Genomic DNA, 72,089 nt, shown 5'->3' on the forward strand with positions numbered 1-72,089 from the left:
ATGTTGCCTTGAGAATATCCCCTTATCTTTCCCTCGCCTCCTTTTATTATGGACACCAACACTCTATTTGCTGTTTTCATATTCGTACAATTCTAAAGCACGTAAGCTCCATGAATAACGAAGGTTTACTTTAGAAATTTCACCGTGACGTGTGTCTACGTATATTCTTTATTCTATATTATATAATTATTCTATAATTAATCAATTGTTTTGTTTTGTTTAGGATTGCAGAACGAGATTTCTTGAAGGAAAATCCAAATCTCGTTAACAGGAGAAAATTTTGTGGAAAGAAAATTCAAGAGCTTAGCACGTCCACGTACGACAGTGGATTCCTTTTGGTAAGTCAAAATAGCCAGCTAGTGAATGGAATTAAATGTGAATAAATGCTCAAAATAACTGAAATGAGTTGTGTAGTTTTCGGTACAAATGAGTGATAAAAAAAGATAGTATTTGATTTTCAGAATTGATTTAATAAAAATAATAAATAAATATCGAATAAGGCTTCACTGTATTGATATCTTGGTGTCGTTAATTTTCCACTGCTCGCCTAATAAAAGTATCCAATGTCTTTGTAGATATTTTAAATTCATGGCCTTGTCTAATTATTGGTGAACGTAACTCGTTTATTTTCCATACATAATAAGAAATTTCGAGTTAATCCATTGGTATTAGAGATATTCAGGACTTTAAAATATGTGAACGTTCAAGTCTTATTGTAGTGCAATGCAAAATTATTCTGAATGCATACTTCTTAGCGAATATCATCTAACACTTTCCAATCCAGTAGCACAGCAAGAATAACGGTAAAAAGTAATTTTGTTCCAGTAAGTCGTTTTATGATTCAGATTTACAAACTTATGAAAGGATCGTGCAAGATTTCAATTGATGAAATTTTTCAATTTATGGACAATGAGTAAAGGACGAAAGGGCATACTTGGAAGTTGAGAATGAAGGCCGATAGTAATGAAATGAAGTCAGATCTTTATCTCATAGGTTGGTGCGTGATTTAAATGGATCGCTATGCGATATTGCGTGGGCAAGTAGTCTGAATGAAATTGAAGAATAAGTATTATAGCTGGTGCTTGTAGTGTGGCCGCCATCGCTGAGTCTCTTAATAATAATTATTATCTTTATTATAACAATGTTTGCATGGAGTCAGAAAATTCATCGCTGAAACCGTCCATTGACACACTATCCATTATTCACACAATACCTCTCATAACTCTCCTTAAACTCATTAACAGAAAAAGCACTCGCGACCGTCATAACACTCTTGTTAACAACCCAATTTTCAACGATGACCTCTCGTTTTCTTCGTTCTTTGTACAGTAAAAAAAAAGTTATCGGTATGTATGCTACAAAACCCCCAAAATAATGTATACTGATATGCTGATATCATATCTCCTCTTTTTTGCCTATTGGATAGGTTTCGGAACACACAAACCTTTTATCTATCCGTATATGAAACATTACACAGAGCTTCATCAATCTTCGTCGCTTGCCTATGGATCCTGTCCGCTGCATTTACATCACCAAGAAATCCAGGTGACCTGTTCTGGGCGCATTAGTTCCGATGTGGCCTTAGTATTGCCTTATAAAGCGAAACAATAACTTCCCTATCCCTGTTTATCAGTGTATTCTTCGACAATCATGTAATATGAAGTGCTGTTTTGGCCACCTTTGTAATATTTCTTCTAATTTCAGTTCTCTGTTCACAACCACCCACAAGTTCCTTGCCTCGTCAACTTCTTGCAGTTCAGTCCCACCGATATATTACTGAGCATATGATCACATCCTCCCGAAGAGCATTACGTTACACTTGCTTTTATGTAAAAACTGGCTTTTGCCACAAAACCTAATTTTGCTCATACCGCCAGCCTATTTCAGTCATCCTGCAAGTTCTCTGCATCATTTTCATTGACTATACTCTTCCTAATTATGAACTATCAACAAACAAGTTCATATTTCCTCAATTTATTTCCAATATCATTAATGTACAAATTAAGAAACGAGTATCAAGCATTGAGACCTGAGGTACACCCTTTGTCACCTGCTTTCCCCTGCACTGAACTCCTCCACAGCCACTCTTTGATATCTGCCTATTATCTTCTTACAGGCTCAATATTATTCTCAATAATTAAGAGACACTGGCTACAGTAGCTCGTCCGTCTCAGGTTATCTTCGAAATTTCAGTCCAAGTACTTTGGACCAAGTACTTTTTTTGAAAAGTACTTTGGACCAAGTACTTTTTTTGAAAAGTACTTGGTCCAAACCTCCTTTTCGGGAATGAAAATAAATGTCTAATGCTTGTTCTAAATGTACGACTTTCAAGTAAAAGTGAGGCAAGAAATATCTATTTAAATACTAATTAATCTTTAATGAAATAAATAGATTCATATAACTCAAAACCTTCTTCGGAATTCCTGGAACAGTATAAATATTAAAATGCCTTCTCCATGTATGGGAGGCAGTGAAATAGGAAAGTAAAAAAATCACATAAACAATGAAGAATGGCGAAATGTACGAATGCAATAATGAGTTCAATTTTTCATGTCAGCTTGCGGAACAGAAATTCATATTTTAAGAAACAAAATTAGATTATTGATTTAATTATCTGATAGCATATATATATATATATTTATATATTACTGATTGTTTGAAAGTTTATTATTTAAGCTATACATCAGCCATTTTCTTGAAGGAAAAACAAGATCGTCGCGAAAACCCGCTGATTCCTCCAGAAGCAGGAATTTAAAATACATGGCGAAAGAAATAGGCAAAAGATACATTTCTCTAATGAAAGATTTAACCTGAATACTTCCTCTTGAGCAACGATCTCAATATTCCTGCATCTAAGACATTACAGTTTCAAATAAAAATTACTGCTTGATTCATTTACTTTTAACCTTGAAGTGGAATGAAAGAGGCGCGTTATAAAGGTTCACAGAAATGTTTTCTACACCATAGGCTTAATGGATCTTGAATCTCTAATTGCAATAACACTTCTTTTGATAATTTGTGGTACTTCAGTGGTAACAGTAATTATAAAGGAAACGTTTTATTAAAAATTATAACGAACTTAAAGAAAATAATCTTACATTTTAATGCTGCTGTTGATAACTGTATTCGTCAGATTAGCATATTTCAATAACATTCAAGAATAAATTGAATGCCTGTGTTTCTGTGAACGTTCGTGCCTTTTATCAGTGGTGTAAAGAGTTATTGCATACAACGTATACAATTACATCTCCGTCGAACGACGAACTTACCGTCTGGATAAAATCGATTGTACTTAACTGTCTAACAAGAATTAACACCCCAGATTATCTTCCATCTGTTTTTGGCAGTATATCAATCAATTTGAAATGAATATCAATTTTCATAAACGTCAAGTCAATTTTTAATACATATTTAGGATGTTAATCTTTTATGTGCGTAAAAGAAATTTCTCTTCTGCTGAACAATATTGAAAAATGTTTTAGATTTCAAACTCATCATTTAGTAAAGTGCAAGTACTTATCTAATAGAATACAATGAAACAATATTATGCATAACTGATGTGAATATTTTATTGTTTCAATAAAATGTTTTCTTTTCTGAATTTAAAAAAAGTAATAATTTTTATTTCGTTTGTAAAACAAAATAACCTTTAATATCGCCATACTTGTTCTTAATATTGGACAAACACGTAGTAAAACAAATTGGCATAGACTGTGAGAGTATTACACATTATTTAAGCTAATTGATTTTAACAATGGACGTACAGAGAGAGACAATTAATGCGAAACACGGAATTAAGAAATATAATACTTCCCTCTTTTATCAAAACAATCACTCCATATGAACATATCACACACTCAATGATACGAACGTATTGGCCTTAAAGATTGAAACTAGATGACTTGAAAGAAACTTCGAAATAAACTTTATATATACAGCCAAGTTCCCACGGCAAGTGATCAGAGCTTAGTCTTCCTTTACCACTATTTGGACCTGAAAATTCTTCAGACGCAAACTTGGCTTACTTGCCTGTTTGCTTACTTGGAAAAAAAAAAGGATTAAAAAAAAGTTTATAAAACTGCTTGGTATCTTTAACATATATTTTACCCAAGGTAAAAAACTTTTCTACATCTTTCTCTCATCCTGAGATTTTTATTTAATAAGGTCAAAGCATCTTACGCTAACTCGTATAGGCAAAAATTATAAATTAATTTCTGCATTACTTCAACCTTGTTATCACCACCTCATGGTCTGGTTCCCACTGATGTGCTTTTGTCCGGAAGTGGCTGCAGCAGTGCTGAAGCCAATCAAATTTTAACTGAGGCTTGGCGTTTCTGCTGGACCTGGGAAGGGGGGGGTCACGGATGGCAAGGCTGTAGCTCATGAAGTTAACTGAGGCTCGGCCTCGGCTATTGCTGTTACCCCTCTGATGACATGTGAGTGGTTCTGCTAGGTGGTGGGGTGAGCCTTTCCACGGGGTACAGCAAACGCTGAGAGTTCTTCTCGGTGACGGGGTGAGTCTGTTACTGAGGGGAATAACACTGAGTTTTGATCCTGTCGGTCGCTCATTATTGGGTGATCCAGGGTATATAACGAGGTTTTGTAGACTCCCCCCCTGCAGTTAAACAGTTAGAGTAAAGTGGTTCCTTTCCTCCAGGCTCTGTTTGGAGTAGGTTTTTGCCTGTCTCTGAGTGGGGGCCACTGCGAAATAATGGCCCTCTCTCTCTGATTGTGGGGTGAGCCTCCCACTCGGTAGAGCCAACGCTGAGAAGTTCTTGGTGACAGAGTAAGCTTGTCACTGAGTGGAACAACGCTGAGTTGGACAATCCTTCGGTCTCTCATTGGGAGTGGTCTGGGGTTCGCCTAATTTTTAGAGAGGTCTTTACTTAAACAGCACCTGAATAAAGGTCGAAAGCGGTCTGGGTAATTGCCCTTTCTTTAATGTATAGTATGTTATGGACATTAAAGCATGTCCATAAGAAGATGTGCTTTGCATTATGGGAGATACTAAGGCAAGTGAGCAGAGCTTAGTCCACCTTTACCACGAAATGCCTCAGACCTGAAAACACTTCAGTTCAAACTTGGCTTACTTGCTTGTTTGCTTACTTGGGAAAAAAGGATTAAACCAAGTTTATAAAACTGCTTGGTATCTTCAACGTATAGTATACCCAAGGTAAAAAACTTTTCTAACATATATTGCATATTGTTTTCAAAACCAAAATTTTATGGCTATGGTTTTTTTTTTCCTTCAAAATTCTTGCCATGGTAACCCTTTGTTCCCATGTCTTCTTTATTTGTCTCTATTACCAAATTTGGTCACATTCTCGTTGGTAGATCGAGCTAAGGTCTGAATAGGGGGGTAGTTTAATTACGGTCTGTTTGCTTTTTATTATTTATTTATTTTTGCGTTGACTATTTATCAACTTTTCTACTATGGATATACCTGAAAGTAACACTACAAGAGGAGAAGCAGGGAATGAATCACCTTGACTTTTTTTAAAGGTTTCGATAAAAAAACAGTGGATACATTTGTGTCATTAAAGGAAACCTGTTTGACTCAGTTTTAAGACAATGTCCGTTAAATGGTCAGCTGATTTCATTTCTTCTTTTAATGTAGTTTCAAGACAATCAACAATGTGGACAATTTTCTTCAGATGACCATTAATAAGTTCGTATTGTAATTGTGTTTTGAAAAAGATCCTTAATAATGAATGTTTTTTAGCAGTTTTAATCTCTTGATAATATATTTGATCATTTGAAGTTACTTGTTTTGTTATTAAAGTTGCTACTTCCTTTGTATTCCTTAAGTTTTCTTGTAATGAATGTACTCTAATTATAGAACAGCCTGTCAACAAATGTAAATCAGCATACTTGTGTTTTCAACTATTTCTCGATTATTACATTCATAACGGGGTTAATTTCGTTTGTTTTGATAGATTCCCTATCTCTAAGTTCTCTCTCAACTCACTCTTAGCTGTCTTAGTTCCTTTGTTGAAGTAACGCGCTTTTATTGAATTTCCTATCAAAGAGGTACTTAAATTCGCAATGTTTGTTCTCATTCTACTTAAATGTCATTTATATTATCCATGGGCTAGAACAGACAAAGTGCAAAATTCTCACTTTATTCCTGCAAATTAAATCATTTTCCTCTGAAATGTAACCTGGCACTTACTGCTTATAATTCTGAAAATATTTCATTTGTGTGCTTATGTAACTGAAACAATGGTGATTGACTTGTCATCGTGTATTTATAAAAACATTTTGAGTTCTTTGGAAATTCTTCGCTGAATCAAAAGTACAATATCTCTTCATGCCACCTACATTGATAATGTATATTCAATATAATCCCCTTTATATTCAAAAAATAATCTTGAAATTTCATTCTCTGAAAGGAATTTCAAGCAATGGCTAAAGAGGAGCTTGCTGATTTACTTGCTGGAATATCAAAAACTTTCATGCTACCTCTACACAAACACACACACTCACACACACACACCATTAGTGTCTCGTGAGAGCGAATGACTTTGAAATAATCCTTGAACAATTCTACCTAAATATTCTCTTCTAAATAGGGTATGGAGAAGCATACGAAACCGTCGTAATGTTGTGCGTGTATGCATTTTCTCTTTTTTTTTTTTAATATCCTGTTTTCAACATTGCCAACAAGTTCTTTTTTCATAGACTACGAATCCTATCTCAATTAGAAACACGTACACTTTTTAGCAAAATTCAAAAGCAAAACTTTGTCTTCAGGGGAACGTAAGAACCTTGGTAAGGTTCTAATGGTTAAATTTAGTTCTGATGTTCCCTGAATTTGTTAATTGAGCTATGTTGTTATATTTTTTTCAATTGCATGTAGACTGTGCTTTTATAATTAATTTCACGATTAACAAAAGAGGTTTCAACGAAAAATAAACGTTTCGTTAGTAAGGTCCCCGAGATGCAATTTTCGTGAAACTGACGCAATAGGATTTGAAATTCTTTTCATAAATTAATGGTATCTAAATCTATATTGCTTGGAAAGAAGTCAACGGCCACCATAGCATAAGGAATAAAGAGTGATGTCGCCCAGCTAAATAAGATGTAAGAACTCCTTCGACTGCGATGACTGCAGCAACACTACGGGGTATAATTTCCACAAGCGTATGATAGCGATCAATTTGGATCGTTTTTCCTAAACTCATGTAATTAGGTGCTGGAGTGTGGTGGGGACTGACGTCCCCTGACATTACAGCTGTGTGGTGGCTAATATCAATATGATAACGTTCATGCCCATAAACTACGCAATTTCAGCAGCAGTCTTATGACACCGTGCATTGTGTTAATTATATACTGTTACTATAACATAGTTATATACTGTTAGTTCTTGATTAAAAAAAAAAACACGCAGCTTTAAAATGAGATCTGATTTGCGAAGTCGAATAGTAGTTGAAGTTCCGTTATGTTGGCTGAGTTGAAGTTACGAATGAAGCAATAATACTATGAAGATTATTGTTTCGGTGTGCACTTTCTCGTGAAAAAAAGACTTTATGGAACTTGAACGTTCGTCTTAAATTAGTTTCAATGAGTTACTTATGCAGTGAAAAATATGTAATAACAATCCTAAGTTTATCTCGGATTGATATTTTAAAATTAAAGTTATTATAAATTCTCACGGAGCAATGATCCTGACATCCCATCGACAGGCTTTTCCGATTGTATTCGTTGAAATTTCTTGCAAAGAAAGATTTCATAATTAACATAACGTAGCACATGAAAACACGATCAAGTATGTATCAGGAAACGTGCTTTGTGTTTCTTCCTGGTTGCTCGGCCCAGTGTAAGCGTGCTTGCTTATTTCGTTAAAATTCCGGAAGGTCACTCTGATAAACTTAAAAAACTTACTGCTAATTATTTTTCATTTTCCGCTGTTAAAAAAATCGGAAGTTATTCAAGGTTGCAGGATGAACTTTGTATTTAGCAACAGAAATTTGGCATAAATGTTATAAAAGAAACAGCGAGCTGCCATAGTTGCATTAAGATCAAAAACTATTGAAGATATTCAAAGTAAACGATGACTATCCGGAAGACAGTGTTTTTATGTATCCTCCTGGCTTTGCTTGGAAATCTGAACGGACGAGATAAATTTTTCTGTAGTAAGTTTTCCAACTATTTTACTTATTTTTATTGTAAGACTTTTATATTTCTTCCTTGTAGTATGAGGCTGCTCAAACAACTCTAAATTTTCTTAATGCTCCATGCCGTTTATATAATATAATATAATAGATTCATTTTAACGCGAATACCACCTACGAAAGTTATAAACGTATTCTATTAGTATTTTGGGTGGATTAGGATTTACATACACGAGAATTCTGTTGTGCAAAAAAAGTATTAGTAATGTTTCAAACCACGTTCTGTTTTGACAATATTAGGGTGCAATGTCACACCAAGAAATGAAAATTATGTGGTTAGTAGCTATAATAATAATAATAATAATAATAAAATTTTTAGCGAATAATTTGACTTATTAATTAATTGTTTAAAACAAATGTCATTGTTCATATTTATAAGGGCTGTTTGCTTCTAAATTATGCATGAAAATTTACAGCAGTTTAAAGTGAAAAACGGGTTAACTGTATTCACATAATCAAGAAACTGGAAAAGAAAAGGAAAATAGTTACATTTTTTAACTTTATATGGAATCATTGCTGTAAAATTTGAAAGATTGTTTAAATTTTTCAAATTGAGTTGTAGCGTTATAATAATGCGAACTTCATATTCAAACGTACTTGCTGAATAATATACAACATTTCCAAATTTCTTACCAATTGTAATTAGCAAAATTGTAAAAATAATTGTTAATTTGCTATTTTGATAGTCACTCTCATTTCCATACATGTTCTCTCTCGATCTCTGGCTCTCTGAAATTTAAATTAATTTATTATTTATATCATTAAGGAAATGAAGAAACACGAAACAGAATTGCTAATTGTGCAAAGCTTATAGCTGGGGAGGTAAGTTTAATATGATTTATAATATAATAATTAAAAGTAATTAATGTACATAATTACTTTTCATTTCAGCAAAGATATTCTTGAAAATATTAGTAAATATTTTGATCTGTGTTCACATTGAAGTATTGAAAGTTTACTTATTTTATTGAAATACTAATACGACATCAAACTCAGTTACGATCTTCTTCCCGTACTTTCTTTTAACTATTTTTCAATCAATTCAGTACATTTAATTATTATTCTCCTGTTATCGAATCGTGTTCATTCGCATATGGTTTTAAACTGAACTTCCTTATGCTATCTCTCTCTTCCGATTAATTTCATTTTATCAAAATTTATATTATGGTGAAATTTAAAAATATCAAACAAGAAAGAAATTGATGCGCTATTATCATTTTTTCAGGTTCGACGCGCTTTTACAGAATGCTTTTCATTACACTTCCCTAATAGTGAAACTCCAGAACTATCATTCGTAATTGATTCATGCAATCGTGGTAATAGTTCCAGACAGGTAAGTGTATTTAAATCTGTTCGATATTTTAGTATTGTTTATTCATTACATTTATAACGAATTTGTTTCATTTTATTTGAATTTCGTTTTAGTATGATATTGTTCCTTGTATTATGTCATTAATTTGTTTCATAAAGCAAAGTGTTTATGCTGTAATTGCTGATTGTAAAATAAGAGGAATTATTTTCGATTATTTATTACGCGTCTCATCTTTTTGACCTACTTAACTCATTCCAGGTATACCTTTTGATCTGAATATAGAATCAAAGTTTAGTAAAGTGATTCTAATAATTAAAGCCATCAGTTATATTTTTAGTTATTTTTATTTTTTTATCATAATAAAACCAGTAGAACTATAACGGTACCAGATTCATTTTGTGTACTGTAATATCAAAAGAATCACATGACACTGGTGATGTAATACTTTCGTGTATCACATTTCTTTAAAGTATATTTATTAGATCTGAATTTATTAATAGAACTCACACACCATGAATTATATCGCTTAATGATATTAGATCTCAAAGTCTGGTTAGAAAATATTTAAAAAGAGGAAAAGACTTAATCCTTAGTTGGGTGAAGTATTCATGTGGTATCTATAGATCTCTGTTAACTTTTATATTTCACTGGAGATGCAGACAATGTATCTGCATAGTTTAACTCTATTTTAACGCATAGTCTTTAACGATAATGAAGAAATTCTGACTTACGATTTTTTTTTACTATTTAGCTCGATGTCTGCATGGGTGAAAGAATACCGAACATGGTATGTATTTAGAAATTGCTTTTTAAAAAGAAAAATAATACTAATTTACTTTTAATTCTTAGGTTATGTGTGAGGTATTTGATGATTTCTTTGCAGATGATAATGAACAAGACTGACATTCAAATCGCAAACATTTTGTAATTTGGGACTTTTTTTAGAGTTGGGATTTATTATTACACATTTCACTAAATCCTGACCTGTGTCAGTTATTTAGGGCTCTATTTCGCTTTCTAAAAAAATATTTTTCCAAACACAAGCTTACCGAAATCCAGCACAAGAATTCATCTTGTTTAGTAATTTTTTTATTTCTTAATTGTAGGCATAACCCACTTTAACCAGTGCTTATTCTTTTAGAGTATTTTCTTTTCATTGCAGACACATCGAGTTCATCATTTATATCTAATCTAAATTTCAAATGCATTGGCAATATACACTGAATGCATGTATGTAGGTGCTCATGCGGTAATATATACCAAAATTGATGTAATTAAAATGAAGAATCCCCATTTCTTCATTTTACCAAGTTTTCCTTCTTGTTGGTTTTCTTTATTCAAATGTTATTTAAATTACATTATTTTATTTACATTTGAGTACTTTCCAAAGACTTCTGCATACCTTCACCTTTCGAACTCCAAGATATTGTTGAGGTTGCTAGGCGTACCTTTGGTTCAGCGCCGAACTTTTCCAAGTCCTTTTACATTCGAAATTGAATGATCTCTTTCCTTTTAACTGTTTGAACGAATGACAGTTATTTCTACAATAATATTTGCCAATAATTGTCCGAAGACTAGCAATTTACAAATGACACCAACTGGCGAGCCTTATTATCGGGTATGTCCACATTTGGTTTTGATCGCCTTTGGCACTATTTGAAGGAGACGTTCCACCACGTAGAAATGTTTCCACCAGACGTCAGGTGTAATTTGTCTCCATTCCTCCACCAAAGCAACGCTGAGTTCAACGAGAAATCGAGAGCCTGCTGCTCTGGACCTCGATCGCGCTCTAATTCGTCTCATAGGTGTTTGATGGGGTTGAAGTCAGATTCTTCGAAGGCCAGGACAGTTTTTTAACTTCATCCACCTCTTCATACCATTCCATAACAGCGCTGCAACTTTGTGACAGGGGCCATTGTCGTCTTGATGGTAACACGGGTCCATTTCATAACACCCCCACAGCGTATGCAGCACCTGATTAGACAGAATATCAGGATACTGAGCTGCACTCAGTAGAGTACTCAGTACAACATTGATCAACGACCAATGGTGCCACTCCAAACAAGTCAAATACATCCAACATCATTAATCAGCGTCCTTCTCCAAACTTTACTCTGTGTATGGAGGCAGCCTGCTGAACGTTTGTTACCACAGTGCCAAACCTTCACTCATTGCTTCACAGTAGGTCAGTTGTCTAGTTCACACGTTCTTTGCCCCAGGACAGACGAGCGGCTTTGTTCGTCGTCACGGATGTCTGTGCCGACTGTAGCCGATTTTTGCGTGCCTCTCGTTTTAGCACCCTCCTGTCACTGTCAGTCATTTCAAGCGGCCTCCGTGGATATTTTTTTGCACTAGTAATGCCAGAACGTCTTCATTTGTTGATGACATCGCCAAGTATTGATTTTCGATACTCTAGTTGAGTAGCAATATCATCACGGATGGGCATGCCATCTATGTGACGATGACTCCTCGCTTTCTCTCGAAATCACTGAGTTTACGTCATGTTGCTGTTACTACCATTTGAACATTAATGTTACATTTGGAAATGCCATGAAATGTTGTCAATGACCACATGGACCATAAAGGTCCATGTGGTCATTGACAACAACTTCAGTTACCACCAGATATATCCGAACATCGTTGATCTTTACTTTGCACAATGTTTGGGAAAAACATGCAGAGAATTTGGCTTACTCCATTAGTGGAAAGACGTTTACATTTGCATAATTTGTCTATGGACAAATTTTTTTTCTTATTAAAATTAGAATAAATGGAATATGTGAATATCACTGTGTTGATAAGATTTTAACAGGTTACTCTAAACGATATTCTCATATAAACATAATGCTGCATTGTAGTTTTTATGAGTGTTTTACACACACACACACACTTTCATGCGTCTTTGAAAAAAAAAAAGCTGTACACGTTTGGCTTCTTATTAAATTATAAGAAGTAAGTCAAGTAAAACGAAAGTTTCCGCTTGACTATACGACTGACAATCTAATGTGTTCCTTCAGGATATATATATATATATATATATATATATATATATATATATTCTTTCAAAGATATATATTACTACACTAATTAGCTGAAGCATTGTTTATGAGAGAAACTTATATTTGTGAATTACTTGCAGCCAAGTGAAGATCTAGAGTCTGATACCAGCAATACCGAGGTAAGTGATTCATTCATTTCAACATTTATTCTCTCTGTATTTTTTCAGAAATTACAGCAGTATAGCATTTATAGAAAGAAAAATTTAAATTAGGCAATCTTCATCATTTAAGTCATTCTTGTTGTAGAAACCCACAGTTTGGAAATTGATTGTGTTTGAATTAGAAATATCTTTGCCCGTATTCTTCCACATGAATCAAACAAATGGATAGAATAGTTTATTGAAAATGCAACTAATTATCTTGAATATTCTTGTGTTTCACATCATGAGGAAAAATCGAGTTGTGTTGATTAGCTTTTTTTTCTGGTGACTTGAGAAAAATCTGTAATCTCTCTGGAACATTTGGTCTTGTTGCGGTCATACGTGATGTTTAGTTTTCTTTGAATATACTGTCCGTCCTATTTTCGGATTCCTTTCGTTCTCTTTATGTTCAGATTCTCCAAATTCTCCCGCCCCTGCATGCCTGTTCTAATTAGTCATTCGGAGAAGTGAATGAGGATGTTTTGAAGGTTTCAGGAGGTTAGATATTTTGTAGAGGGAATTAAAGAAAATATTATTTTCTGCTATCTTTATTTTTTGCTAACGTAATATCCATGATATTTTATCTGTGAAATAATGTATATAAGGGAAAAGCACTTTTCCCAGAAGTCTTGCACTTCATATTCATGTTTTGGAGATAAACGTAGAATTGTGTTGACTAATGTTGTAGTGTAATCATTTTAGTAGGATTAAGCTCAAGTAATGATCCAATTGGTTTCTTTTATTTATACTGGTTTAGAATCAGTAAGCTCTATCACGTAGTGAACGAATAATGACGAATATCGTCACTGCGAATTAAACGCGAATATTTTTTCTGTCAAAGGTGATAGGATGTGGGGTATTTGTTGACTTCCGCTGCACTGAGAAATGCAATTTGTTCTATTCGAATACTTCTATTTCTGTGTCCATAAAGAGTAAAACGTATTTACCACGAATTCAGCAGTGAGTGTAATCGTAGAATGAATATTATTTACGTGCGTGAGAAATTCTTCTAATTAAGTAATAGATCCTGGCCAAATGATGTCTCTGTTGCCGACATATTCACTGTCATACATGGTATTAAATAGCTTTCACTTCATAATACTCTCTGAACAAAATTGCTAACAAGGGAGAAAGCGAAGAGCCTTACTGGTTGTACAACCTGTACAACTTGTAAGTACTGCCTTCTGTGACTTCTGAATTCATGGATACAACCTTACTGGTTGTATCCATGAAGTCAGAAGACTTATCCTCGGTGACCCTACATTAACACATTAATCATTATTTACGCAATGCATATTTTATTTCTTTTGAAACTCATTCACAAAATATAACTCATAGCAACCTCTGGCGATGGATTCCTACACACATTCACCACCCTTCAAGAAAAATATCTTGTCGTAACAATCTTATTAACCACACTCTTACACAATTTCCAGGGATAATCCCTGGTTCTCTCTTTGGAGTACGCAGACCTTCAATCTATTCTTATATGAAACGTTCCACAGTCCTGTAAGAATATTGGTACCACTCCTTTGGAACCTCTCCACCATTTCTTTTTGACAAAGAATTCCAGATAACCAGATCTATGCGCCGTAGACCCCATGTGTCCTTACGAATGCGTTACTGTGTTCTTCAACAACCATATAATTTGAAGTGCTGCTCTGGTCACCTTTGCAACATGCGTTCTAAATTTCACTTCTCTGTTCACAATCACCACCAAGTCCCTTGCCTCGTCAATGTCTTCCATTTAAATTTCATTAATACACTGCACAGCATGTGAGCACATCTTCCCGAAGTGATCACTTCGCCACGTTAATCTGGCAGCCATTAGCTATGCCCATAACTGAAGCATGTCATCCTTATATAATCCTACAAGATATCTACATCACCTTCATTGACTATCGCTCTTCCTAGTTTTGCACCATCAGCAAATCAAGTAGATATTTCTTGTGAAATTATTTCCAATATCAATAAATTACAAAGTAAGTAAATAGGTACACCTCTTGCCACCTGCCTTCTCCATTACTGAACTACTCCACAACCCACTCTTCGATATCTGTCCATTATTCTTCTTGAAATTCGAATATTATTCACAATATTGTATGATAAAATGGCTAAAGCAGTTTCGAGTTATCTTCGAAATTTCAGTTACTTTCGGGAACGCATTTGGTCCAAACCTTCTCCTGAAGTATAAAAAATGGTCAGAAGATTTAAATTTATAAAGAACACAATACACGATAACGACATTATGAAAAAAAAACAGAAAGTGTATCGTACTACTACTAGCGAAATCTACCAGCAGAAGCTATTAGATTTCTCTTAAATTAAAACATATCTAAAATTCCCCTCCTGCTCAAAAAAAAATATATATTAATAATAATAATAATAATAAATTTTATAAGGTAGTATTTATATGATGAAATTTCTAAATGAATATTAAATTAAGTCAATATCTCGCCTTCCCTTTTTTTTTTTTTTTTGATCAATTCTGGTGCTTCCAAATGAACGACTTCCAATGAGGCCAGAAATATCTAATTAAATTGAAAATGATTGTTAACATAAATAAATGTAATTAATTCTTGTTATATATATATATATATATATATATAGAAAGTACTTTACTTTGGGCATATATTAAATGTTAAAGACACCAAGCTATTTTAAACCAGGTTTTACTCCATTTCCCAAGTAAGCAAACAGACGAGTAGGTCACTTGACTTACTTGTCCGTTTGCTTATTTGGGAAATGGAGTAAAACCAGGTTGAAAATGGCTTGGAGTTTTTAACATATATATCAATTAAAATTTATTTATATATAAAAAATATTATTTATTTATTTAAAATTTTATTTTAAATGTGTTCTCTCGTAATTTTTTTTTTCTCATATTAAAGGTATGCATTCAAACTTTAGTTGAAGAAGAACGGCGACGCGAAAAGCCGCTAATTCCCCCTGAAGTAGGATTTGAAAAGGCATGGCGAAAGAAGTAGTCACATATTAGATTTCTGTAACGAAAGATTTAACCTGAATACTTGATTTAGAGCAACGATTCTGAATATTCCTGCATTTAAGTCCTTATATTTTAAAATAAAAATACCCTTTTCAGCAATTACTTTTAACTTTTGTACGATAAAATTACTTTTGTTCAACAATAAGCTTCATGAATCTTGAACTCTGATTTAAATAACACTTCTTTTAAAAATTTGCGGTACTTCAGTAGTAATATTAATTGCAAAGATAAATTTTGTTAAAAAACACTCCACAAACGTATACGAAAATTATTACAATATAATCCAATTGAAAGTTATGTACGTCAGATGAGCTTATTTCGATAACATTGAAGAATATATTGAATATGTTGTTAGATATATGAAGAGCCAAAGGCTTCAATTGAATATGTTGGCTTGTGTGAGCGGGTGCGGGTTGAACGTTCGTATAAAGAGAGTAATGCAAAGCATAATATGTATAGAATGATATTTTCGCGAGTATAACAAACTTATCATTTGTTATCATCGATTGTATTTACTTTCTAAAACAGAATAACACTTCAGGTTATCTTTCGTCATATTCTCGTATTTTATGAATTCAGTTTGAAATGTATCCTGCTGTACAATGTTGAGAAACGGTGTTCTAGATTTCAAACTCATCATTTAATAATAGCAAATACTTATCTAATATAAGATAATAAGATAATGGAATAATATTATGCATAGCAGATGTAGCTGTTTTACTGCTTAAATAAAATGTTATCATTTCTGAATTTTAAAAATATAACTTCTGTTTCATTTGTAAAGCGAAATGACCTGTAAAACACGGAATCATTCTTATTCTTAATATTGAACAAAGACGCGGGGAAGAAATTGAGCAACCTGGATGGTTAAATACGCATATTCTGAATTTAATAGATGGAGAGTATTGCACATTATTTACGCTAATGGAAGACGGATGATGTCTGAAAGAAACTTAACTAACGGTCCAGGAAACTACACGGAAAAGGGAAGGAAAATTCAAAAACAAAAAAAGAAAGAAAGAAAAAGAAATACTTGCTCGTTTTGTGTATTTATTACTAATTAATATGAATAATTAATTATATAATACAATTATATATTGTTTTCAAGACTGCGATTACATGATATCTATAGCGATAAAGATATTTCGTCAAAGCACTATATACCCATATCCCAAAACTTAAGTTTCACTAAGGATCAATATCTGTCAAAATTTCATTTTATTCTGCTGAGTGCATTACAATAATTGTTCCAGATAAACTTCAAGTTAAACTTGTGTAGCAGTGCTGATCATGACTTGAAAGCAGAGGATTGGAAAGCTGTAATTTGATGAGAAAAATTATCACACATACTCTTCTGCTCATGTCAACCAGTTGAGCTGTTGCAGACACTAAGAAAACGTTATTTACAACAATGCATTGTCCGGTACTGATGTTATAAAGGTGAGCTGTTTTTTTTTTTTTCTTTTTTCTTATTGGAACTAAAAGTGCGTCTTCAATATTGTCTGAAAAAATTCATAATGAAGATATAGTGACATTATTGATAAAACTCTGTATGAAAACACGAAGTTGTTTCTATGGGCATAAATGAATTCAGGAACTATGCCGTAAATCAATCTATTCTGGAAAGGTCAAGTGCTATGGCTAGTGGGGTTTAAAAAATTATTTCCTGATTGATGCCTCAACAGAAAAAAACAGACAAATCAAAACTCTGAACGATGCGAAATGTTAGAGCGCTGTTATCGGACCAAGAAAAACTTGATTTTCAAATACATATTCAAATGTGAATCAGAACATTAATTCTTCTAATCGTTTCCAAGGTATGGTCGAGCAGCCATACACAATCATGTACCAGAACAGGCATTTGCTCCTATATAACTTGTCATTTCTTCACACCCATGTGTGTATTCACACACACACACACACACACACACACACACACGCACACACACACACACACACACACACACAAGAGACTAAAGACGGGACTACCTTAATCTCAACATGTGCTAATAAAACTTTCACGCCTTTTTCACATTGTTAAAATTCTGAAATACTTGGCAATAACTTAACACTAGAAACGATACTCGTTGTCTTATTAATGATGAGGAAGAGGTAGCTAAAGAAAACCTCAAATTTCTTGCAAATAATTTCTTACGAACGGTTATAAAAAAAACGGGCAACATCTTGCTACCTTGTCAGTGAATGAACGTATTGAAACCACACCTCAGAAACTTGCCAATAATCAAGTCAGTGGATATATTTCGCTTCGTTTTATTGGCTCTAGTTCAGTAACCAAGTGAAAATCCTTAAGGTGTATAAAACCAGACCATTTTTTATTTCATTCGTCAAAATACAATCACTACTTCAATCAAGTAACCAATACTAGTGCGTAAAATATCCTCTAGTTAATCGCCTGTGATGATAGTATAAGATCATCCCATACTATGGAGAGACAGACAAAGCGAACCCTATAGAAAAACTCATCGAAAAGCATTCTAGACATACACCATCAGAGAAGTGAGGTAAGAATAAATATATGTATGTATTATGACAATCCCACCAACTCACAAATTAGAAAACTCCAGAGGCTCCTTATGAAGGTCACTTCTTCGCCTGTATAAGTCACTAACAAATTAAAACTATTTAACTCCAACCCCCTCCCCCGTATTTATTGACTCACAAAAATACATAAGGAAAATGTGCAATTACGTCCCATAGTGAATGGCATTGATTCCCCCATATACAAACTAACTAAACATGGGCCAAAACAAGGCCAAAGCTCTCACACACTATACTAGCAACACACCTTCACACATCAAAAACTCAGCCCACATCTAAGCCAGCATTGAAAACCTTACACTCAAACACACTGATGTAATGGTCATTTTTGATGTCTCCTACTTATTTACAAATGTCCTACTCAAAGAATCCTTAGAGATAATCCATGCTAAATTTCCTCCCGATATCACACGCCTATGTCAGTTCACAATGAAGTCAGGCTATTTTGTTTGGCAAGGAATTTTCTACAAACAAATAGAGGGGACAGCAATGGGTTCTCCACTCTCCCCACCCTTGGCCAACTTTTATATGGAGTCTTTTGAAGAGAAAGCCTTAAACTCTGCCCAACAAAAACCAACCATATGGCTTCGCTATGTTGATGATGTGTTCACTATTCTGCCACATGGCTCCTATGCACTCCACTCCTTCCTAACACACTTAAACAACCAACACCCCAGAATCAAATTCAGCCTGGGAGAAGGAAAAAACAACTGCCTTCCTGTCTTAGACACACTAGTCACCCGCCAGCCTGATGGAACCTTGGTTTTCTCAGTCTATAGAAAAGCCACTCATACAGGCAGATACATTCACCAACAATTCCCCCCACGACAACAATATAGAGTCATTAAGAAACTACACAACAGGGCTAAACTTATCTGCTCAAATGGCAAAGCCCTAACCACAGAACTAAATCGCATTCTCAACACGTTATCAGCCAACGGCTATTGCCCAAAACAAAATCCAAAAAATATTGAAACCAATAAACCACAACACCGCCCCCCCTCAAAACAAGGATTACTTTAAATCCATCACCATACTCTATATCCGAGGCACGTTGAAAAAAATTACAAAAATCCTAAAAGAACATGACTTAACTACTTGTCACAGATCATATAAAAAACTGGCATCCCTTATCAGCTCGAATAAAGAACCCTCCCCCCCCTAAACCTACCTGGTGTATACCAGGTCCCTTGCAGCTGTAAGCTGTCCTACTTTCGCCAAACAGGCAGGAGAGCGAATATCAGAATTTCAAAACACAAGGACTACACCCGGTTTCACCAATACGGCCACTCTGGTCTTGCAGACCATGCGCTGGATACCCGCCATAGAATACCGATGAAGAAAGCCACGATAATACACCGTAGTAAATACAAATATGAAAGGCTTTTCATGGGATCAGCCTCAGCCCTAAGAAACAATCCAAACCTCAACAAATTTGGTTGCATGAGACTGCCCCAAATTTGGGAAACCTACATCAGAAGAACTTCAGCCTAATCGTCCAAGAATACCAAAATTGCCCTCTAGGGCAATTTTGGTATTCTTGGACGGGTATACTTGTTTAGGAAACTTGTTTAGTTTAGGACGGGTATACTTTTAGGAGAAAGAATAGCTTCCTGCTTCGTCCTCATTTACTGTTTGTTGTGCTTGCGTGCACGTGTCTTGTTTTTAAGTTCCTGTGAAAATGGCAACGTAACATTTTCGAAATATTGGAAGTGTATTAAAATTCATTTTGATGTATATTCTGATATACGTTGTGATTTACTTAAGCTATTTAGCAAAAATGCATAACCAATGTCTAAGCCTTTCCACGAGAATTTTGGTATTCTCGTTAGGTACTCCTGTAGAACATCCAGAAGAACGAAAAAAAAAGAATAGGAAAATATTCTATGTAGTACGTATTTTTCGCATCTCGTTTTCCAATGAACGTAATTATTATTAGCCGTAGACTCATTGTTGTTATTACCGACGTCCCTCAGACAGTAAAGACAAAACCCCCTAGCTTGGAAAGAGCTGTATTTGAATTGCATTTAGGACGCGAATGTTCTTTACAAGGGATATTCAATTGAAAGTGAGTTTATCCAGTCTCGTAAAGAATAAATATATAACTGACACATGATCATAATACCGATAAGAAACAAGTATACCCGTCACATATCACTAGATGCTTCAATCATCATTCAAAGCAAATCGAAATATGCTACACAGTAAAAATATACCTTTCAATTTCCTTTCTTTTTTTTTAATAAACGTGAACGTCCTGGGAGTTCAATAATGAAATAAAAATGTTTTGTTTGCTAATTGCCATAAAATTATTTCAAATGTTTATGTTAGAACTAGTTTGAACCCTGCTTTGTAAACAACACGTGCCATATAAAATATTCACAAAATTTTCTTTTATTAGATATCAATTAATTTAGCAGACTCATTAGCAACAATCTTTGCAATTGATAATTGAATGTTACATTTGGATTAAATTTACAATTTCATTTACTCCATCTGTGTTTCCAATAATGACACGAAGGGTGAATTTGGAAAATTATATATATATTAATGGAATAATATAACTATCAAAATTAACATTTTATTCTCTCTATCTATCTATCTATGAGTTCGCGACGTGGAAGGGTGCAGACGTGTCCAAGGTCGCTCTTGCCTAAAGTTGTATTTTGTGCGGTCGAATAAGTCAATCTACTTCAAGATTTATACCTACATAATATATATATATATTAAAAATCTTCATTGTTCATGTGCTTATTGTTACAACTGCATGTCTTCGAGTGCCGGGAAATTGTGATAGCTTGCGTTTCCCCATATTCGCCCGAAGCAATGGCCAGTAAAAACCCCAGCATATCACCACCAACAGCCGGTCTACGCCTGAGCTCAGCAGGAATCGGTCAAAGGTCGCAGGATTCCGATCAAAAAGAAAAGACGCCAGCCACAGCTCCCAAGAAGGAAAAGACATCAGTCTCAGCCCCCCGGACAACAACGGACAAAGGTCAGTACTCTCTGTCTCTTATGCTAACATTGTAGCTAATACCTCCGCGCGAATTAATCCTACTGCAACAACCACCACCGCGCGTACAAACGTTCAGCTAGCCAATCGCGTTTCCCGGGACAACGGAATTGTAATTTTCGCAATTGAAATTACCCCACTGGAAAAATATCTAGACTCAGTAGTCCAATATGTTCCCCCAAAAAATATAACTCACATTTCAAGAGTTGCCAGAACCGCACAAATGTACTTTAACAACGCATCTTGGTCTGAGACATTAATTGAAAAGGGAATAGACATCGGAGTATGCCACGTGAATGTCTCACCAATTGCAGTTGCTCCCACAAAAGTAACAGTGTCAAATGTCCCACCGGAAATAAGCCATCAAATGCTTCGCGGTTTACTATCAAAATACGGCACAGTGACAGGTAAAATCCGAACGCTACGCGCCTCTACAACTAGGCCTGAATTCGCTCACATCAAGAGCTTTAGAAGACAGGCTCTAATGCACTTTGGAGACAATACAATCGGCTCCATTCCCAAAATAATCAACACAGAAATAGACGGAGTACCCTACACCTTTTATATTACTGTTGCTGCACAGTGCTTTTACTGCCACGAAGAAGGCCATGTAAGGAAGTTATGCCCGTATATATCCAGAAATGAGAAACCGGATAACAATACTACCAACCCTAGCGGATCAGAGAATCAGAAGCAGCAAGCAGCCAATCCCAAAAAACAGAGCATCCCTAACAAACAACAAAGATCTCAAGGAAACAGCTCTCAGTCGAGTACCGGGGAGACAAAATCAAGTGGTAGCACTAACGAAACCCACCTTTCGGAAGAACCTCCACCAACATCGAGTAAAAGCAATCCTAGAGAAGAGGAAACAGAACACAGACAACTAACTAACGAAGCGGAGCAAGAAACAAAAACGGAAAAACAGCCAAAGACAAACCAGCGCAGCTGCAGCAGGGAACCTTTGCCTCCATGCATTCTGGAACCCTCCCAACAGCCTGTAGAGGTGGATGAAGAGATCGAGCTTCTTGAGTCCTCAGATGATGAAGGGAAACTGGAAATGCAGGACTTCCTCACACTGAAGGCCCACTTACAAATGAGCAGCTTCAGAGCTTTCTCAAAAAGGTTCGAGGCTCTTCACAAAAACTGCTGACAGCCTATGACTACACCACTGACATCAGTGGCCTTATCACACAGCTGGAAGAATTAAGAACTATTTTGTCAGGAAAAAGAATGAGAAAAACTACCAATCTCAGGAAAAGGATATACTACCTGATAAACGGGCTCGAATCCCAGCGGCAGCGTTACTATCCGTAAAGGAAGTGAAGATTACCTCACCAAATAAAACGAAACCATAAAATAATGAGCACCTCAGTAAACCTTCTCTCACTAAACGCTAGTGGATGTGCCACACCACTGCGAAACAGGCTGGTCCTGCAGCATATCCTTGCCCACCAGCAGAAATAGTTATGCTGCAGGAAACTAACTTCCATTGCAACAGCAAAGCTTCATATCAACACTGGGAGAACTGGCCTTATACCATGCACCACTGTCCTGCCATACAACATCATGGATCTGGAGTCAGCATTGGAATTCACCAAAACAGCGCTCTAAAAGTAGAAATAATCAATATCTTTCCTGGGTGTGCAATATATGCACTCATTACAACTCAGACAGGAAAGAAAATATATATCATTAACATATACATATATCCCACAAAATGAACAGCTTGCAGTGCAGGTACTAGAGTTTGTGCGAAACTACCTCAGCAAGGTGAATGACCACATCATACTTGCAGGGGATTTCAACTGCACTCTGGATCCTGCAATGGACAGACAGCAATGCCAAGAACATCGACACGCACCAGCTCAGCTTCTCCAGGATGTAATAAATGACCTCGAGCTGACTGACACCTTCAGACACTTGCACCCACATGAGAAAGTGTTCTCCTGGAGAGCCAAAGGTGGTCCTACCAGTGTCCTATACCAGGCACGGCTCGACAGATACTACACTTCGATGCACACAATACCCTACATCAGGAGAGTCAATTACCATCCATCTCATGCATCAGACCATGATTCCATCCTTCTTAGAATTTGCATTCCTGGACACACCAGACACAAAGGAGGAGCATACTGGATTTTTAACAACAGCCTACTAAAGGATACAGAATATCTCAGAACCTCCAAAATCTATATCGAAACTCTCATCAGAGATATACTTACTTCACAATCAATTTCCGAGTGGTGGTCACTTTTTAAATCCAAAGTTAGGGTATTCACCCAAAAATATAGTCACAGAAGAAATCTGAATAAGCATTCAGTCCTTAAAAATTTGCTACAACAACAGCAATTGCATCATCCGGAATCTGAGGAATACCAATCCCTAGAAGTCACCATACGCTCACACCTAGAGCACTCTGCAAGAGGAGCACTAATAAGACACGACGCAAACATATTAACTTCGCAGATCCACAAATTATTTCTTCTCACTAGAAAAACGCCAACAAGAGTGCACCACTATATCTGCTATTAAAACAGATAATGGAAACATCATAGAAAAACATGACGAAATTCTCTTACATACCTTGCAGTACTACAAAAATTTGTACCAAGCCAACTCAACATCTATGGAGCCATGAATATAATTCTCTCCAATGTGAAAAGACTCTCACCAATAACAAGGAGTAACACAGAACTCCCCATCACGTTACACGATCTGAAAACAGCCTGCACCTCCTTACCTAAAGATAAATCTCCTGGCATAGACGGGCTCACCACTGAATTTTACCAGTCTTTCTGGGAACAGCTTGGACCTATCCTCTACAGAGTTTTTGTCGACGCGAATACCAATGGCTTCCCACTCAATATGACAACATCAGTTATTAAACTCATTCCAAAGAAAGGAGACGCGACGAAACTAGGAAACTGGAGACCCATCTCTATCACAAACACCGACTGCAAAAGTATATCAAAAGCCATTGCCAACAAACTTAAACCCGCTCTGAGCGAAATTATAAATAGGCATCAGAGCTATTCCATCGCTGGAAGATCAATCCACGAAAACTTACACCTCATAAGGGATCTCATAAGCATAGCGAACAACAACAATGAAACAATGGGTCTTGTAACACTAGACCATGAAAAAGCGTTCGACCGCGTTGAACACCTGTATCTCTTCAACTGCTTGAAAGCATTTGGCTTTGCTTCAGGCATCATTCACTCTATTAAGATGTTGTATGCCAAGGCACAGTTTTGCATGAAAATAAACAACAGGCTTACCATAACTGCACCATACAGCAGAGATATTAAACAAGGCTGTCCACTCTCCGGTCCTCTTTACACAATTGCCATTGAACCCTTTTTGTGTAGACTCAGCATGCTGCTCAGGGCATGCCACCCTAAACTTCCCTACCAAACCATAACCCTGACAGCATATGCTGATGATGTTACAATCATAACCCGCAAAGAAGAGGACTTCCATAACATACAGATGGCATACCAACAATATCGGGCAGCCTCAGGAGCGAAACTAAACACACATAAAACCACAGGACTGTGGTGTGGCAAATGGAAAAACGGAACGGATTCCCCATTGTCTGGTACCTGGTCCACAGAGGGAAACAAATACCTGGGGATTTACCTCGGAAACACACCCTCTTATATGGATAAGAACTGGGAGGCACTGAACAAGCGTTTCAAGCAAGTACTAGGAAAGTGGGCAGCAATACGAGCATCTGCCTCCACAAGAGGGAGAGCAATAATCATTAACCAAATAGCCACCAGTGTCCTTTGGCATACACTAAAGATTCTTACGCCACCAGAGCAATTCATCAAACAAATAAAGTCAACCATATATCGATTCATATGGAACAAAGCAAACTGGCTTTCATACTCCAAGCTATGTACTTCTCTCAAAGATGGAGGACAAAATTTGACCTCCATTGACAATAGGATAACAACGTTCAGCGCTCGATTTCTCCTGAATACCATACAACAGGAAATATCACACAAATGCACCACTGAATATATTTTCACTTCTGCCACTAGAGGTCTCTCTCTCTCTCTCTCCACAACCTTAAGAATGACAACAGCTCAAGTGCCAGTAAATTTAACAAACTTCTACAAAGATGCCCTTCGACGATGGAAGAAGCTAAACCTCCAGCACACAGTGAAGACAGCATCCCTACTGAAGTCCTCATGGAACCCATCTTTCACAACACGATGGTAAGAAGCCCGATCATTCAGAAAGAAGTTTTCTTTCCTCCATGGAGCTGGCGAAGCGTGAGGAATATGGGGGACATTCTTTCTTTAAGACTCACCTGGCACGTTCCCAATTCTCTCGAAAACCTGGAATATGGGAATCAGTCTGAGCAGACAGACACCGTAAAGGCCGCTTTCAAGCCGCTATGCCCGATAGCATAACAGAAGAGGGGCTTAGCCCTCCCAACTCAGAAGATCTGGCGCCTATCTTTCTGATAAAAACCAATAACTCATGGGAGAAACTTACACCCAGCAACACCAGCAAGATCTACAGCACTCTAACACAACAGTCGAAACAAAGCACTTTATTGGAAAATCCTGCATCATCTGATCAAACACTATTTCAATGGGATCTACCATATCGCACAAGAGCCATCAAACCTGACGCAGATATTCAGTGGAGAATGTGGCACAATATATTACCCACTCCTACTATATTACGAAAATTTAACTCAAACGTCTCAGATAACTGCCTGTTCTGCTACCAATTAGGAACAGTCCGGCATATCTACTTGGAATGCCCAATCAACACCCAATTAATCAGTTTGTCTCGGGAAACGGCAGCTCTCACCTGTGGTAGTCTTCATACAGAAGAGGAATATTTCAATCTCGTCCATGCGGAGTCAAATAACCATTCATTGTGCAACTACTTTTTCATCACCGCGAAAGCGGTAATATACAACTTCTACCTCAGACATACAAGACCAGACAGCACAGCAACTTCACAGAGAGAGGCAACTGAACAACTCACTGCAGCCTTCCAACAAAAGGTGAGAAGTCGGATCCTACACGAGTATCACCACCACAGGCAAAACAACACCTTAGATGTTTTCCACCAAGACTGGAATCCACGGAATCAACTCCTGGTTGAGCAGGGCGACTGCATTATAATTCACCTTCCATCATAGAAGTGACACCATCCCCCCCAAAGAAAGGGGAAAAAGGATTGTTGTGCTTAACAGTCCGAAAATTAATCAACTGGCACTCTCATGTAAATAGACAATATTGTGCAATAGAAACTCCTATGTTCTTCTACTTTTATGATCTTATACAGTATCATATTAGAATAACTTTTAATGGCTTTAATCTAAAAAAAAAATGTAATTTGTCTTTTAAGTGACTTCGATGTAACATACCTCAACAAGAATATGAGCATGTAACCTCTCTGCCTGACTGCAAAGAACCAAAAACGGGTTAATCCTGTAAATAAGATTGTTATGTTCACAATAAAAAAAATATAAAAAAAATATCTATCTATCACTATCACAGAAACATCACAAGTCTCACAACGGGCCAGCCTTTTCTTTTCCCTACATGGAACTAGGCATGAATAAGAGTCATAGGAGACCACCTAACCCACACCCTAAAGTGGAAAGCATTCGTAAGCCTACCAATGAAGAACCCAAAAACTGAAAAGCAATATCAACAGCTGCAAGCCTCCATTATAAAAGCCTATCCGGATATCGCTACACCTCAGGAAATCCGTATTCCTCCTATAAACTGCTCGGGGCCAATATTTCATCTTGTACAATTTGAAGCCTCACTTCCAATTCTTCCCTCCAACTACAAGAAAATATACCACTTCCTCATGTTAGTGTCCCCATCCTCGCCCTTCTTATACTCAGCCTTAACACTCTCATCTACAAGGCTGCATATACCACACAGTTTTCAGTGGGATCGTCCATACAAATCAAAATGTGCCAAACCAGATTCCGATATACAGTGGAGACTAGGGCACAACATCTTGCCAACTCCTTCTAAGCTCTACAAATTTCAGCTAAGAGAAATGGATCTGTGTCTATTCTGTGATGTTTCGGGTACCTTGGAAGATACATATCTAACCTGTCCTGCAAACAAAATGATAATCACTGCCTCGAGCACCTGTAGCTACGCACATAGCCAAGAAGACTACTGGAATTTAGTCCACACAGAAGAAAACAGACACAGAACATGCAATTTCCTCTTCATCTGCGCTAAGGCCGTCATCTACAGCTTCTACCTAAAACAGACAAGAAGTAACACCCATCCATCACTGAAACTGCACAAACCCTCATGTATATTCTCTGTTGGAAACTAAAAAGCAGGCTGATATTGGAACTTGAGCACTTCAAAGAAACAAGAACTGTCGCGAAATTCATAGAGGCGTGGAATCCGACTGGTACCCTCTTCTGGATTGACAACGACAATGTGCTTCATCTGAAAGATAACTCAGACTGAAACTGAACTGTAAATTTTTAATTCATTTGTTGCATTCTGTATTGTACACCCGAAAAAAAAAAGTTTCTTTCTCTGAAATATATATACTTAAAAACTTGTAATATATAATATGTAAATAGTACTTGTTACCTATCGTGTAATGTTTATTTTAACAAGTTAAATAAAAAAATAATAAAATAAATATCTATCTATCTAGGTGGCCAAGGTGTTGCAGTTGCGTTCATATCGCTCCTTCCTTCCTCCACCTTTTATACGTTTATCCTCAAGGAAGGACTTAATTTTTTATATAGGTATATTCTCCAATCTGAGAGCTATCTGCGCATACTAGTCGTGTACGTAAGTTTAGTGATAAGTGATTTATGACAGTGTTCTTCTGCTGGTGTACGATTTCGTATATATCTTCAATTTCGACGCCATAATTCCTTCTCCGACACCTGCACCCCTCACCTGAATCTATAGCCGGCAAAGGATTACCCGCCATGGCAACTGCACATTCATGTACTACCAAGGATTTAGCAATTCAATGACCCCCACCCTCTACGACTTCGGACCCGGAAGGAAGAGCAAAGTACACTGGAGCTATGTACATGGAAAACAGTTCAGTCTATTCAAAATCTTACGATAATGTTGTATCTAATGGAAATATCCTATCGTCTCCCAAAACACTGATCTCACACACAAATGCCACATCAGCCAGCAGTAAACCGATTTACGCAAAAATAACTACAACTGTTACCAACGTCATTTCCCGAGAAAATAGAATTATTATTTTCGCCACCAAAGAAAACATCCCATTAGAAGATTATCTGACGGCGATCGCCAAAATTGTACCCGCAAAAAATATTACTGACGCTTCCCACGTCGCTTGAACTGTGCAGGTATATTTGAGCCATATCTCATGGGCACAAACGGTACTGCAAAAAGGCGTCGATATCGGCAATTATCACTTCGAAGCAGCCCCAATAGCACTGGCCCCAACAAGCGTAACAGTATCAAATGTTCTCCCTGAAATTCCTCATCAACTCGTCAGATCCATGTTATCAAGATACGGTTCTGTCACAGGAAAAATACGCACATTGTCAGCAGCCACGAAGAAGCCCGAATTTGCCCATGTCAAAAGCTTTCGAAGACAGGCATTAATGCACTTTCCAAACAACGACGTACTACATGACCTCCCAAAATTAATCAACACGGACATAAATGAAATAACCTACACTTTCTACTTACTTCCTCATCACAGTGCTTCTTCTGTCATGAAGATGGTCACATTAGGAAACAATGTCCCTATATTACCAACAGTTCATCAACAAACATCCCATCCCAGAATAGCAAACCAGTTGAACAGAATAACATCGCATATGAAGAAAATCAAAGCATAGGAAAAATAAACCAAAAATTCTCTTCCCATCACGAACTTCAGAGTAAAGAAAATCCCGAACTGGAAAAGACAGCGCTCATGTCGCTCTTGAACGCCTGCCAAGTAATGAGATCCAAGACTCTCATAACGAGGTCTCACAGCACGAAAACACGGATCCACCAAAAAGAGATGACAAGGACGAACTAATTAAAAGCAATCCCCAGACCCAGCAACCAGAATCACAAACCCAGTCTCCCAATAATTCAAAACCTCACCTTATAGAATAAACTACTCAAAACGTCCTTTCATCACCTGCAGCCAGCCAAGGAGAAACAGCGTTCCCATACGATGAGGAAACTGTATTTCCACATGACGACCTAGAAGAAGAGTAAGCTGAGGGCGAACTTCCCCTCACTGAGGGTCCCCTAATCATGAAGCAGCTGTCATCCCTCATACATAAAGTGCGAGGCTCTCCTCACAAACTAACTATAGCCCTTAAATACACCACAAGAATCCCGGAACTAATATCTCAACTTCAGGACCTACACTCGAAACTGAAATGTAAAAAGAGCAGAGCAGAGGTTAACAGGAGTAAGCGAATCCACTACCTAATTAATGGGCTACAAACACAGTACCAGGACCAATATTAGATTAAATTTACAATCAAACTTTCATAAATCATAATGTCTATAAGCCTTTTCTCTCTCAATGAAAGAGGATGTGCCTCTGCTCTACGCAACAGAATAGTCCTTGACCAGGTACAAAAATATCTAATAGACCTAATACTTCTGCAAGAAACAAACATCAACTCCTCATCCAATTTATCCCGAAGATGGGCAGGATGGCCTTATAAGTTACAGCACTCTGCAACCCAACAACATCATGGAGCAGGAGTTAGCTTAGGTGTACATCATAGATCTCCCTACAAACTAAAAGTGATTGCTGATATACCAGGATATGTCTTGTATGATCACATGATAGCACCCAACCATAATACCCTGCATGTGTTCACATCTATATACCACAGCAGGATGCTCTGGCATCACAAATCCTGGATTTCGTTCAAAACCATCTTTCTAGTATAGACCAAGAACATATCATAATAGCTGGAGACTATAATTGCACTCATGACCAAGAAAAAGACAGAAACAGTGTGCTGAATATCGTAGCCAATTAATAAACTAACTTCAATCACTGGTAAATGAAAATGAACTCACCGACGTTTTCGGCATCAACATCCTGATGAGAAATCCTACACATGGAGGTCAGTAATTACAGAGACAAATAGGCCACTCTACCAAGCACGACTGGACAGATACTACATTTCCAAACACACCTTGCCTCTAGTTAGAAACATCTCACACATCCCATCCTACATTTCGGATCATTGCTTCGTCAAGCTGCAACTCTCATTATCTTTCGAAGCATCCAAATCAGGAAGTGCCTATTGGATCTTCAACCATACTCTCCTGAAAGATCCAGCTTATATAATAAACACTCAGGCTTTAATAACCACCCTCGCTCACTCGAACGTGGATACAGAACCAATAAAAACATGGTGGCCTCACAAAATCACGAATAAAAGCCTTTACGCAGATCTACAGTCACCAGAAAAATCAACAGAGAACATTAGAATCCAACAACTTGAAGAACAGCTCAAGTATCTCCCAGAAGAAAGCCCTGAACATCATTCTGCCTGCCAAGCCATGCAAAGTCATGCAGAATTAACAGCCAGATGTGCGCTACTTAGATCGCAGCATGCAAAAATAATTCTTTCAGAGGCCCCCACAAATATTTTTTCTCTTTGGAAAAAAAAATGCCAGGCAGCAAATTCCATCTCAGCTGTCAGACTTCAAGATAACAGCATCGCAGAAGATCCAAGTAAAATCACCTCTGATATCCTACAATACTACAAGAATGCATACAGCACTGCAGGAATATCCTATCACGCGATTCACGAAATACTGAAAGAAACAAAAAAAAAAACTCTGCAACAGATCGGAACCACTTAGAAAACAAAATTACGCTAGATGAAATGAAAACTGCATGCACATCTTTGCCAAAGAACAAATCTCCTGGCCTTGATGGTCTCACGTCAGAGTTTTTCCATGTGTCTTATGGCATACCCTCTAGTTTCTCCAAGTCTTTAAGTGACGGATTGTGGTGAACAATGACCTCCCACAATCCGTCACGACCTCAGTAGCACGATTGATACCAAAGAAGGGAGACCACACGGATATCCGAAACTCGCTTCCTATCTCCTTAATTAATACCGATTGCAAAATCATTTCCAAAGTTATAGCAACCCGATTAAAGCCAACACTGCCTGGCGTTATTGGCCAACATCAAACGTACTCTGTCCCAGGAAGATCAATACATGATAACCTCTATTTAATAAGAGATCTCATCCACATCGCAAACAGCCAAAATGAAAACCTAGCATTCGTCAGCCTTGATCAGGAGAAGGCGTTCGACAGGGTAGCGCACGAGTACCTTTATGAAGTTCTAAAGGCATTTGGCTATGGTCCTCTCATCATTGAAACTGTGCAATTGCTTTACAGAAATGCACACTTCTGTTTAAAAATCAACAACAGGCTCACTCGCACTTTGTGATACTCTCGAGGGATCAAGCAAGGATGTCTCCTCTCCGGTCAATTATACACACTGGCCATAGAACCCTTCTTAAAAAGAGTACACAACATCATCATCTCCAAATGAACCAGCATAATAGAGCCACATCAAAAAATTACCTTATCAGCATATGCCGATGACGTCACTGTAATAATCCGAAATGAAGAAGAAATGACAGTAACCGAGGAAGCACACAGACTATATGCACAAGCCTCTGGGGCCAAATTAAATTCTACAAAAATCACAGGCTTGAGGTCAGGCAGATGGAAGTCTAGAAATGATTCTAGACTTCCATCTGCCAAATGATTCGATCTCCGATCGAATGTACCTGGTCAAGCGAAGGACAAAGAAACTTAGGTGTACACCTTGGCAACACCAAAATATATAACACACTAAACTGGACACAGCTGTACAATTGTTTTAAACAGGTGCTAGGTAAATGGAACAGCGTTCGTTCCATGTCTTCACTTAGAGGAAGAGTACTAACAGTTAAACAGATGGATGCGAGTGTCTTATGGCATACCCTCAAAATACTCACACCTCCTGAATAATTTTTCTACCACATTCAAAAGGAAATCAAAAGTTTGCTCTGGAACAAAACTCACTGGACAACATACCCTCAACTCTGCAAGCCACTCAGCAAGGAAGGGCAAGGCCTGACTTCCTTTGAAAACAAGATTAGATCCTTCGGGATAATCCTCCTCCTAAAGACACTTCAATGCAATCACACTTATGTAACCACCTTCGATTACATCACGAAATCATCCACCAGAGGACTTACAATTTCCACAATTCTCCGAATGGCCAGTCCACCATCTCCTCCTAAACTACCTCATTTTTACAAAGATGCTCTACACCGGTGGAAAAACACAGGAATTCATTACACTCTTACACGATCAACAGAGTCAGCTGTACTTACAGAACCACTATTTTCGAGCAGAAACATAACACGTCTCACAACTGGCCAGCCTTTTCTTTTCCCTACATGGAACTGGGCAGGAATAAGAGTCATAGGGGACCTCCTAACCCAGACCCTAAGTGGAAGGCATTCACAAGCCTACCAATGAAGAAACCAAAAACTGAAAAGCAATATCAACACCTGCAAGCCTCCATTATAAAAGCCTATCCAAATATTGCTACACCTTAAAAATCCGTATTCTTTTAGAAACTGCTTGGGGCCGATATTTCATCTTGTAGAATCTGAAGCCTCACTTCCAATTCTTCCCTCCAACTACAAGAAAATATACCACTTCCTCATGTCAGTGTCTCCATCTTCTCCCTTCTTATATTCATCCTTAACCCTCTCATCTAGAAGGCTGCATATGCCACTCGGTTTTCAGTGGGATCTGCCATATAAATCAAAGTGTGCCAAACCAGATTCCGACATACAGTGGAGACTATGGCATAACATCTTGCCAACTCCTTCTAAGCTCTACAAATTTCAGATACGAGAAACGGATCTGTGTCTATTCTGTGACGTTTCAGGTACCTTGGAACATAGATATCTAACCTGTCCCGCAAACAAAGTGATAATCACCTATGCCCTAAATATTCCTCTTCATCTACGCTAAGGCCGTCATCTACAGCTTCTACCTAAAACAGACAAGAAATACTAGCATCCATCCATCACTGAAACTGCACAAACCATCATATATATCCTCCGTGGGAAACTAAAAAGCAGGCTTTTATTGGAACTTGAATACTCCAAAGAAACAAAAACTGTCGCGAAATTCATATAGGAGTGGAATCCAACTGGTACCCTCTTCTTGATTGACGACGACAATACAATTCATCTGAAAGATAACTCAGACTAAAACTGACCTGTAAATTTGAATTCATTTATTGCATTCTCTATTGTATACCCGAAAGAAAAATGTTTCTTTCTCTGTAATATATATATATATATATATATATATATATATATATATATATATACTTATAATATGTAAATAGTCCTTTTTGCCTATCGTCAAATGTATATTTTAACAAGTTAAATAATATATATATATATATATAAGTCTATATGTCTCAGTTATCGCACTTCATAGGATTTTTTAAATAAAATTGAGTGTGTTCCATAACCTTTTGTTTTAGAAAATGAAGAAAACAAAAGAACAATTTCTGGTTGTATGAAGTTGATCACAGGGAGAGTAAGTAGTTTATTTTTAGCATAATATTGGGAACTACAGATTTAGTTTTAATCACATAACGCTAATTACGGATATACCCAATATTATTCTGTTTCGATCTCATTATCCATCTAATATCCTTTTTTTTGAGGCTTGCTCGGCTTTCTCTTTCCAATTGGTTTATATTTCATTATTTTATTTATTAATCAATATCCTTTAATTATATAAAACGTTAGATTAAATATCAAATTTTTTAATATTAGTTTCAACCAGAAGGTGTAACCCAACGTAAACAACCCAATACCGTACGTCGGCTAGTGTTAAAGCAAAAGATGTTTGGGTTGTATTCGTCGATAAACACAACGAATGGTAAATGTTGCGCTAATGAACAGAGTCAGATGGAATATGAAATGAATGAAAGGAGACGTAATAGGAGAACTATTTGTTTGGAATTGGACTGTGCACAGATGTTGACCAGTGGCTGCTGACATCATTACAGGAATACAGAGGAATGGTAGGTGACCAGTTAGGTGGACCAAGGTCCATGAAATGGCATAATGAAGACACAGAAAATCTATGAGAAAATATAGCGCGTTTCCGAGTAAAGGACCACTTATTAGGCGAGTTACTTTCCTACGCAATCAAGAATTCATAGGAAGATTTTAGGTACACCAATCCGAATGCTAGGACAATATTCTAAGGTCGGTCGGATTTGGGATTTATAAAGCATGAGAAGTCGTCCAAGAGAGACGTGATATTCATGAAAAGTACAGCACGATTTTTAAAGTCTTATGAGGCTGTTGGTTTGGTAACTTATTGCCAGAATGAGCTAGATGTAGAAAGCATCCCAAGAAGAAAAAACCGAAGAAACGAAAGCAAGGTTTCTGAAGGTAAGATTAATGTACTGAAATTCGCTAAATTATCTTCATTCCATTTAAGAATCCTAAGATATCAATATTCAAAAGAATGGCAATGGAATATCTTTAACCTTGAATCATTTGAGTAATTGTTTATCGAATGAATAAACAGAGAGTTTAGTTTTGAAAGATTTTGATTATCGGTTAAATTAAAGATGGAAAGAAATTATATTCTTGTTTGTTTTTTTTTACAAGCCTAACCAAACAAAGTTTTTGTGTGAAGTATCTTCAAGACTAGGCTACTTGTAAAAAAAAGGCTAATAATTTCACATTAATTGCCTTAGTATCCGAGAATTACATTATGTGCGCGTTTTATATATGTGCAAAATATAATGCTATACGTTATGGGAAAGATCACTATCCAGATCTGTTTCTACTTAGTCTGGGTCCCACTAATGAGATCTCAATAAAGATCCAAACCGGTTTGGGTAGTAGCCCTTTCCAGGATGCAGAGCTTTATATGCACCCAAACAAGGATGTTTGCTTTGCATTATGGGATAATAAGGCACTTCATATTGCCTAAGTAAATAATTCGCCTTTATATACAAGTAGCCTAATCGTAAAGTTACTTCACGACTAGGCTGACACACCAAAAAGGAAGCTGGCAAACGAGTGATTAGGAGGCACCACAGAAAATGGTACTGCGATAAGTAACCTCAATGCCAGACACAAAACAGATGACTTGGAAACACCAAACGCGAATGCATTTGACGGTCATGTTGAAATGTTTTCAGTCGAATTTTAGGTACACGAATTATATGAGAAACAAAAGTGCAAAGTTATGACTATTTGAGAAATATTATTCCTAATGTTTATCAATATCAATAGCAAAAATCAATTACCAGTAATACAAATTACAAATCCAGGTTCAACATTCTGTTCTTGATATTTCTTTAACAGTTATTGAATTAGAAAACTGCTATATTACTAGAAAACTGGAAATTAAAAAACTAGAAAGTAGAAAATCACGATATTTCCTACAAGGATAAGTTTCGTAATATTATAGTCTTAATTAAATTTCCATTGGATAATTAAGCATGTATTAAATAACGAAAGCATTCCTAAAACACAATTTAATATACATAATACGCTAAAATCTACCAGATCCAGATTACCACAATAATAGCTGGCGCGGTACAAATTTACATTTTAAAGAATGTGGTGAATATTTGAATGAATTCAAAGTATTCGAACAGCGAAATGAGCTAACAGAAAGTTTCTATCTAATTTTTGTCTATTTTTAGCTACACAGTATAGGCCGAAAAGGCTCGGGCCTATAGCGGCAAATTTTGAGGGGCGGCGGAAACTTCCAGACTCTCATTTTTTTAATTATAACATGTTCCTTATATGCCGCATCGACTCACAATTACAGAAATATTTTTATTTTCCTCATTGTAAGTTTTGCCTGCAAGCATATTGGCATGTAATCAGATTCTGCGTAACTGTACGGACCGAGACACGTGCACGGAAATCTACTGTATTGTTGTCGGTAACTTTACACAAAGGCAATAGATATTAGTGAATTTGATCTCTTTCTTGCTGAGCACATTGCCAAAAGAGGGAAAAAAGGAAAAGGTTTCGTGTCCTATCTTTGCCGTATGAGGTATTTATTACAATCATGGGCGAGAAAGTAATCAGATTTATTTTGGAAGAACTTAAAATAGCTAAGTACTATTCTATAAGTGTTGACTCAACACTAGACTTGTCTCATGTGGATCAGCTTTCCTGCATTGTACGATATGCGAAAGAACATGGATCTCCTGTGGAACGTTTCTTGCGTTTCATTACTAATGTAAGAGACGGTTTTGACTTCACTAAACGAGCTCGGAATTGATGTAGCAAATTGCAGAGGGCGGGCATATGTTAATGCCATTAACATGTCAGGTAAGTACACAGGACTGCAAGCAAGAATTCTTGAAATAAATCCATTGGCAGAATTCACACCGTGCGTTGGACATTCTCTGTCTCTAATTAGTACTTTCGCTGCCGAATTCTGTCCGTACACTTCCGCCTTTTTTGATATCCCTCAGAAACTGTACGTATTTTTCATATCTTCAACACATCCATGGAGTGTTCTACGAAAACCCCTGGAAACTTCTGCAAAAGTAATCAACCTTCATTCGCCTACCCATTGATCAGCTCGTGATGATGCCTGTCGGAGTCTTCGTGAGGGATGGAAAGAAATAATTTCCATTTTGTCCGAAATTGAAAATGACACCACCCAGAAGAAAGTTACACGATGTGAAGCAAGTGGGATTCTACTGCAACTTCAGTCATTGGGGAGGGGGACGCTTCTCATATGAGAGGCGGCACTTTCTGCGGGCTTTGGGGCAGGAAATACCTAAATACACCACTGTGTATAGCAGTTGGAAAAATTTACTATAAAGCACGTGATTAAGCTGTTTGCGACCAATTCGTACGTCCTTCATTTCTTTCTCCCCTTCAGCATGAATCGACTATTCTTGCAAGTCTCCAAGCGAAGATCTCTAAAGCGTGGGCATAATATACAAACCTTATAATAGATTTCCACTGTTGCTACAAAGAAATCACTGAAAGTTTGAATACAGAGGTAAATTAAGCAAAAAAAAAAGATTATAATTCGACAACTTAGCCAGTCCTAAAAAATAAGAAATTATCGTCCATGGAATAATACACTAAATGCAATTATTGAAAAATAATGATTTTATTTATGTGATTATGGTTACACGAATGTGAATAATACACATATAAGGAAACGTTTCTATTAATATTTTGGTCTTATTTTATATGCGGTTTTAATTAGATATTTCCAGATCCATCAGCACCACGAAATTTTGGTGGAAATGATATCTCCAATAAATGGTTCTAGTTAAGTTACTGCACATGTTTAATTAAAATTAATATTCTGGCAAGAGTTCTCACCGAAAACTTAAGGTAAAGTTAATTTAACAGTACTATTTTGACCTTTCTTACTTCTTTCTTACGAAACTAAATTTCTTATTTAGGCCGATCTATGCTTCTCAGAAAGATTTCTTCCCATTGTAAGTATGTTTTGTAAAATTTGTTATTTCAAATGAACAAACACAAATTTAGCAACCATAACGTAACATTCTATTTCAAATATGATTTAAGATTGTATTGCTTTTTAAGATGCGCATTTTAAATCTTTGGTAATTTGCTTGCTCTAGTTTCATTATTATTTCTTTGCGTAAATCGAGAATTCCAGTTGAAGAAGATCACACTAGCATAACTAGAAATCTTATAGTTATTCAGCAAGAAGCGTTTAAAGTGTCCTTTATAGTAAATAAGTTTGTGCTTCTATTTCTGTATCATTTCAGACAGCCGAAGAAAGAGTGAAAGACCGAAAAGAGTTCTCGGTAAGCCAACTCCAAATTTCTCTTATTATTAGATTAATGTTGTCAAAGAAATGCGTAGAATAAGCATAAATTTAATGTAGAATCTAACTTTATTTAGACAGTACATTGAGTTCGAATAGCATTGATGAAATATTGTTGCGATTGTACAGTAGATATTTTAATGACGGTGATGTCGATTGCCGAAAGTCAATTGACCTCTTCAACCCCTATAATCTCATCACTAGAATCAAATAAAAAAATAATGGGTACACACACACACGCACACGGGACTGTTATTTATGGCAGCTTGTCTTTCTGTCTATTGGTGTGTCAAAGATTATACGATGTCTTCTGGTTAATCCCAGGATCCCACGTAATATCCGACCACATGAACATCATGTTTATTCTACCAGTTTGTGGAATCAGTGCTTGCGATTAACTCGTTCAATTGGAAATGCTCAGCTGAGTATCACTAAGAAAAATTGGGCTTATTGGTCTCCTATTCAACAAGAAGAATTCTAAGGTACCTCTAAGGTATCTTCTCTTGAAGATACCTTAGCAGTAGGATTTTTTCGCGAATAGTAGGACTTTTTCTAGAGAATGAGCAAATTGTTTTTATGCAATTATCGACATTCAACCGAACCTCTAAAGAGTTTCCGCTGTCAATGATTTACGATGCTTAAAGTTTGTCAAATAAAGTTTATGCACCAATACGCTATCCATTTACCAGCTGTGCTTGTACTGTTTGTCTGGATAATGCACAGCTCACCACCAAACAGGTGGCGGGTTCGAATTTCATTAAAGGCATGGATATTTTGCGAACGTTTTTATGTCATGGACGGTTCGAAAAGTTCAAAGAATGTCATGTCATGTCAGTATTACATAAATTTTCAAAACGTGATTCGTGTCCTTTGCAATTCATTACAAATTACTGAAGCAACCATTCAATGGATTAAAAAAGTCGGAAGAAACAATATTAAGCAGTGTAGTTTTAGCTGAAAGTACAGCTTGCAGCTGAAGTATATTATACCTCTTTTAGTTCGCCTGTTATACAGAAAAATGCTAAAAATGGATCGAAACGTTGGTATAACTGGTGAAATCAATGTTAATGCAAGTTCTTTAGCCAGCATAAACGGAATTTTAAAACGTCTTTTCTAACCAGTCAAAATGTTGCGTGGAAATTCTCCACCCAACAATTGATAATATATATTCAGTATATTTCCCTGTATATTCAACCAATAATCTTGAAATTTTATTCTCTGAAAGGAATTTCAAGATAATAAATAAAAACAAAATAAAAAAGAAATTGAAGCAATGGCTGAAGAGGAGCTTGCTGATTTACTTGCTGGAATATCAAAAACTTTCTTGCTACCTGAACAAAAACACACACACACACGCGGCGCACACAAACACATATAAATCATCAGACATGTCATTCAAGATCTCCAGATTGTTGTGCAGGCTCTGTATGTGAATGTAGGCGTAAGAGAGATAAGTAATATGAATAGTAAGAGAGATAAGTAATATGAATTGTAAGTTTATGGTTTCTATTTAGTGTCTCGGGAGAGCGAATGACCTTGAAATAATCCTTGAACAATTCTATCTAAATATTCTCTTCTAAATAGCGTATGGAGGAGCATGCGAAACCGCAGTAATGTTGTGCGAGTATGCATTTTCTCTTTTTTTTTTAATCTCCTGTTTTCAACATTGCCAACAAGTTCTTTTTTCAGAGACTACGAATCTTCTCTCAATTAGAAACACGTACACCTTTCAGCAAAAATCAAAAGCAAAACTTTGTCTTGAGGAGAACGTAAGAACCTTGGTAAGGTTCTAATGGTTGAATTTAGTTCTGATGTTCCCTGATTTTATTAATTGAGCTATGTTGTTATATTTTTTTCAATTGCATGTAGACTGTGCTTTCGTAATTAATTTCAAGATTAACACAAGATTAACGTTTCATCGAAAAATAAACGTTTCGTTAGTAAGGTCCCCGAGGTGCCATTTTCGTGAAACTGACGCAATAGGATTTGAAATTCTTTTCATAAATTAATGGTATCGAAATCTATATTGCTTGGAAAGAAGTCAACGGTCACCATAGCATAAGAACAAAGAGTGATGTCGCCCAGCTTAATAAGATGTAAGAACTCCTTCGACTGCGATGACTGCAGCAACCCTAAGGGGTGCAATTTCTACAAGCGTATGATAGCGATCAATAGGAATTTCGAATCATTTTTCCTAAAATCATGTAATTAGGTACTGGAGTGTGGTGAGGAGTGACGTCCCCTGACGTTAGAGCTGTGTGGTGGCTAATATCAAGTATGATAACGTTCATGTCCATAAACCACTCAATTTCAGCAGCAGTCTTATGACACTGTGCATTGTGTTAATTATATACTGTTACTATCACATAGTTATATACTGTTAGTTCTTGATAAAAAAAAAAAAAAACGCGCAGCTTTAAAATAAGATCTGATTTGCGAAGTCGAATAGTAGTGGAAGTTCGCTTATGTTTGCTGAAGTTACGAATAAAGCGATAATACTATGAAGAATATTGTTTTAATGTGCACTTTCTCATGAAAAAAAGGCTTTATGGAACTTGAACATTCGTCTTAAATCGGTTTCAATGAGTTACTTATGCAGTGGAAAATGTGTAATAACGACCTTAAATTATCTCAGATTTATATTTTAAAATAAAGTTTAGTATAAATTCTCAAATAACAATGATCCTAACATCCCATCGTCAGGCTTTTCCGAATGTATTATTTGAAATTTCTTTCAAAGAAAGATTTCATAATTAACATAACGTGACACATGAAATCACGATGAATTATGTATCAGGAAACGTGCGTTGTGTTTCTTCCTGGTTGCGCGTGTCAGTGTAGGCGTCCTTTTTTTTTTTTTCTTTCAATAAAATTCCGGATGGTCTCTCTGATAAACTTAAAAAAAATTACTGCTAATTATTTTTCATTTCCTGCTGTTAAAAAAAAATTCGGAAGGAATTAATTCAAGGTTTCTGGATGAACTTTGTATTTACCCACAGAAATTCGGCAGAAGCGTTATAAAAGAAACAGCGAGCTGCCATAGTTGCATTAAGATCAAAAACTATTGCAGATATTCAACGTAAACGATGATTATCCAGAAGACAGTGTTTTTATGTATCTTCCTGGCTTTGCTTGGAAATATTAATGGAACAAAAGAAAAATATATCTGTAGTGAGTTTTCCAACTACTTTACTGATTTTTATTGTAAGAATTTTATATTTCTTCCTGTTTCGAATGATGTTTCCTTGTAGAATAAGGTTGCGCAAACAACTCTAAATTTTATTAATGCTCCATGCCGTTTATATAATATAATATAACAGATTATTTTTTATGGGAATACCACCTAAGAAAGTTACAAATTTATTCCATTAGTATTTTGGGTAGATTAGGATTTAAATACACAAGAATCCTGTTGTGCAAAAAAAGTATTAGTAATGTTTCAAACCACGTTTGGTTTTGACAATATCAGGGTTCAATGTTACACCAAGACATAAAAATTATTTGGTTAGTAGCTATAATAATAATAATAATAATAATAATAATAATAATAATAATAATAAAATTCTTATCGAATAATTTGACTTATTAATTGATTGTGTTGAAACAAATATGAGTGTTCATATTCATAAGGGCTGTTTCCTTTTAAATTATGCATGAAAAATTAAAGCAGTTTAAGGTGAAGAACGGGGTAACTGTATTCACATAAGTAAGAAACCGGAAAAGAAAAGGAAAATAGTTAAGTTTTGCATTATATGGAATCATTTCTGTAAAATTTTAAAGACTGTTTAAATTTTTCAAATTGAGTTGTAGCGTTATAATAATGCGATATTCATATTCAAAGTTACTTGCTGAATAATATACAACATTTCCAAATTGCTTGCCAATTTTGAAATTAGCAAAATTGTAAACATATCTGATAATTAGCTATTTTGATTGTCACTCTCATTTCCATATATTTTCTACCTCTCTCTCTCTCTCTCTCTCTCTCTCTCTCTCTGGCTCTCTGAAATTTAAATTAATTTATTCTTTATATCATTAAGGAAATGAAGAAACTCAAAACAGAATTGCTAATTGTATAAAGCTTATAGCTGGGGAGGTAAGTTTAATGTGACTTTTAATATATTAATTAAAAGTAATCAATGTACTTAATTTGACAGCAACGATATTCTTGAAAAATTAGTAAATATTTTGATCTGTGTTCACATTGAACTGTTGAATGTTTACTTATATATGCTCTGAAATACTACTGAAATCAAACTCAGTTACGATCTTCATCCCGTACTTTCTTTTAACTATTTTTAACTTTAAATATTTCAATTCATTACATTTAATTGTTATTCTCCTGTTATCGAATCATGTTCATTCGCATACAGTTTTAAACTGGCCTTCCTTATGCTGTCTCCCTATTCCAATTAATTTCATTTTATTAAATTTATAATATGGTGAAATTTAAAAATATCAAACAAGAAAGAAATTAATGCACTATTATCATTTTTTCAGATTCGACTCGCTTTTGCAGAATGCTTTTCATTGCACTTCCGTAATAGTGAAACTCCAGAACTGTCTTTCGTAACTGATTTATGCAATCATGGTAATAGTTCTAAAGAGGTAAGTATATTTAAATCTGCTCGATATGGTAGTATTGTTTACCTCATTACACTTTATAACGAATTTGTTTCATTTTATTTGAATTTCGTTTTAGTATGATATTGTTCCTTGCATTATGTAATTAATATGTTTCATAAAGCAATGTGTATATGCTGTTTATGTTGTTAATACTGTTTGTAAAATAAACAGAATTAATTTCGATTGATTATTATGCGCCTCATATTTTTGACCTACTTAACTCATTCCAGCTATACCTTTGTTCTGAATATAGAATCAAAGTTTAGAAAAGTGATTGTAATAATTCCAGCCATTACTTTTACATTTTTAGTTATTTTTATTTTTTTATCATAATAAAACCAGTAGAACTATAACGGTATCAGATTCATTTCCTTCATCCTGTCTTGTAATATCAAATGAATTACATGACACTGGGTGATGTAATACTTCCGTGTATTATTTTTCTTTAAAGGATTTTTTTCGATCTGAATTTATTAATAGCACTCACACACCATGCATTATATCGCTTAATGATATGAGATCTGAAAATATCATTAGAAAATATTTTAAAAGTGGAAAAGACTTAATCCGTAGCTGCGTGAAGTATTCAACTGGTAGCTATAAATCTCTACAAACGTTTATATTTCACTGGAGATGCAGACCAATGTATCTGAATAGTTTAACTCTATTTTAATGCTTAGACTAACGCTGATGAAGAAAATCTGACTTATGACTTCCTTTTTTTATCATTTAGCTCAATGTCTGCATGGTTGAAAAAATACGGAACTTGGTATGTATTTAGAAATTGCTTTTTAAAAAGAAAAATAATAATAATTTACTTTTAATTCTTAGAGATTATGTGTGAGACATTTGATTATTTATTTGCAGGTGAACAAGAATGACATTCAAATGGCAAACATTTTGTAATTTGGGACTTTTATTTTGTAGTGTAGGGATTTATTATTACACATTTCCCGAAATCCTGACCTTTATACGTTATTTAGGGATTTAGATCGCTTAATAAAAAAACATTTTGCCAAACACAAGCTTAACGAAATCCAGCACAAGAATTCATCTTGTTTAGTAATCTTTTTTAATTTCTTAATTGTAGGCATAACCCACTTTAAGCTTTGCTTATTCTTTTAGAGTATTTTCTTTTCCTTGCACAACACAATCGAGTTCGTCATTTATATCTAATCTAAATTTCAAATGCACTGGAAATATACACTGAATGCAAGTATGCCGGTGCGCATGCTTTAAAGTATACCAAAATTGATGTAATTATAAGGAAGAATCCCCCATTTCTTCATTTTAAATTACATTTGTGTTTGCTGAAGAAGTACCACATTTTCCTTCTTGTTGGTTTTCTTTATCAAAAAGTTATTTAAATCAAATTATTTTATTTTACATTTGAGTACTCTCCAAAGACTTCTGCATACCTTCACCTTTCGAACTCGAAGATATTGTTGAGGTAGCGAGGCGTACCTTTGGTTGAGCGCCGAACTTTACCAAGTCCTTTTACATTCAGAATTGAATGATCTATTTCCTTTTAACTGTTTGAACGAATGACAGTTATTTGTACACTATTTGCCAATAATTGTCCGAAGACTAGCAATTTCCAATTGACATCAACTGGCGATCACCATTATCGGGTATGTCCACATTTAGCTTTAATCGCCTCCGGCACCATTTAAAGGAGACTTTCCACCAATTTGCGGAAATGTATCAACCAGACGTCAGGTGTAATTTGTCTCCATTCCTCCAACAAAGCAGCGCTGCATTCAACGACAGATCGATAGCCTGCTGCTCTGGACCTCGATCTCGTTCCAATTCGTCCCATACGTGTTTGATGGGGGTTGAGGTCAGGATTCTGGGAAGTCCAGGACAGTCTTTTAGCATCATCCACCTCTTCATACCATTCCATAACAGCGCTGCAGCTTTGGTGGATGGGCTAGTGTCGTCTTGATAGTAACACGGGTCCATTTCATAACACCTCCACAGCGTATGCAGCACCTGATTATCCAGAATATCAAGGTACTGAGCTACACTCATTGAACCATGGTCAACGACCAATGGTGTTCACTCCAAACAAGTCGAATACATAACACATCATTAATCGTCGTCCTCCTCCCTACTTCCCTCTGTGTATGGAGGCAGCCTGCTGAATGTTTGTTAACAAATGCCATCAGACAGGAAACAGGTGAACCTTCATTTATTGCTCCACAGTAGGTCAGTTGTCTAGTTCACACACTTTTGCGCCAGGACAGGCGAGCGGCTTTGTTCGTCGTCACGGATTGTCTGTGCCGACTGTAGCCGGTTTTTGCGTGCCACCCGTTTTAACACCATCCTGTCCTTGTCAGTCATTTCAGGCGGCCTCCGTGGATATTTTCTTGCACTAGTAATCACAGAACGTCTTCATTTGTTGATTATATCGCCAAGCAATGATTTTGGATACTCTAGTTAAGTAGCAATGTCATCACGGAAAGGCATGCCGCCTATGTGACGATGACACCTCGCTCTCTCTCGAAATCATTGAGTTCACGTCGTGTTGCTGTTACTGTTTCATTTGAACAGTAATGGTACGTTTGGAAATACCATCAATGTGACAGCCCCGCGTTCACAATTCTGTCGAAGTCACTGAATTCAAGTCGTGTTGCCATACAACCTCTATTCGACTGCTATGATGAAATAGTGTTTTCTTGCTATCTGTTCACCGGTTTTTAGGTTATTAACAAACTTGGAATGTTACATAAATTCAAATAACTAGGGAGTCCGTCCGATTATTTTTAGATATAGTACTTAGAGTATCGATGTTGTCAATGCATTTAAAAAATATATCCAATGTTGCTCGTTTCAGACTTAATTCATTTTTGCAGTGCCGTGGATTGTGCCAAGAAATATTTGCAAATAGTTTCTATTGTTTTATAAAACAAATTCTCCAACACCGGCCACCCAAAATATTATAAACTTATCAAGAATTTGGCAAACAAACTTCTCTGCCTGTTTAAATTGTAAAGGTTTCAGTACTACAATATAAATTTATTTAAATGGTTATATACAAAATTATAATCTTTAGATTAGCTTCAGAATGCCTATGAAAATATTAATATACTTCAGAAGAAACATTCGGTTCAGAAAACGCGATTCGCTTTACAACCACATCTTGTTCCTGATCCCTTTTCGTTTTCTGTTAAGATGGTTAAAAAAGGTAAGAAACACCTTTATATTTGCCTTTATTATATTTTCTTAAATTCTGTAATTATTCCTTATCTGCCTTCATGATCAATAGTATGTCTAGTATAAAAGTTAAATAAATCTTTTTTATTGATGTAATTTGCCTTACACGAACCTTCCAGTGGAAGAGCTAATTTTTTTTATCCTTTGAACCATGAGAATGGCACTATATGGTCATAAACATAATCAGGATGAATCCTGTTTTTTTAAAAATTTATCTCTAATTCATTTATTAAAAGAATATGTTTACTGTGCGGCTATTCATCTAGCCAATATCAGATAACTGCCACATCTGGGATGACAAGCGCAAAAATCAGGATTTTTTTTTTTTTTTGAATTGGGCACCAGGAGTGCAGTAATAAAGGAATTAAATATAAGGTTACAATTTTGTGCTTGTGTTTGATGGGGTTGAGGTCAGGATTCGGCGCAGGCCAGGGCAGTCGTTTAACACCCACCTCTTCATACTATTCCTTAACAATTGCAGCCGAATTTCTGCTGTAGAACATCGAAGTGTCTCTTCGTCCGATAGTTACCACGCAAACAAGTGATTCAGGTCAGACTTTTGTGATATGCGCACGTTATCGAAACTGTCAGAAAGAAAAATGAATGTCATACGTGCGTAAATCTGTAAGAAATGTCTCTTTTCACCTTAATTACATTAATTATATTATTATTACTGTTAAGTTCTTCGCGTGAATTATCAGACGTACGAATGAATTTAAGAAACAGAAAATCATATTCTTTATTGTCCGACATATATTTTCATCCAATAATTAATTTTGTATATTAACGTGATGCTTGTGGGTAAATGAAGAGTTATATTTAACGATTTAGTAAATTAGAATCAATCAATCAATAATAATATATACATTTTACTATAAAATATATGTAAACTCCAAAGAATTTTAAAATGAAATGAGAATCCAAGAAATTTTCATTTGATTTCAGTAAAAGTTAGTTATTATTATTATTATTATTATTATTATTATTATTATTACGTGACAAATCCACGGAGTTCAAGGACTCATCATGAGACGGCAATCTAATAAAAGTGATTTTACTTTAATAAAAGGTCACAGATAAAATTCATTTCCATCTAAATGTTGATAAACAAATCGAGCCGAAAATATTTCATTCATAATCATGCGGGTGTTTCTGTGATTAAGAGGTTCAAGTGAATTATTTCGGTTTTGTGACCACATTTTGATTAAAAACGACTGTATTCAAAACGAAACAAGTACTAAAAAACAAACCCAACAAGTTTCGTTAGTCGTCAGACTAACATCTTCAGGGGTAAAGAATACTAACAGTTTAAAGCACAAATTATAAGAAATTACGAAAAAACAAGTTCATTTTTTAGTATTATGAACATCAAAAAAGTTCGTTAAAAACCGAATAACAGATCTATACAACAGTTAACACGTGTTAGCTGGAAACAATGCTATTTGATGTCACGTTCTGTGGTTCACTTGCACTGTGTCCGAGGTCCGAGCTGGGTAAATTTTTGATAAACGCTGAAAACACGTTTGATTTAAAATCGAACCTTGATTTTTGTTGCATTGCGAAGGAATTTTGATCATATTTTCTGCCTTTTTGAATTTTCTTGTGAAACAAATTTTATCAATTTAGGACATGTTTGTTCTGTCCCAGTTACATCATGAGCAGTAGAAGTTGTGTGAATTGTCAAACCAGATTACGTTCTCTCTTTTTTTTGTACGTCCTTTTGATGTTCACTCATGCGGATATCATCCGATTTCCCCGTCTGCCCTACGTAGCAGACAACACAGGAACAGAGAATATTGTAAACTTCTGATTTTTTCATTGGGTGATGTAGTGGTTTCAGATGATGAAGAGATATCTTTACAAGTGGTAGGAAAGTCACTTTTATGTTGTTTTATTTATGTTTACAGAAACACTATTCAGTAGAACCGGACACACTGCAAATTATACTGTGTATTATTAATGTATGTTGAAGCTCGAAGAAATATTTGATCACTAGTAGATCAACATTTTCAAGGCTTTGTCGGTAGTCTGTGAAAACTGTGTTTTCCAGACAGCCTGGTGGCCGAGTGGTATTCATTCTTCAATGATCTCTGCACGTAATCCATCGTGGTTTACGGATAACTGTGATTTCTTTGGTTTCTAGATCAAGGTTTGCAGAATAAACTAAAAATATATTTTTAAAAAATCAAAAGCTATATGTAAGTAATAGAAATAGAACAAAATCTTTAAGCCACCAATGAGAGTAATCTACCAAAGGTTTAAAAACCTTTCGTGACATAAAAAGTCTAAGTGAGAGAATAAAGAGAATTGATATTTTGTAAATAATTATGGATATTTGGAAAGAGCCTCATTCTTTTGGTGTGCATATTTTCAGGATATATAAAATCAGGAATGGATTAAGATGCAGTTATATACTAGGACGTACTTTAAAGACAGAAGCGCAAAATACATCAAATGAGGAAGAAGATATATTATGAAATAAAATTCATCATGGGGAAACATCGGGAAGATATTTCTAATAATACATGGACATCCAGTCCAAGAGATGATGATGAAGTCGAGGAACACCCAAAAATAAGAAGTAGATGCTTTATAATTTATAACATTCAAACTGAGTGGTTGGACTGCATTAGTAATACACAAGTAATGGAAAGTGGGAGGTGCTTGCTATAAACGGACAACCAAGCGAGAGAAGAAATATTTGTAGAAATGTCTGGAAACAATCGAATAATGTTACACGTGTAAGTAACACAATAAAGGTCCATGTGGTCTTTGACAACAACTTCAGTTACCACCAGATACATCCGTAAATCCTGGATCTTTACTTTGAACAATATTTCGGAAAAACATGCAGAGAATTTGACTTACTCCATTAGTGGAAAGACGTTTAGATTTACATAATATGTCTATGGACAAATTTTATTTGCTTATTAAAATTAGAATAAATGGAATATGTGAATATCATTGTTTTGATAAGATTTTAACAGGTTACTGTGAACTATATTTCCATATAAACATAATGCTGCATTGTAGTTTTTATGAGTGTTCTACACACACACACACACACACACACACACACACACATACACACACTTTCTTGCGTCGTTGAAAAAAATAACAGCTGTAGACGTTTTGGTATAATTATATTTTAAGTAAGTCAAGTAAACGAGAGTTTCCGCTCGACTTTACCACTTACAATCTAATGTGTTCCTTCAGGATATATGGAAATAAAAAGATGAGATAGAAAGTTGACAGGATATATTTAAAAAGATACTACTAGTTTACTTGATTCGTTGAATAGATCAACATCTTCAGTTATCATCACAATCAAAGAAGTATATAAAAATTACAGAGACTTAAAATTGTAATAACAGAACAAGTATAAAAAGACAGTAGCGTGCTTGAAAAACAAATGCGAGTATGAGTTCCAAACAAACGTATGCTACGCGCTGTCGCGAGTGCGCCACTACTGAACAGAAGCAACGTGTGCGTCAGAGAGAGATTGTAACTCAGGCTGTTGTTGATATGACAGGAATCTAAAGAAATTTCCCTGGATTCGACAATCTTTCTTTCGAGTTCATCGTAGCACACATGGATGTTAGAAGTTTGAGTGCAGTTTTCAATATGTTGGCGGCCTTCGTCTGAGTTAGCTTTGATTGTGATGATACCTGAAGATGTTGATCTATTCAACGAAACTAGTAAACTAGTAGTAGCTTTTTAAATATATATTGTCATCTTTTTATCTCTCGGTAATAGTCATTAAAGCATCATATATATATATATATATATATATATATATATATATATATATATATATATATATATATATATATATATATATATATATATATATATATGTATATATATGTATATATATATATATATGTATATATATATGTGTGTGTGTGTGTGTATGTATATATATATGTGTGTGTGTGTGTGTATGTATGTATGTATTAGGGATACTCAGTAATTTTATAAACTTAGTTTACTCCTAATCACAAGTAAGGAAACAGTTAAGTTTGCGCCTGAACGTAGTTCAAGTCTAAAGGTGGTGCAACTCATAGCAAAGGTGGGAGGAAAAAGCTCTGATACCTATTCTTAGTATTTTCCATAATGTAAAGCACATCTCACTAAGAGATGTATACTGCAATATATTATTGGTGGGGATCACTACCCAGACCGGTTTCAACCTTTTTTTTTTTTGAGATCTCCTCAGTGAGTAGCTAGACCTTAAATACCAAGGTTTTAGTAATAAATTAATCAACTTTGCCTATACAAGTTGCAACAAGGTTTTATTATTTTTAATAAAAATCTCTGGAGGAGATATAGATGTAAATTAGTTTTTTTTAACCTTGGGTAATGTATATTAGGGATTCTAAGTAATTTTATAAACTTGGTTATTTTACTCCTAATCCCAAGTAAGCAAAGGGTTAAGTTTGCGCCTGAACTTAGTTCAAGTCTAAAGGTGGTACAAATCATAGCAAAGGTGGGTAAAGAACTGATCACTATTCTTAGTATTTTCCACAATGTAAAGCACATATCACCCATAATATATTGCAGTATATATCTCTTAGTGAGATGTGCTTTACATTATGGAAAATACTAATAGGTATCAGAGCTTTTTCCTCCAACCTTTACTATGAGTTGCACCACCTTCATACATCTCTTAGTGAGATGTGCTTTACATTATGTGTGTGAACATATAGTGTATACATGTATGTGAAAAGTTTTTTACCTTGGGGATAATATATATTATGGATACCAAGTAATTTTATAAACTTGGTTTTTTACTCATTTTCCCAAGTAAGAAAACAGTTAAGTTTGCTCCTGAACGTAACGTATTTCAGGCGAAACTTGGGAGAATAAGTAAAAATCCAAGTTTATAAAATTACTTGGTATCCTTAATAATTTATATATATATATATATATATTCTTTCAAAGATTATATACTAGTACACTGATTAGCTGAAGCATTATTTATGAGAGAAACTTATATTTGTGTATTACTTGCAGCCAGGAGAAACTCACGACTCTGATATGAACAGTACGGAGGTAAGTTATTCATTCATTTCAACATTTATACTCTCAACTTCATTGACTATAGAAAGAAAAATTTAAATTAGGCAGTCTTCATGAAACGATTTAAGTCATTCTTGTTGCAGAAATCCACAGTTTGGAAAGTGATTGTATTTGAATTAGAAATATCTTTCCCCGTGTTCTTCCACAGGAATCAAACACAAGGGATAGAATAATTTATTGAAACGCAACAAGTTTCCAGAATATTGTTCTGTTTCACATGATGTGGAAAAATTGTGTTGTGTCTCATCATCTGCGATATGCTGGTGTCTTGAGAAAAATCTCTGTAATCTCAATGGAACATTTCGTCTTGTTGCCATAATACGTGATGTTTTGTTTCCTTTGAATATACTGTCCGTCCTATTTAGGGATTTATTTCGTTCTCTATGAACCTTTATGTGTTCAGATTCACGGAATTCTCCCGACCTACATGCTTGTTCTAATTAATGCAATACATTCTGAGAAGTGAATGAGGATATTTTGAAGGTGTGAGGATGTTAGATATGTTGTTGAGGGAAATAAAGGAAACCTTTATTTTTTTCTAACGTAATATCCATGATATTTTATCTGTGAATTAATGTATATAAAGGTGAAGCACTTTTTCTCAGAAGTCTTGCACTTCATACTCATGTTTTGGAGGTAAACGTAGAATTTTGTTGACTAATGTTGTAGAGTAATCATTTTTGTAGGATTAAGGTCAAGTAATGAACCAATTGATTTCTTTTATTTATATTAGTTTAAAATCAGTGAGCTCTATCACGTAGTGAATGAATAATTACGAATATCGTCACTGCGAATTAAACGCGAATATTTTTCTGTCAATGTGTTCTGCTCGAATACTTCTGTTTCTGTGCCCATTAAGAGTAAAACGTATTTACCTCGAATTCAGCAGTGCGTTTAATATTAGAATGAATATTATTTACGTGAGTGAGAAATTCTTCTAATTAAGTAATAGACCTGGAAAATGATGTGTCTCTTGTCGACATATTCACTGTCATATTTGGTATTAAATAGCTTTTATTTCATAATACTCTCTGAACAAAATTGCTAACAAGGGAGAAAGCGAAGAGCCTTACTGGTTGTACAACCTGTACACCTTGTAAGTACTGCCTTCTGTGACTTCTGAATTAATGGATACAACCTTACTGACTGGTTGTATCCATGAAGTCAGAAGACTTATCCTCGGTGACCCTACATTAACACATTAACCTTTATTTACACAATACCTGTTTTACTTTTTTCTAAACTCATTCACAAAATATAACACACAGCAACCTCTGACCAACGGATTCCTACAAACATTTACCACCCTTCAAGAAAAATATCTTGTCGTAACAATCTTGTTAACCACACTCTTACACAATTTCCAGGGATAATCCGTGGTTATGGCTTTGGAGTACACAGACCTTCAATTTATTCTTATATGAACGTTCCACAATCCTGTAACAATATTTGTACCTCTCCTTTGGAACCTCTCCACCATTTCGTTTTCACCAAGAAATTCAGGTGAGTAGATCTGTGCGGCGTAGACCCGGCGTGTCCTTATTAATGCGTTACTGTGTTCTTCAACAGCCATACAATTTGAAGTGCTCCTCTGGTCACCTTTGCAATATGCGTTCTAAACTTCACTTCTCTGTCCACAATCACCACCAAGTCCCTTGCCTCGTCAGCGTCTTCCATTTAAATTTTATTCATACACTGCACAGCATGTGATCACATGCTGTACAGTTTATTAATGAGACCAGAAGTTGTATTAAAGTGAGCCCAGAAATATCTAATTAAAATGAAAATTTTGTTAACATAAATAAATATAATTAATTCTTGTTATATATATATATATATATATATATATATATATATATATATATATATATATATATATATATATATATATATATATATATATATATATATATATATATATATATATATATATATATATTAACATTTATTTATATTTATAAAAAATATTATTTATTTACTTATTTTTTATTCTAAATTTTAATAGTTCCTTCATGTGTTCTCTCGTAATTTTTTTCTCTTATTATAAAGGTATGCATGCATACTTTCTTTGAAGAAGAACGTCGTCGCCAAAATCTGCTGATTCCCCCTGAAGTAGGAATCGAAAATGCATGGCGAAAGAAGTAGCCACATATTAGATTTCTGTAATGGAAGATTTAACCTGAATACTTAATCTAGAGCAACGATTCTCAATATTCCTGCATTTACGTCATTATATTTTAAAACAAAAAATACCCTTGAAGTGCATTTTTTAAAACAAAAAATGCACTTCAAGGTTAAAATCAATTACTTTTAACCTTGAAGTGCATGAAAGAGGCCTGTTACTGGTTCATATAAATGTTTTGTACAACAATAAGCTTCATGAATCGTGATCTCTCATTTAAATGACATTTCGTTTAAAAATTTGGAGTACTTTAGTGATAATATTAATTGCAAAGAGAAATTTTATTAAAATAAACCACCACAAACTTAAAAAAAATATATTACATTATAATGCCATTGAAAGCTATATACGTCAGATTAGCTTATTTCAATATTATTGAAGAATATATTGGTTTGTGTGAGCATACGCGCGTTGAATATTGGCATAAAGAGAGTAATGTAAAATACATATAGAATAATACCTACAGAATAACATCGTCGTGAGTATAACAAAATTATCATTTGGATAACATCGATTGTATTTATTTTCTGAAACAGAATAACAATTCAGGTAATCTTTCGTCATATCCTCGTATTTTATGAATTCAGTTTGAAATGTATTCTGCTGTACAATGTTGAAAAACGGAGTTCTAGATTTCAAACTCATCATTTAATAATAGCAAATACTTATTTAATATAAGATAATGGAATAATATTGTGCACAACTGATGTAACTGTTTTACTGCTTGAATAAAATGTTTTCATTTCTGCATTTTAAAAATATAACTTCTGTTTCATTTGTAAAGCGAAATGACCTATAAAACACGGCATTATTCTTATTCTTAATATTGAACAAACACGCATGGAAGAAATTGAGCAACCCGGATGGTTAAATACGCATATTCTGAATTTATAGATGGAGAGTATTGCACATTATTTAAAATCATTGAAAACGGATGATATCGGAAAGAAACTTAACAAACGATACAGCAAACTACACGGAAAAGGGCAGGAAAATTCAAAAAAAAAAAAAAGCAAAAAGAAACACTCGGTCGTTTTCTTTCATTTATTACTAAATTAATATGAATAATTAATTATATTAATAAAATTATATATTGTTTTCAAGACTGCGATATAATGATATCTACAACTGTAAAGATGTTTTGCCAAAGCATTACATACCAATTTTCACAGCTTATATTTCAATTAGGACGAATATCTGTCAAGGTTTCATTGTACTCTACTCAGAGCAATACAAAATTTGTTCTGGATAACCACCTGGATAAACGCGTATAGTAGTGTTGATCATGACTTGAAAGCAGAGGATTGGAAAAACTGTAATTTGAAGTGACAAATCATGGCACATTCTCTTCTGGTCATGTCAACCAGTTGAGCTGTTGCAGATGCAAAGAAAACGTTATTTACAACAATGCATTTATTTTCCCAACAGCTGTTTCGTTATGCTCATAAATCCATAGCTCCACAAGTATTTTCGGTACTCTTTTTTTCTTATTGGAACTAAAAGTGCGTCTTCAATATTGTCTGAAAAAATGCATAATGAAGATATAGTGACATTATTGATAATTCTGTATGAAAACCCGAACCTGTTTCTATGGACATAAATGAATTCAGGAATTACGCCGTAAATAAATCATTTATGGAAAGGTCAACTGCTATGGCTAGAGAGTTTGAAAAATTACTTCCTGAATGATGTCGTAACATTAGGGAAAAAAAACCCTCTGAGGATGCGAAATCTTAGAGCGCTGTCATCGGACCAAGAGAAAATTGGTTTTCAAATACATATTCAAATGTGAATCAGAGCATTAATTCTTCAAAACGTTTCCAAGGTGTGGTTGAGCAGTAATACACAATTATGTACCAGAACAGGAATTTGCTCCTATATAATTTGGTATTTCTTGACATCCATGTTTGTATTCAGGCGCGCGCGCACACACACACACACACACACACACACACACACACACACACACAAACACACACACACACACACACACACACACGAGACTAAAGACAGGACTGATTTAATATCAAAACATGTACTAATACACACTTTAACGCCTTTTCCACATCATTAAAATTCCCAAATATTTGACAATAACTTAACACTAAAAATGATACCCGTTGTCGTATTAATGATGAGGAAGAGTTAACTAAAGAAAACCTCAAATTTCTAACAAATACTTTCTTACAAACGGTTATAAAACAAAAAAACGGGCAACATCTTGACACCTGTCAGTGAATGAACGTATTGAAACCAACCCTGGAAATGATCAAGTACTGCATATATTTCTCTTCGTTTTATTGGCTCTATTTCAGTAACCTAATGAAAATCATTAAGGTGTATAAAAACATACCATTTTTTATTTCATTTGTCAAAATACAATCACTACTTCGATCAGGTAAACCAAACTGGTCTTTAAAATAACCTCCAGTTAATCGCCTGTGATGCAAGTATAAGATCATCCCATACTATGGAGAGACAGAGAAAGCGAACCCTATAGAAAAACGAATCGAAAAGCATTCTAGACATGCATTACCAGAGCTGTGAGGTCACCAGAGTTGATCGAGGTCAATTAGTCATACAGAATGAATGTATGAATGTATTATGACAACAATTAGCTAAAGATAACATGTTGAAAATTTATTTATCACTAGGTTAGACTATAATAGATTTAGTTTAATCCTTTATCCCAGTGAGAGCAAACAAAGTTTGCGCCTGAAAATATCTTCAGGACTAAATATAGTGTTGTACTATCTTATCCAGTAAGTAGTGCAACACCAAGGCAACTCGTGGCAAAGGTGGAGCAAGCTACCAGGCACTTCGAACCCAGTATCTCCCATAATGCAAAACACATTTCCTATGTGGATATGTATACTGTTATGCATTAAAGGGATTGGCCATCTACCCAGACTAGTTTCGACCTTTATTGAGGTCTCTTCAGTGGGAGCCAGGCCCAGAGCTGGAGATACCAGGCAGAAGCAGTAGCAAGTCATCTGTGCCTATGGGAGTTGCCAAAAGGTTTATCACCTTTTTTAAAAATTACTCTGGATTTAGAGAAAGATGTTGAAAATTTAATCCAGAGTAGTTCTAAATCCAGAGTAATTTTTAAAAAAGGTGATAAACCTTTTGGCAACTCCCATAGGCACAGATGACTTGCTACTGCTTCTGCCTGGTATCTCCAGCTCTGGGCCTGGCTCCCACTGAAGAGACCTCAATAAAGGTCGAAACTAGTCTGGGTAGATGGCCAATCCCTTTAATGCATAACAGTATACATATCCACATAGGAAATGTGTTTTGCATTATGGGAGATACTGGGTTCGAAGTGCCTGGTAGCTTGCTCCACCTTTGCCACGAGTTGCCTTGGTGTTGCACTACTTACTGGATAAGATAGTACAACACTATATTTAGTCCTGAAGATATTTTCAGGCGCAAACTTTGTTTGCTCTCACTGGTATAAAGGATTATACTAAATCTATTAAAGATAACATGTGTTATCTCGAGTTAATTGTTGTAACAGTTTTGCATAATTTTAACAAAATAATGATTATAGAATTGTTATTGGTTTGTCTGAGTTATACTGAATAAAATATAAGAAAAATTAAACGGATCATGATTGTGCCTTTGTGGTTGTGTTGAAATATTTCTTCTATAATAAGGAAAAACCATCCCAAGATACATACTTATGGGATGTTTTCGGTTTTATTTGTTCGGAGAAAATTCATTGGGTCATTTTTTTTTCGCCTACTTCCCTACTCCGAAACTGGCAGGAAAAAAAGTTAAAAACGTTTGGGTTTTTGATCGAAAGGGACGGTAGTGAAGTCATTCTTATCATTCTTAGCAAGTGTAGGTTAAGAATGGAGAACTTTCGCATCAGGTTTCTAAAAATTAGCGAGTATTGAAAACACCTCTATTTTCTCTCAGCGAGTGAGAAAAACAGAAAGAGCTAGAGGATTTATTTTATTTATTAACAAAATAACACAAAAGTTGAATGTAATTAACGTGAAGAATTTAAAGAATGAAAAGAGCGAAAGCTGCTGATTTTCTACCACTTTTAATAATAAAACCAGAGAGCCGTTACGGATGTGTCCCATTCTATTATTTTTCTTGTAATGGATTTATATTTATTTTACCCTTGAACGAATTATACTTGAGCATACAAGTCTATTAGGTATTTTTTGAATGTCAAATTAAAATGGACTTCACAGCATCTTGTTATAATATCATCATCATCATCAAATTCCTCCTATATACTCTCAAGGGGGTGTACAGGATGATAGTACTACATGAAAAATTTACATGATTACTAACTTCCTATCTACAATTTTCCACCAAATCAGTCTGTTACTTGTCAAGACTCCAACATTATCAGATCTTATATTTCTATCTTATAAGACACTTTCTACTCTATCAATCCACCTATATCTTGGTCTTCTTATGGGTCTTTGTAATGCTAACTTTGCAGAGAACACTTGTTTTGCTATTCTTTCTTCGTCCATTCTGTTTAAGTGACCATATCACCTGAGATTAGCTCTGCTAACGCATTCCTGGATGTTGACAATGTCAAGTTCTTTCCTAATATCCTCTTTTTAATATGATATTGCCATTGATGCCATCTGTTTATGTCCCTGATCTTTATCAGGACTCTTATATCTGTAGTCTCCGGTCATCTGTGAGGTGTTTTACTTCTGACCCAGCTCTCAGATCCATAAGTTAAAATTGATTTCAACACTGTCTTGTATACAGCTAATTTAATGTTTTTATAATTTTTTTCTCTATCCAAATATGAATTTATTCGATTGACTTCTAACCATACCAGCTTTGTTTACCATCTTCTGCTGTCTATTTCTATATTTAATTTACCATCTTCACTAAAAATCATGCCTAAGTATCTGAAAAGTTTTACTTCTTCTATAAGGTCTCCATTCGCAATGCAGTTAATATTTTCAATGCTTCTACCTATTTTCGTTGTCTTTGTTTTGATATTGCTTACCACCATACCATGTCTATTACAACAGTTATTCAATTTAGTCAGGGAATCTTGAAGACTTGTAGCGGATTTATTTAGAAGTATAAGATCATCCTCATAAAGCAGAGGTCTGACATTAACATCTCCAATTTTCTCCATGTATATTTTAAAGTCCATCATCGCTTTCCTTCCTCGAAGAAATCGATTTCGATCGATTTCTCTTTTTGGCTTGAATTGGTACAACTGTGATATACTACTTTGGCCAAACAGAGAACTCGATCGAGTTACGCATAGAAGAACATCAGAGAGACGACAGTTACAAGAGAACGCGAGTCAGTGCTTTGTCTAGTCATGTTCTGTTCTCGGCCGATTCTAATGAAGAAAACTTTAGCCATACAGTCCTATGGGACAACCCTGATAACATTTTCCGTTGCCATGATGAAGTAGAAAGAAAGATAATAGAATCAAAAGACATCATTCTCAACCCCCTACATCTCAACAATAACCTGAGTTACAATCTTTCAGACTGTCATTGTGCTACGTTTGCACAGACTTCAACGTTTCAACGTTGAATGTATATACACTAACGTTCCGTGATGTTTACAATTATTTCCTGTATGTTTTACTGGTTATTTCGTTTTTAATGTGCACCTGAAGAAGGCTGATACTAATTGTGCTATTAAACTTTGTTTTCATTTTTCTCGGTTTCTAGTCATTCATTTTTTTTAAATGTATATCGACCTAGTAAATCAATCTACCTACAAATATATATATATATATATATATATATATATATATATATATATATATATATATATATATATATATATATATATATATACACTGCATAATTAGATGGAGAAATATTGTGGTCAACGTCGCAATTCCTCAGGCATGAGTAGGTCGATGAAGAAGATAAAGATCTAACTGTTGATTTATGTATATTTGTAAGAAGGTAAAGAACTATAAGTGTTTCCTGTGATTTGCGAGTAATTTTAAAGAAGTTTTCAGAATCTTCATTATTGTCAATGTGTTTAAATCTCTGCCTTGCTATACGTAATCCCGCTTTTGCAATTACCAGTATTTCAGTAAAATGTTTCATAAATATGAGTTTGCTGGTAAAATACCGGTAATTTCTTGCATTTTTAAAAACATGTACTAATCTATCTAATAAGACTATCTTTCTTCTTCTACGCGTTATTCCCGCTTCCTATGCAGGGTCCGCGTGTTACTTAGATGCGATTTCTTGTTAGTACTACTCCCAACCGACCCGTCGCCTGGTCTGCCGCTGGGGGGGGATATATTTTTTTGACTGTAGAGGCGTATGTTCACGGGGCCGGTTTGCCTGCTTGCGGGATGAAAAACGCCAGATAAACTCGCGGAAAAAACCCTGCTGTCCGCGCCCAAGACCGGCTAACTTGGTTATGCCTGAGGAAGATCCTCAAATTCCTCACGTCTACAACGGGAATCGAACCTAGGACACTCCTTCCCCAGGCATATGGTTGCGAAGCGCAAAGCCACTAGACTAACCGTGCGGTACTAAAAGACTATCTATAAATATTAATAAACAAAATTTTATTGAAACATTACACATGACAAAAAAAAATATCTTTTACACTTTGATACTATTTATAATTCATGATAAACTCATTCATATAAACTATAAATGGTGTCAAAGTATAGAAGAGTGTTACATTTGATTATAATCTCAAAGGGTGTTTCAGTTAAAGAGGTAATTATTCTGCCTATGGTTGGTGAAAGTGATCATGCGGTACTCGCTTAAGAAGTAACTAACAAATGGTTGTTCAACTAATAAGTATACAACATTGAGTTCACTGATACTTCTCACTGAATGAAGGAACTCAGGTGTATGCGGACGAGGTATTAGAGCTGCTGCACAAACTCAATAAGAATTCGGTAAAAGGGACTGATGGGATATCAGCACTGGTGCTAAAAGAGAGTTCACCTAAACTAGCTATTCCTTTAACCAGGCTTGATAATTTGAACCTCAGAAGAGGGAAGATTCCACAGAATTCAAAAGAATCTATGCCAATTTCATTGCACAAAAGTGATGCAAGGACCAATAGATGTAACCATCGAACAATCAGTATGTCAGCAATGGTGATAAAGATTTTGGAAAAGTTGATAAGGACTCACTTTCAGAAATGGGTTAAGAGAGAATATGAACTTTCTATTAACAACATTAAACCCATATAGCAATATGGGTTTGAATATAGTAATAGCGTTGTTAAGAGAATGATTGGATGACAGATATAAAAAATGGTTTACGCGGGGGGGAGTGAGTCTACAAGATTTAAGGTAACCAATTATGTATCACAACGATGAATCCTTATTCCACTGTTATTCAATCTGTAAATTAATGATACTGGAAAGGATTTGACAGACAAATTACAGCTATTTGCTGATAATGCATGGATACATAAGTAAATACATAAATAAATAAATAATAAGTAAGCATAAATAGTCTGGAATTTTGATCATGGAAAAATGGATGTCAGTTGAACGTCAGTAAATATAAAGTCATGGAGTTTGGTATTATTAGATACCCAATGTCGTATTATACTGGTGGGATTATTCTATAAGAAACTGGAATGTTAGGAGATTTGAGTGCTAGTATATTTGAATTTGAAATTTAGGAGCCATTTATCAAAGATTGCAAATACCACTCAAAAGATAATTAAAATGCTGAAACGAACGTTGAGATGAAGAGATAATTATGTCACATTGCCTCTTTACAAGACTTTGATAAAATTCCACTTGGATCACTAGTCTCCAGGATTCCGTTCTCATTCTGATACTGTAGAAAGAGGTAATATCGTTGATAAAAGGACATCTTTAGAAGATTTGAATGAATGCCGGTAAGAGTCGTTTGAGATCTAGATTTTTCTCTCAGAGAGTGGTGTGTGATTGGAATGGATTTGCTATTGAATGTTGTGTGTCCAAGCAGTGTGAATGAATTCAGGAACAAGTATGGTAGCATATACAGGGTGTTCGGGATAAATTTCACATATTTCTAATTAATTATATTTTTCCGTAAGTTACATGTATTAACACACACTTCTCTTCATTTAAAAGTTTGGACCCTTCTTCATTCATATACAAGATGTCAGAAAGGATGGATAGCTGGAACCCACCTGAATCATGGAAGAGAATAACTTGTATCATGATGATTCGTGCCCGCCATCAAAATAAGGATATTACGACTGCTGCCCAATGCTCCCTGAATACAGTAAAAACAATCAGGCATGAACTAGAGACTTGCAATGGTGACTACGAGGATGTAGCAAGAAGAAAGATCCCTAGCAGACGATCTGATTGCGTTCGTACAGCAGAATTCCTCGCAAATCTGCAGGAACAGGTGTTGAAGAACCCTGCATTGGAATTCGGGCTTTGTTCGTGGAGTTGCTAACTGTAGTCAAGCCCTGGATAACAAGGGTAGCCAATGGTAGGCCGTATGTATGGCAGCAGGATTCGGCCCCTTGCCACACCTCTGGGAAAAGTCAAAAATGGTTGTCTGAAAATTTCTACGACTTCACCAGTCCAAATGTTTGGCCTCCAAACTCCCCAGACCTTAACCCCATGGATTATTTTGTATGGGGCGCAGTTGAAAAAGACACCAATCGCACTTCCAGTAATACAAAAGCCCAGTTAATGGATAAAATTAAAACAGTTTTTGCGGCCCTTCCCAGGGAGACTGTAGCATCAGCTTGTTCGAGGTTCCGAAGCAGAATTGAAGCTGTGATCGATGCTAATGGTGGTTATTTTGAGTAAATCTTGTTGATAGTATTGTAATTAACTCTGCCTGTAATGTTTTTTTGTCAATTCATTAAATTTAATAGATACAAAGAAGATTTTCTTTTTCCTTACGAAACTGTCAAATTTATCCCGAACACCCTGTATGTGTAGTGTGTGGCCTCCCTCGATGAGTCCCTTATTTCCTGGTGGTGTTTAGAAAGAGCACAACATCGTGCTAAAATAGTACTGAATAACTAAAATGATATCTATTATGGATAAAACGAGTTTATTAACAAACAAATATAGGTTTCACATAATGATTTGTATATCCACAGCTATCGAAGGGATCTTGGTCGGATAAAGCATTAAAGAAGTTATATTACATACATTAAATGGGCACCCTGTCTTTCAAAAACAGGATTCATTGCGCATCCGAAGATTCTCTGTCATCATGGAGAACAAACGTTCGGACATTTCTTGTGATTTTATCGCTTAGTTCATCGAAGTTTGAAGCCGAGTTATGGTGGAATACCAATTCCTTCAACATTCCTCAAACGAAGGCATCAACTGATATGAGATCAGTAGAACTTGAAGGGAAATGGAATTCTGTGACCGTCGAAATGATCCTCCCAGGGTCGTTTCGAACAGTTATAGAACCACGTGATATTAGATAGGTTGCTCAGTCCTGTTGGAATACCTGTGCACGAAATGGAATGCTTTTGCACAACACATCCTACGCAAATCTTCAGTTCACGAAAACAACATATTCTCGATGTAGAGTTCGCTATTCAAGTGACGGTTACACCACTCTCTTCAATGAAGTAAAGCTCTATTGTGCCAAGGCCGTAATTCGCACACCATGCGGTGGTCTCGCTATTAAGAGGTTTCTCTCGTACAATTTCAGTGATCAAGAAACCAAACCAAGAAACATGTAAGTTCCTCCGTTAACGTGGTGCTTAGATGTAAGTGCGCTTCGTCCGAGAACCAGACATTATGGAGGAAGGGCAGATCTTCATGGACATTTACTAGCACGCGTGCACAGTATTCCCACCACGCAGCGTATTCCGTTGCTGATAAACATTGACCCACTGAATGACGTACGAAAAGGCATCCAGCTCCTTAAGCTGGGTTTTACTGATCTTCGGCAGTTTTGCGTTTTGGAAACTGTAACACTTGCTTCAGCACACCCCAGTGATTGTCATTATTATTATTATTATTATTATTATTATTATTATTATTATTATTATTATTCATTATCATTCATTCCTTAGACTCATCGAGGGAGGCCTTAAACATCATCTCCAATACAACTGTTCGACATTCACACAGTATCTATCCTACTTTGACTCGAACCCATTCACTGTCATAGCACCCACAACAGACTCTGGCAGCTTATTCACTCATTCACCACCCTAAAAGTAAAAAAAAAACCAGCTCTAACACCCTTAATAACCACACTCTTGCCTAGCTTCCATGGATGTCCAATAGTCCTCGGACCACCAGTCCTGTTCTCAAAAATATCCTCTGAATTAATCCTATAGAAACCCTTCAGCAATTTTAATGTCTTATTTTGTGTCATTGGGTCATTTGTGTTAACACTCCGGGTACGTCGGAACCTCTCGGAAATTAAGCCAATGATGACACTATTACTTGGGAAACGCTTACGGAAACGACGAACAAACTGCTCACAAATATGTTGTAGGCTTGGACCAATTCCTCTTCCAGCTCCGTATGAACAAAAATAATGCTCAAAATAAACGTCTTTTCCTCCAACGTCAACGCCATTGCTACAGTTAATGTAATGGCGTAGACTCTACACCTGCTCTTCTATTAATCTCCATGCAGTCGAACGGAATATCTCATAGCGCGTGCACTGAAGGGGGGGGGGGAGTCTTAAGGTTCAGTACCATTGTTTTTTTTTTCTTTCTTTTTTTTTGCGCATACCGTAATAGGTTAATTTACTAAGTTCACATTGGATTTAAATTACATTTAATTTAAATCCAATGTGAATTTAAATTACATTTAAAAATACATTTAATTTTTTTATAATGTTTTACCCAAATCCTGTATAGACTAGTTCATCATCATTACTTGATTTGTGTTTCTTCTTCACATTGCACTGGTCAGTATAGGTTTTTTTTTTCGCTGAAATTCCGGAAGGACTCTATGATAAGGTTAATAAACGACCGCTAATTATTTTTCATTTCCTGCTGTTAAGAAAAACGGAAGGAATTAATTCAGGGTCAAGGGAACTTTGGATGTCATATCAGAAGTTCGGCAGAAACGCTACGAAAGGAACACAGTGAGTTGCCATAGTTGCAATTAGATCAAAACTATTGAAGGCATTCAAAGTGAACGATGGTTTGCATAAGACTGTGTCTTTATGCTTCTTCCTGGCATTCCTCGAAAATCTTAATGGACAAAATGAACCTGTCTGTGTTAATAGTATTCATATAAGTAACAAACGGAAGGAGAAAAGGGAAAATTTTATGATTTCGAATCATTAGTGTAAAATTCGAGAGATTGTTTAAAATTTTCCAATTTCCCTGAAAAACTATATTAATGCAATCCTCATATTCAGAACTTTTTGCTTTATAATACACATCTTTTTCAAATTTCTTACTAAGTAAAACTAGCAAAATTATAAACATACGTGCTAATTTGCTAGTTTGATCATCACTCTTATTTCACCACAATTTCTCTCTCTCTCTGTCTCTCTGAAATTTAAATAAGTTTATTCTGTATACCTTTAGGAAATAAAGAAACTACAAACACAATTACTGGATGTGTGAATCGTCTTTCTGGAGGCAAGTTTAATGTTATTTATAATATATTAATTAAAATGGATTAAGATATTTCATAAGACATCGAGGGTATTCCTCAAATAGTAAATATTTTGATCTTTGTTAACCTTGAAGGTATGGAATGTTTACTTATACAAAGCAAATGCTAATAAAATGAAGTTCAGTTATGACCTTCATCCCGTACTTTTAAATATTTTGCAACCTGTTCATTACATGTAATTATTATCCTGTTAGCGAATCTTATTCATTCACATAGACTTTTAAACTGGCCTTCGTTGGTCTCTCTCACTCTTTTCCAATTTATTCCAATTTATAATAAATTATAATATGGGGAAATTTAAATACATAAAAAAGAAATTAATGTGCTATTATCATTTTATGAGGTAGGACTCGCTTTTACGAATGCCTTTCGCTGCAATTCCCTAACAGCGAAACTCCTGAACTATCGTATGTAACTAGTATATGGAATCATGGTAATAGTTCTAAACAGCTAAGGATATTTAAATCTGTTCGATATTTTAGTATTGTTTGTATCACATTGAGTTAATGGATTTTTTTAATATACCTCAATGCATTAATAGCGCTCATACAATCACCATTATATCTCTTAATGATAAATTACTTTTTGCAAGTCTTATAAGAAAACATTTAAAAAGTGGAAAAGGCTTAATTTTTGTCAAGTATTCTTGTTTAACTATAAATTTTTGCGAATTTTTATATTTCACTGAAGATGCATCAATGAATGTGCATAGTTTTTCTCTATTTTAATACACAGACTTTAATGCTGAAGACGAAATTCTGATTTATGTTTTTTTTTTTTTTTTTTTGTAATATTTAGCACTATGAATGCATGGCTGAAAAAATAAGCAACATGGTATGTATTCCGAAAATGTTTTCTGAAATAATTCATTTTAAATAGTAGATTTTTTGTTTATTTATTTGCAAATAACAAGTAAACTAGAATGAAATTCAAATCGAAAACATTTTGTAATTTGGGACTTTTTTTAGTTTTGAGATTTATTATTACACATTGCCGAGAAACCTTATCTGTATTACTTAAGAGGACTGTAGTTCCCTTTCGAAAAATCACTTTTCCTTGCAGCGCCTCTTTTAAGGAGAAATATTTTCACAACCACCACCATATTATGATCTTGTATGTAATTCTTTAATAATTTCATTCCTATTGATCAATTTATAAAACTATCCTAGGCCTTTTCAAGTATAAAAGGTAATATCAAGTTAATATCAACTTTGCGAGGTCTACTTCAGGAATTTAATAGAGCTGTAGAACAAATACAAGCTTCAGAATGTCCACTACCAGAAGTCATCTATCTTGTTTTGGTATAAAAAATCACTGAATATAGTGATTTTTTATTATTTCGTAATTGCAACCTTAAGAGGTTTTTAGTCTGTTCTCGTTCTTTTAAAGTGGTTGTCTTTTTATTGCATAGCACAATCGGGTTTGTTGTCTGTACCTAATTTAAATGTTATATGCTCTTGCAATATACACTGAATACATTTATGAAGATGCACATGCTTTGAAATAGACGAAAAGTTTCTTAGAATTTTAATCAGTCCTCATTTCTTCATTTTAATTCATATTTGCATTTGCGGAAAAATTTCAAAGTTTTCTTCTTGTTGGTTTTCTTTATCGAAAAAATTATTTTAATTAAATTATTTTAAATTTGAATGTTTTACAAAGGTTCGTTTATATCTTCACCTTTCGTACTCCTAAATGTTACTAAGGGCATACCTATCTTTAGTGCAGCGCATAACAGTTCTTGGTACAGAATCCTTTATCATCCAAGTGTTGCATGATCTATTTTTTTTTTTTCAGACTGAGCGAATGGCAGTACCTTATACTTTGAATACGTTGTGTTGATAAGATTTTAACAGCTTACTCTAACTATATTTATATGTAAACAGAAAGAATATAGTATTTTTTATCATTGGAAGACTAGCGAGACAGTTAAGCCTAACCATGCTATATGTTAAATTCACCAATGGAAAATATCATTCCACTTGCAACAAAAATGGAAAATATCAGCAAAATACACAGCTTCTTGCGTCTTTGGAGGAAAAACAGCTGTAGACTATTTTTTTAATTAAATCAAGTAAAAAGAAAGTGTCGCCTGCACTATGTGCACCTGACTAATATAATGTGCCCTCAGGATTGGATTGCTTTCCACTGTTTGTTTTCGCAACTGTCAGACAATGAATTAAGTAAGACGAGATTAGTCACTTTGTTAGATTGTTGACATTTTGCGTGTATTTTTATAGATAAAATATATTAAATGTGGTTTTTAAAAATGCTCTAAAAATAATTTTACGGATTATTTTTGCGAGGAATGAGTAAAATGTTAATTCATGTTTCATATAATGCATTTATATTGAATTCTTATATATATATATATTCTTTCAAAGATATATCGTGCCACATGAAAACACGATATAGTATGTACGTGCGTTGTGTTTCTTCCTGGTTGCTCAGGCCAGTGTACGCGTGCTTTTTTTTTTTTCAATAAGCTTCCGGAAGGTCTCTCTGATAACTTAAAAAAAATTATTGCTATTGAGTTTTCATTTCCTGCTGTTAAAAAAATTGGAAGGAAAAAATTCAAAGTTGCTGGATGAACTTTGGATTTAGCAACAGAAATTCGGCATAAACGTTATAAAAGGAACAGCGAGTTTCCATAGTTGCATTTAGATCAAAAACTATTGAGGATATTCCAAGTAAACGATGATTATTCAGAAGACAGTGTTTTTATGTATGTTCCTGGCTTTGCTTGGAAATCTTAATGGAGAAGATAGACATATCTGTAGTAAGTTTTGTAATGTAACGGCTTTGTAATGCTTTTTATTGTAAGAATTTTACATTTCTTCCTGTTTCGAATGTTGTTTTCTTGTAGTATCAGGGTGCGGAAACAACTCTAATTTTTTTAATGTTTCATGGCGCTTATAATAGAATATAATCGGTTCATTTTTATGGGAATACCACCTAAGAAAGTTATAAATGTATCCTATTAGTATTTTGGGTGGATTAGGATTTAATTACACAAGAATCCTCTTGTGCAGAAAAAGTATTAGTAATGTTTCACACCACATTTGGTTTTGACAATATTATCAGGTGCAATATCACACCAAGACATCAAAATTATTTGAATAGTTACTATAATAACAATAATAATAATAATAAAATTTTTATCGAATAATTTGACTTATTAATTGATCGTGCAAAAACAAATATAATTGTTCATATTTATGAGGGCTGTTTGCTTCTAAATTACGCATGAAAAATTACAGCAGTTTAAGGTGAAGCACGGGTTAATAAGTTGTACATAAGTAAGAAACCGGAAAAGAAAAGGGAAATAGTTACATTTTTTTAACTTTATATGGAGTCATTTCTGTAAAATTTAAAAGACTGTTTAAGTGTTTCAAATTCAGTTGTAAAGTTATGATAATGCGATCATCATATTCAGAGCTACTTGTTGTGTAACATACAACCTTTCCAAATTTCTTACCAATTAAAATTAGCAAAATTGTAAACATATCTGCTAATTTGCTATTTCGATCCTCACTTTCATTTCCATACATTTTCTCTCTCTCTCTCTCTCTCTCTCTCTCTCTCTCTCTCTCTCTCTCTCTCTCTCTCTCTCTCTCTCTCTCTCTCTCTCTCTGGCTCTCTTAAATTTAAATTAATTTATTCTGTATATCTTTAGGAAATGAAGAAACCCGAAACATAATTGTTGAATGTTTCAAGCTTTTAGCTGGGCAGGTAAGTTTAATGTGATGTATAATATATTAATTAAAAGTAATTAATGTACTTAATTTGACAGCAAGGTTATCCTTGAAAATATTAGTAAATATTTTGATCTGTGTTGACATTGAAGTATTGAATGTTTACTTAATTTATGCACTGAAATACTAATTAAATCAAACTCAGTTGTGATCTTCATCTCGTACTTTCTTTTAACTATTTTGCAATCAATTCATTACATTTGATTATTATCCTGTTGTCGAATCGTGTTCATTCACGTGCAGTTTTAAACTGGCCTTCCTTGTGCTATCTCCCTCTTCCAATTAATTTCATTGTATCTAAATTTATAATATGGTGAAATTTTAAAATATCAAAAAGAAAGAAATTAATGCACTATTATCATTTTTTCAGGTTCGACTCGCTTTTACAGAATGCTTTTCATTACACTTCCCTAAGAGTGAAACTCCAGAACTGTCATTAGTAACTGATTCATGCAATAATGGTAATAGTTCCAGACAGGTAAGTTTATTTAAATCTGTTCGATATTTTAGTATTGTTTACCTCATTACACTTTATAACGAATTTGTTTAATTTTATTTGAATTTCCTTTTAGCATGATATTGTTCATTGTATTATGTAATTAATTTGTTGCATAAAGCAAAGTGTATGTATGCTGTTTATGTTGTAAATACTGTTTATAAAATATGTGGAAATAATTTCGATTGATTATTACGCGCCTCATTTTTATGACCTACTTAAATGATTCCAGCTATATCTTTGACTTTAACACAAGCCCGTTAACATTTTAGTCATAGTGGTAACTGGGGTTGCACAAAGTCCAACGAAGATGGAGTACTTGTTGAAAACTGGGCTGAAAACATTTCTCTAAACCTGATACATAATCCAAACCTTCCTTCATCTTTCAACAGTGGTAGATGGAAGCGAGTTTATAACCCTAACCTCATATTTGTTAGCTCAAAAATATCCAACATGTGTGTTAAAAAAGTTTTAAGTCCGATTCCACATACTCAACACAGACCTGTAATGCTTCAATTCAACCCCGCAACTATGCCTAACACTGTCCGTTACAGACGATGATTTAATTTCCAAAAAGCTAATTGGAAGGGTTTCATGGAAGACCTTGACCGCTTCATAGAAGAAATCCCTCCAAACCCTCAAGAGTATCCTGAATTCATAAAAATACTGAGGAAAATCTCCACCAAACACATTCCCTATGGATGCCGCACAATCTACATTTTCCAGACCTTTCCAGTGACATACAAGCCCAGTATGCTGATTACTTACAACTTTACAAAACCAACCCCTTCTCAGAAGAGCCTATCCAAGCAGGAGAAAAATTATGCTCCAAGTTGGCAGCTGAAAAGCGTTCCTCATGGAAAAAAAAAAGAAATGGAAGCCCTTGATATGACCCATAGTAGCAGAAAGGCGTGGAACTTTATCAACAGAATTAGGAAGAATTTCACTAAGCCATACGAGCATCCGCAAGTAACAGCTAATCAAATTGCTCACCAGCTGCTGCTGAATGGAAAATTCATTAAAATGCACACAAAAAATAAGGTACTTAAAACCCCAAGTGAGGAACAAAGTATGATTAACTCAGATTTCACCATCACTGAACTCAACGCTGCCATAAACCTATTAAAACCTAATGATGTCTGTAATGAACAGATTAAACATTTTGGAACCAGTACTAAAGAATGGTTATTAACCTTATACAACACTTACTTCAGAACCCTAAGGATACCAACTATCTGGAGGTATGCCAAAGTGGTGGCCTTTCTGAAACCAGGGAACACTCCAACAGAAGCAAAAAATTATAGACCTATATCACTACTCAGCAACCTCTTTAAACTCTATGAACGATTAAGTTTGAATAGGCTACAACCCCTAATCGATTCCCTTCTTATTGCTGAGCAGGCTGGCTTTAGACCAGGCAAATCCTGCACATCACAAATTCTCAACCTCACTCAATATATAGAAAATGATTATGAGAAAAAACTAGCCACAGGAGCAGTCTTTGTAGACCTAACTTCAGTATATGATACTATAAACCATCTCACACTCATAAATAAAATATACAGAATAACTAGAGTCTATCGCCTTGTCCTCCTGATCCAGTCACTCTTGGAAAACAGACGCTTTTTACGTGGACCTGGGGGGGTACGAAGAGCCGCTGGCACCTCCAAAAAAATGGCCTCCTCCAGGGAAGTGTGTTATCACCATTACGTTTCAACATCTACGTCAATGATCTCCCCATCTTTCCAGGAACAAGAAATTTTATCTATGATGGTAAGCTTGCCATAGCTACTCAGTCAAAAAATTTCAAGTCCATTGAAACTACTCTATCACTTGCCTTAAATAGTCTAAACACATATTATACCAGCAATCAACTAAACCCAAACCCCTTGAAAACCCAGACTGTCCTTTTCCACCTTAACAATAAGGAAGCCAACAGGATGCTACAGATTTCTTGGGAAGGTCTAATAGAGAACATTCCTGGAACCCAATCTACCTCGGTGTGACTCTCGATCGCACCCTCTCATATAAAACCCACATAGAAAAAACAAAGGCAAAAGTCAATGCAAGAAATAACATACTAAGAAAGCTTACCTCCCAAATGAGGTGCAGACCCTAGAACACTGAAATCTTCTGCCTTGGCCCTTTGCTATCCTTCTGCTGAATATGCAAGCTCAGTATGGTCCAGATCCTGCCATGCTGTAAAACTTGATCCAGAATTGAATGAAAGCTGCCACTTAATTACAGGATGCCTGAAACCAACACTACTAAAAAAGACTTGAATACTCTGGATGGTATTGCACCCCCTTCAATTCGAAGATCTGCATTTTCAGCTGATGAAAGAAGCAGACAAATGAATGATGAACGCCACCCACTATTCGGCCAGACCGCATGTCCCAAAGACTAAGATCCCGACGTAGCTTCCTGGAAACTGTTGAACCAACTAAAAACCTCCCAGATACAAAACTTCAAGAATGGCTTGTACTATACCCTGAAAATAATAATGGTATTCCAACAGCCGAACATCTTCCACGTGGTGCCCTCTTGGACTGGAATACTTGGAAAAGCCTCAACAGACTTCGAACGACAGGACGCTGCAAACAAAACCTCATCTAATGGGGCTATCTAACTGGCCCAGATAATTGTGAGTGTTGGACAACCTAGTCCAGGGAACACCTTCTTTCTTGTCCCTTTCGTTCATCGCCTTGCACAAAAGAGGACAGTATATCCGGCACAGAAATAGCAGTTGTTTGTGCAAGATATGGAGGAATATCTGACTATATTTATTGTATATAAGTTATGTATAGTTTCCTCTTTTTCATATTTAATTATTCCCTGTATAATTCACCTACTAAATCTAAGCTGATCTCATTGTAATATATCCTAATTGTTCTAAATCATGTTGTACCACTTCTCACTAATATACTACTTGTGTTTGGATGTTTAGAAAAGTGATTCTAATAATTACAGCCATCACTTTTAAATTTTTATTTTTGTTTTATCATAGTAAAACCAA

The 72,089-nt window shown here is 35.3% G+C and overlaps 2 protein-coding genes across 2 annotated transcripts; both read left to right on the forward strand.

Moving 5' to 3' along the window:
* The first annotated feature begins 7,996 nt into the window (after window positions 1-7,996).
* On the forward strand, window positions 7,997-16,445 carry LOC150099638 (uncharacterized). The gene is made up of 6 exons (XM_090404143.1): window positions 7,997-8,135; window positions 8,941-8,996; window positions 9,400-9,507; window positions 10,238-10,273; window positions 12,626-12,664; window positions 15,577-16,445. The coding sequence occupies exons 1-6, from the start codon at window positions 8,054-8,056 to the stop codon at window positions 15,670-15,672; spliced, it is 417 nt and encodes a 138-aa protein (XP_090260269.1). The 5' UTR covers window positions 7,997-8,053; the 3' UTR covers window positions 15,673-16,445.
* A 24,749-nt stretch (window positions 16,446-41,194) lies between these two features.
* LOC150099639 (uncharacterized) lies at window positions 41,195-53,254 on the forward strand. Its single transcript, XM_090403515.1, has 6 exons — window positions 41,195-41,321; window positions 42,191-42,246; window positions 42,651-42,758; window positions 43,510-43,545; window positions 51,009-51,047; window positions 53,124-53,254. The coding sequence occupies exons 1-6, from the start codon at window positions 41,237-41,239 to the stop codon at window positions 53,217-53,219; spliced, it is 420 nt and encodes a 139-aa protein (XP_090259641.1). The 5' UTR covers window positions 41,195-41,236; the 3' UTR covers window positions 53,220-53,254.
* Window positions 53,255-72,089: the final 18,835 nt, after the last annotated feature.

This window comes from Typopeltis vanoorti, chromosome 14, assembly GCF_054136105.1.
Source record: "Typopeltis vanoorti isolate ZY-2024b chromosome 14, IOZ_Tvanoo_1.0, whole genome shotgun sequence".
NCBI classification, from domain to species: Eukaryota; Metazoa; Arthropoda; class Arachnida; order Uropygi; family Thelyphonidae; genus Typopeltis; species Typopeltis vanoorti.

Bases quoted from the DNA above. Each gene is read 5' to 3' on its own strand.
- LOC150099638 (XM_090404143.1), top strand. From the start codon at position 8,054: ATGACTATCCGGAAGACAGTGTTTTTATGTATCCTCCTGGCTTTGCTT. The intron at 8,997-9,399 runs GTAAGTTTAATA...TCATTTTTTCAG, and splicing joins CAAAGCTTATAGCTGGGGAG to GTTCGACGCGCTTTTACAGA. The intron at 9,508-10,237 runs GTAAGTGTATTT...TTTACTATTTAG, and splicing joins GTGGTAATAGTTCCAGACAG to CTCGATGTCTGCATGGGTGA.
- LOC150099639 (XM_090403515.1), top strand. From the start codon at position 41,237: ATGATTATCCAGAAGACAGTGTTTTTATGTATCTTCCTGGCTTTGCTT. The intron at 41,322-42,190 runs GTGAGTTTTCCA...TATATCATTAAG, and splicing joins AAAAGAAAAATATATCTGTA to GAAATGAAGAAACTCAAAAC. The intron at 43,546-51,008 runs GTATGTATTTAG...TATTACTTGCAG, and splicing joins TTGAAAAAATACGGAACTTG to CCAGGAGAAACTCACGACTC.